General features: G+C 37.3%; 1 long non-coding RNA gene across 1 annotated transcript; it reads left to right on the plus strand.

Annotated features, from left to right (window-relative positions):
- The first annotated feature begins 19901 nt into the window (after positions 1 to 19901).
- On the plus strand, positions 19902 to 59650 carry LOC123802232 (uncharacterized). Its single transcript, XR_006782463.2, has 5 exons — positions 19902 to 20040; positions 35063 to 35164; positions 53601 to 53660; positions 54718 to 54878; positions 56288 to 59650. It is a non-coding gene; the product is annotated as an uncharacterized LOC123802232 (long non-coding RNA).
- Positions 59651 to 72089: the final 12439 nt, after the last annotated feature.

Raw genomic sequence — 72089 nt, forward strand, 5'->3', positions numbered from 1 at the left:
CAAGGCAGGAGGCAACGTGACGCGACACAGGATGACAGACGCTGCCAGACTCAATATGGCGCCCGGAAGTCGATGCAGACGATGGAGTGTGGCCCATGTGCTCTCACATCTTAGCGAAGAAATACTGGAGAAAAGTTCAGTTATTTTGTTTTCGTTGTTTCTACCAACCTAATTTTTGAAAGCAACAAAATGTGCTCAATTTATTTTTCTCAAAATTCTCAAAGCAGAATCGACATGGTTAAGTAAAACTAGCCATCTTCATTTCAGCTGTCATTCCTTCCCAGATAATATTTCATAGGTGGAAGATAAAATTATTCAAAGTATGGTGATTATGATTTAATCATAATCATAGTTTTCTTTTCTGAACATATTTTCAGTTGAACACATTTCCTCAACCCAAACCTATAAAATGGCAATAAACAACACACCCTCAATATTTAGGCATATGATATGTTGATAGTTTTGCTACTGCTGATGTACAAGACTTTGTAGTGTTCTGATTTGGGATTACATATGTAGTTTTCTTCAACAAATAGGATGTAATCTTACCGAGGACATTTATCATGTCTTATAGCCTTGAATGAGAGAGAGAGAGAGAGAAATAAATTCCCTATAACTAAGTTATAGAATTTAAGATAGTTATAAAGGTATTTTGAAACTCATGATAACAAACGTCAGGTCTTGTAATTCTTGATAAGATGAAAAAAAACAAATATTTTCTTTAAAGTAGAAGCTCAAATTTATTATGTGGTATGGTATATTTTCAAGAAAATATGAAATATAAATTGATCTTAGCAAAAAATATATGTTTTAAAAATTCAATAGGCATAATATAAAGCAAAACACATTTAAAAGGTTTTCAAAAAACAAAAGATTTTTGGTTCCGAAAGTCAAAGCTGTATCTTAAATTATTTTTATGTTTAAATAACACAATGTGGATATACTATTTTCAAGGAAGATTTATACAAATGGATTAGTAGTTTTGCCTCTTATAAAGCAGAAAGAAAGAGATATAATCTTAAAACCAGAAGATCTGGGTCTGATTTCCATGCTTTTCTGATTATGTGATTTCTGGCAGGTTTGTTAGACTCTTGGTTATCTACTTGCCTCCTGAATAACATGGTCGTTGTAACATGGCCTGATTTCTATTACATCCCAATAACACAAGGACAATTTATCAATTTACTTAGTTTCTAACAGAGTAAATGCTGTGAACATTTGAGTTGATACCATTGAGAATCTAAAATGAAAATCTGTCTCTCTGTACCTTTCTCTCTGAGTATGTATACATATTTATACATGTGCATGTATATGTGTATGTATATATATATATACTTATACATATGTATACACATATATACACATAAATAATTAGCTTTTACAAATAAAAATAAGAACTAAATCTAAGATTGTGGACATTTTATTGAACAAGTACCATTTATAAAATTTAAAAGTATTCAATAACAATATGCCACTTAAGGAACTTTTTATTTCTTTATGGTCTCTTATTGCTTGTTCAGAGTTTTTCGTAGTTGGGAAAAATGACTATGGTTCTATAATCTATTTTCTGACCAAACAATATTATTATAAGCATTTTCAAATTATTATATATCAGAACAGTTATCCTTTAGAACTCACAGGCAGAAATAATTATACAAGCTACATACTCTATACATTATCTCATCTTATCTCCTTACAAGTATATGATTTGGTAATATTATTTCCAATTTTACACACAAGGAATATTTTAACTTCAAGTTATTAAGGGATTTGCCAAATATATCACCCAGCTAGCAAATGGACAGCCCAGATGTTTCGGATTCTCCATTAACCAAGTTGCTCATGCTTTTTATCTATCAGTACATTCACTTACTCCAGGTGTTTCCTCAAAAGAATTTGATAACACTTAGGATGGCTTTACTTTTTGTTTTTGTATTAGGTTCTTGGCTACTGAGAAATAACCTTCATCTCCTGCTTACTTTTGGATGGAAATGCTATGGTTCCTAATATCCATCCATGTCTACGTGAAAAAGTAAGTTTGCGTTCTCAAGTAACCTCAGTTAGTTCAGTCGACTTCATTCTCTGCCATCCCATCCGTACAGTAAAAACAATTAGGCTTAATCCACGGGGTTGGTTTCACATCTGACTAAGACATTATCTACGAAGCGTAGCTAGTGAATGAAACATAGCAGACATTTCACGAATTTTAACAATTACAAACTAACAATAGCATCTCATTTATGAATGACATTAAGATGGATAATGATAGCAGAGCAAACCAGTAGATAAAAATGAAATAAAACCCTAAACACTGATTAATATTTCATCAAATACTATAATTGTTGGGAAAAGGGTTGCTCATCCTCCCTTCTTTCCTCCTCTTGTCAATCTCTTCCTCCTCCTTCCCCTTCTCTTTCTTTTCTACTCTCTTCTTCTCCACCTTCTTTTCCGTTTACAAATGGTCAGGACTCAGGTATTTGTATTCAAGATGTTCATTTGTACAAATGTTATGGCTATTCATATTTTCATAAATAATTGCAGAATGTTTTCCTTTTATGATATGTAACCACGACTGGGGAGAATTGTAATTCATTACATTTTATAGGCCACACCCCATAATCTCTACAATCAGCCCAGGCAAACTTCTCAATAATCATGTCCTATTTCCCCATTTTACAGAATAGAGAATGTATGTGGGCAGGTCAGTGGTGGGATTGGGACCTTTGTCTGCCAAAGCCCAAAGCCCATCTACTTTCCTCTTTAGCATGTCAAATAGAATCTCCAAAGAGACTGTTAGGTCAGATTAGCCACAGGCTTGACAAAGTTTGCATTTTAACTTTAAAGAAAAATTAAGTTTTCAAGATGTCCTATGTAATGATTTTAATCATGAAAATAATAAGCAAAATAATAAAAATGATCTGTCTCTAAATTTTGAGATGATAAAGTGTAAAAATCTAGGGCTATTGCCTGGTAGTGCCTAAAATATAAAAGACTACTTAGGTAATTGTTTCTGTATTATCTTGCCACATACAGCTGTTTTCCTAATTGTACTGTTTAATAACAAATCAATGCTATCCCTATAAGTTTTAATAGTTTTCAGTAAATAATTGAAGTTAAAAATATGCTATTCTCAGGTAGCCACTCCTGTACATTTAATGCTTCAGATCAGACTTAGAGCCATTTTTCACCTGTTAGGAGCATGCTCAAAACTTCAGCAAAAGATCAGGGGGAAGCTGCACACTGTCCTAACAATTGCATCACGAACTTAAACTTACAAAACGTCACCACACATCTCTTTGTAACATTCATCCGTCAGAATGTACAGGATTACGTAACGTTTCGTGTATTATTTTGCAATGACCCGAATTTCACATATCATTACTTTCTATCAACCAGTTAGTAATCTTTCTGAGAGCAAATATTTCTTTATAAATGTATATAATTTATAACTAATGGTTAAGGGAAAGCAAAGATGTTAATAGCTGATTATTGGGATTTTCAATACAGGAAATCAGTACGGGAAACAAAGGGCACATGGTAGGTTGTACACTTCTGCAGGGTCCGTCTCTTGATAAATATCTTACAAATGTCATTGAAACTTCAGGACTGATAACTGCAGGGGCGTGGAGGTGCTAGACAATTTGTTCTTTGGAGGAGACAAATTAAATGGCCTTGGGAATGGAATCCTTTCCCAAGTCCTCCATTTTATCTCTACATTTTCCTCCAGTTCATCAACTCTACAATCAAGATGCATCTAGGAATTGACATCTTTCATTCTCTGCTGGCAAATATTAGCCATTGGAGAAATGACTACAATTCCATTTATTTTCTTGCAAAGCAAAAACAAAGTGTTTTATTGTATCTAAGACTGGAAAAAAACCCACAAATAGATCACATTTTGTTATACTTTGCAACTGAGACACGTGCAAAATGGTTGTCTATCACCTGAAAGCAATGGAAGGAAGAAAAAAATGACATCTCCTTCAGAATATATTACTAGGTTTCAAAGTTTCCAAAGGCTGGTGTGATCAATGTATGTGCTATGCGGAATTATTCTTAAGCATGTATTATAATTTATACACCCTTTATTTTTCTTTCTGAGTGGTACATAAAATAATGGTATATTTAATCATCAGTGGCCTCTTTGACTTAAGTAAAAACAAAATCTCTTTTATATTGGCAGTGAAGCCTGCAATCTCATTATTTTACTTTTAAGTCTTTTGTTCAAATGCACCGTAGAGAGATGACGACGCAAATTTTATTAGAAAATTCCTCACTAGATTGATGGAAAGGTATTGAAGAGCAGGGCTCTGCAAGCAGGCAAACAAGTGATGATCCCAACAGAAGGAGGAAAAGCCAGAAGAACAAGAGGAAACCGAGAAATCACTATGCACAAGAGTCATGCAATGTTGACTGATGCCTGATGTATCAGCAAATTGGAGTAGGGCGTTTATTACACAAGCAAGGAAACTGATGCCCAAATATTGGCTTACTTAAAATTGATTAATTAATTAATCAGTCTCTGCCACTTACCCACAATATTCAAGATAAAAAAGATAAAGTGAAATAATAAGTTGCAAAGGCTTCTAAAAAACAGTCGGTACACAGAAAACCGTATTTCATGGTGAATTCAGAGATTGAAAATATTTTCTCTGTTCGGGTGCTTCTGAAACATTCTGAGTTAATGACTTCATTGGTGTATTTTTTTCTTCTCTGCTCTTGCCAGTATGAAAATTATTCTATAAGAGTTAAGTGGTTGAGGGGGCTTCGTAAATCTTCCAGAAAACTATGATACTGTTTAATAAATTATTTCAGCCGGAGAAGTTACATGACTAATACACTTTCCATATTGTTCTGCTTTCCTTAGAAAATATGGATACCTGCAGAAGCATCCTCTAACGGAAACACGTCGCTGGGGTGGCTTTCCCATTAGGATTTCATTAGGATCAAAAGGTCCTGTTTCATCCATCTCAAACCTTCACCTGGGGAAGTGATTTTATGAAGCATAATCTGCTCCCACAGTTTTGCTTACTAGCAGGGGTCACAATGTTACCAGAGCAGAGGAGAGGACGCAAGGAGTAACCCCCCTCATTCCCGGTGAGTAGACATATACATTGTTTCATTGTTCAGGCTTGTTTTTTGTAGACTGGTTTACCCGTTTCTGTTTGCAGAAAACTTACAACCAACAACTCACCTCTCTTCGTAGTAAACTCACCAAAAGTGCTGCTCACAATTATTCATGTAAGAGAAAATAGGACGTGGAGTTTTCCTAGCCTAGCCCTTTGAGTCCTTCTACGGAGGACGACACGCCAGATTAAAACATATTCAAAGACCAAGCACTACATTTCATTAAGTCTCCCTATGGGAAATGAAATGTTTAAGCTAGTGACAAATGTGACCATATACATTTGTATATGACTTGAGGGTATATTTTATCAAAAAACCTTTAATTTTTAAACCTAGAACCCTGGGATTCGTTGATAGCCCCTTCATATCTCCCTTTATGTTATTTTCCCAGCATTTATTTAATTAAGTGAATGGTTAGTGTTCCCAGGGCCTCCCTTACCACCCACACATACTTGCTGACATTATAACACTGACAAGGAAATAAATGCTTAAAAAATTGTGGGCTGGGAGTGAACTTTGCATGCCCTTAACCACTTAGCTAGACTCGAGTAATGAAGCCTCGAAAAGCAAACCCAACACTTAGGTTTTGTAAGCGAAACAGAAACAATGTTTAGTTCAACTTGTTATCTATAGAGGCATAAGTAGATGAGCCTTTTTTTTTTACCCTGAAGGACAACATCATAAACTTGAGGCTTTGCTTAGAAATTCTGGCTTCCAAAGCTCCGCTAAGCAATGCTGTTGGGGCACATGCTTTCCCTGTATTCCTGCACAATGAAGAGAGTCACTCCAGTTCCAGATACATATATGCTGTGTTCCAATAGTTGGTTTTATAACCCATTGCCCTAAACTTGACCTTTTCCTATGGAAAGAGTGTTGAAATGTGGTTGGCTTCTGAGGCAAATCCATAAAAGCCAATGTAAGGCATAGTGAACACAAGTATGGTTCCAAATCCGTAGAGGTCTTGGCCCCCTTACCCTTATGTCAATATTGTTTCTATGGGCAAATCCCCGAAGCATTCCAAGTGGGGAGGCAAGAAGCATCCAACTCCAACAAGAAAACAGAGGCAGCTTTCTCCTCACCTCCGGCTGGTCCTACGACTCTGAGAGGAATGTTTTTAACAGAGGGGTCGGCAGTATAGCCATTGTGGATTGGGTCAGTAACTCCAAGAAGACTAATGTTGAAGGTCAGGATTGGTCTTCCCAGAAGGTTGCTGAAAGGTCACATACTCTCATCAGACCCTCCATAGAGCTGCTCTGTTTCCCTATCATCATCACCACCGGCAGCGTCTGCCCTGAGTGTCTCTAGATTTCATTTCCTCCTCTCCCTTAAAGGGGTCCTCCATCTTTGAAAAAGCTAGGAGTCGTATTGATGATGGCAGCAATGGTGGAATCAGGCAAGGAGTAAACCATTGTCTTTGAACCATGGTTTTATTTTGACTAAATAAGAAACACAATATGAGTTTTTATATTTTAACAAAATACCAGATTGCTTCAGAGTGAATATTCCGTGTTCCTCCCAAGTTCATATGTTGAGATCCTACCCTCCAAAGTGATGGTGTTTAGAGGTGAGGCCTTTGAGGGGTCATGAAAGTGGAACCCTCATGAATGGGATCAGTGGTCTTATAAAAAGGGCCCCGGAGAGCTCCCTCACCCCTTTTACCACGTGAGGATACACAGTGAGGCCGCCATCTATGAATTAGGAGGTAGGTCTTCAGCAGACGCTGATCGTTCAGTACCTCCATCTTGCATTTAGCCTCTGGAACTGTGAGAAATAAGTTTCTCTTGTTTATAAACCATCCAGTCTATGTTTTTTTGTCTTGTTTGTTTTGTTTTGTTTTGTTTTGTTTTGTTTTGTTTTGTTTTGTTTTGTTGTTGTTATAACAGCCCAAATGGACTAAGACAGATTCAGAAACTTCTGGTCATTTTAGCTTTGGTGGGGTTAGTCATTCTCTAAGAAGCTTTCAGAAGAGGACCTCTGTTTGAGGAAATGTTGGATATTGAGAAGAAAAGGGACTCATGGGTAAGCACTGAAGTCAGAGTGAAGGGCATTATAGGAATGGACCTTTCTCTGTCTTCTCTATAAGGCCATCAGCAGAGGACACACCTGCACTGATCCAGTGGGAACAGCAGCTATGGAGAAGGTTAGACTCTCAGGGGCAGCTAACAGAGGAGCAAGAGAACATACACGAGAGAAAAATCTAAAGCCATAGTTGTTGAGTAGAAGCTAATCCATTTCAGTCACTACCTAGAAAGTGCCGTATGAGAAGCACGTGTTCATGTGTAAGGCAAATGGGGAGCCGAGACTACATGACATCATGCAGCAAGGGACTGTGGGAGTTTCTGAGAGAATTCTGTTAGAAAATCAATGATGAAAACGGCCTATTTACTAAGCCACTTGTGTTAATGACAACATCAAGCCTTATGAACTGAGTTAAACAACAAAAAACAAAAAAATCAAAGTAGAGATATGAATTCAGAGCTAGAGGGATGATTTCTTTCATATGGGTTTGTTCAGCCCCCAAAGTCAGGGAGTATGAAGTGAGTTGACCTTATTGGATAACTGCATTAATTTTTTCCCTTTTTTTGAAGTTTTTTAATTTTAATTTCAGTTAGATAATGCGGTGTAGTATTAGTTTCTTTTTTATTATTATTAAATAAAGTCCATATTTTATTCAGATTTCCTTAGTTTTCATTTAATGTCTTTTTGTTGTTGTTGTTGTTCAGGGTCCCATTCATAATGCCATGTTACACCTGGGTGTCATGTCTCCACATACCGCCTACGGCCATGATGGTTTCTCAGACATTTTTTGCTTTTCACAAGTTCGACAATTTTGAGTGTTGGATGGGTGTTTGATAGAATGTTCTTCAATTGGGATTTGTCCCATGATTAGATAGGGTTAATAGTTTTGGTTAGAAGTTCACCTAAATGTAAAGTGCCATTCTTATCAAATCTTATCAACATGACATCTTGCTTATCTATTTATTATTTATTTATTTAATAAATCTACTTATTAAAATTTAATTTTGCTTAAAATTCAATACCATCTTATTTATATTTTGTTCAAATCATTCTGATTTTAGCCATTGGGAGCTCTTTCACTTGGCTCCTCTGTCCCTTCAACATAACCCATCACCATGAATTAATTTTCTACTGTATTTTTTTCTGGAAGTTTTATAGTTTCACATTTTACATTTAGATGTGGATGGAGCTAGAGGATATTATGCTAAGTGAAGTAAGTTGGTCAGAGCAAGACAAATACCTCATAATCTCACTTATATGTGGAATTTAAGAAACAAAACAAAAGGCCATAGGGAAAAAAAGAGAGAGGAAAATCAAGATGTATTAATTCTTTGTTAATATTCTCAACATGAAATTCACTCAGAAATATTATTTCATCTTCTGAAGTCTCGAAATTAAAAATTTCGTCAAAAAACAGACCTGTGTGATTCAGGGTAGCAGCGATTCACAAGGCTCTTCCAGACTCCAAGTTTACCTCTGATCATAGCAACTGTATCCAGCTTTGCATTTCTTCTGGGTGTAAGCATGACTTTAAATTACTTTTCGATAGCTTGTGTATCCTTGCTTATGTATATTCATTTTTTATCCTCTGTGAATATGTGCTCTCTCTGCAGCTAGTTTAAAGAATCTTCAGAAAAAGAGCAGAAAAATCTGTGTGAATCTTTGTCTCATGCTCAGGACCACACCAGCCACATTTGTAAAAAACATACTGAGCAAAGGCGAGCTGCTCCAAACTCAACCTATTTACTTACAGGTTGCATGATCATTAATGCTTCTCAGTCGTTTTCACATCAATGTGTCCATAATAATAGTAGAAGGACTAGTGATAATAATAACTGTTATTTATTATAGTCATTCATTTTTGAAGAGTTTTAAATATATTGTTCTAATTGCAAAGAACGCACGCATGGAGCAATGGACACTAATACGGCTGATCTCTATTGAAGGTTTCATAAGGGGACATGACCAATTATGGCATATCTAGTATTCTTGTCCAAAACTCCAAACTCATGACCAAAGTCCTCTGTAGTTTCCTTCAATCTTTCTAAAAGCAGCAGCTAAACCTCAGTCACATTTAGTAAATGTAAAAAAAAAAAAAAAGTTTCTTTGTGTAAAATGTTTCTTTTAATTGTTAATATCAGAGCAACAGTGTGCAGACATTCTAAAATGTCCGTAATAATAGTGACGAAAAGTATACATTAAAAGGAAGTGAGTAATTTGTGACTTCAAATTTCCTATTTTGTTCGACAGATAATTTAATTATGTTTTAACTTTCTTCATATACAAGTTACATATTTTCCCACTTCAAAAGATTCATGGACTAAAATAAACTATAGATAGTTAGCAAATATTCCCTGAAGTGACAAGTTATCTCCAGATTCTTTGGTCTTAATAAATAATGAGGGAATATGGAAACTTGGAATATGAAAAACTTAATAAAGAAGACTTTCTGTGTCTGGATGACAAATATCTATTAGTATGACTTACAGAAGCTACTAGATCAAACCCATGCCTAAAAATGTAAGTTCTAGTCAAGAAAACTCACTAATAGCACATATTTATGCATTCTTACAAATCATGAACTTTTTTTTATAACCAAATACAAACATTTAAGTGAATTTCACACTTACTTGTATAGACTTTTGGCTTGTACGAGTCAGTTTATTTGTGACAATGAGATTTTAGCCTTTCAAGAATACATTCTAACTTCAAATGGAAAGAAAAAAAATCCCTCTTATTTTCATCAGATCCATTTGGTAGTAAGACCAAACTAATGGCCTTAAAACGTTTCTCTAAAGATTTCTCAATTCCCTTAAAATAATTTCAAAATTGCAGTAAAGCTTCTATTCACTAGAGGAAAGCATCGATTAAAAGTTTATCTACTAAATGAGGAAGGAAATACGTGGAGTTTAATATATCGTATGAACACATCGTAATAGCAAGACCAGCAAAACATCTCCCTCATATCAGATTTCAGCTTTACCTTCACTAGATGGGATTTTCTACTGGGCCTAATCTAACTTTCCACTTTCATTAAAGCACAGGCTCCGTGGAGGCAGCCGGGTGGGAGCAGGGAAGGGAGCATGGGGTGACAGGGGGAGAAGGGCCAGGGACAGAGCAGGGGCCAGTGCTGACCCTGCGTGTGAGGGACGGGGTACCTCCTGGCATCAGAAGCTTCCTCTGCCTTGTTCTGCAGGACAAGAGTCTCGATTCCAGCCTTAAATTCATCGACATATACTTAAATTATTCGAACATGTTTTCTGGAAATAGAACATGTACCCGCAATTGGGAATATCGGATGACTGGGGGTTTTGTTGGGTTGGTTTGTTTTTGTTTCTCCCTACAACTTGGAAGCACCCACACTCCCCTCCTTCAAAGTTGGAAGGATCCATTAGCACAAATTCGCAGCCCAGTTTGGAAGGAGATTCTTCTTTTGTCGCTGTTCAAGGTTATCCACCGGCGCCGATTTCTCACTTGGCTGCATCCAGAGGCTCACGTGCCTGCCCCTTAAAGTCAGGCTGTCCTTTACCAGCATTCGGGGACCAAAGAGAGCCAGGTCTCTAGCGTGACAGCCGCCTGCTCCCATGACAGGGAAGGAACCAGAGGAGAACGGCCTGGTGGCTCTTCCCTCAACTTCTTACTCTAATAATGTGACCCCCAGATGCCAGGCCAGCGGAGAACAAATGAGGGGGTGAAGGAGAAGGATTATTTGTCCTGTTCAAGGAATGACCTCAAAACACATTGAGGCTACTTTTCTTTTCTTTCTTTCTTTCTTTTTTTTTTTTTTTTGCCTTGCTTATCCTTTTGTGGAAGTATGAATTTATTATCTCTCAGAGATCTGATCTACCTGTCCTGTATCTGTATCTATATTCGTATCCGTAGCTATCAATCTCTCTATATAGATAGAGATGTCATCTATTTTTATTTATGTAAGATATTGATCTTGTAGACAGATTGGTTAGGGTATGAAAAAAATACAAACTCAAAGCATAAAATTGAACACCATCTGGAAGCCTCCCTAAAAAGACCTTTACCTAATTAAGGCAAAACCAATTGAACAGAATTAATATAAACTAGGCAACAACTCAATAAAGAAAAGTAAAAAGGTGAAAAACAGCCCCAACTTCAGAAGTGTTTGTTACTACAGAATAAAGCATATATTAAGGACATAGATAAGAGAAAAAAATAAGAATTACAAACATGCGATTCATCCTTTGAAAAATAATGTATAGTAGTGTATTAAAGAATAAAAGGATAAATCAGAACGATCAAAAATAGGGATAAGAATGGTAAAAAAAAATCAGACCATAAAGTCCATAGTGGTAGATGTGGTGATTTAGGCTGTCTTTCTGGCGCTTAGAAACGTGTACTTAAAACAAGGACAAGGGCACAGCAGGCACTGTTTTCGTTCTAGAGTTTTGGTAACTGATAGACTAGCCTACAGAAAAATTATCCTTGCAGATTTAATTTGTTACATAGATAAGCCCAGGGAATAAAATTAATCTATATTAAGATTCATAGAAATCAATTCAAAAATTTCCAAAATATGTAACCTTGTAAATCACTAGGATGCAGCCCTGAATCTAATGTAATGCTGCGGGTCAACTGTACACAGATGAAAACAACAGGAAACAAAACTTCCAAAATCCAGCAATAATAACTAAACATTGGCGTCAAAGATCTCATCACACCTACCATACATCATCTAAAAACGAACTTGCATATCTCTCTCTATCATCTATCTATAGAGAGGATTTTTATAAAACTGTATGAACAAGCATAAAAGTATTTTTTAAAGCTGCAACTTACCCCAAGTAAAATATAAGTGTAAATAGCATAATATTATGTTGGGCTATTAAGAGTATGCTACAATGGTTTTGGAAGTATTAATAGGGTGAATTTGTCAATATGTTTTTTAAATAATAACAATGAAAGGACTTGCTATGCCAGATATTAAAATACATTTTAAAGAATTATATGATTTAAATGTTGTATTCCTGAATTGGAAGGAGAGAAAGAATTTAATGGAACAGAACCAAAGTTCAGAAGTAGACCATGGTACAGAGATTTTAGTTTATGCTAAAGATGACGCTCTGAAAAAAATTATAAAAGAGATATATTATCTCATATATAGTTGTAGAGTAACTTTTATTAAAAATAATACATTAGTTCTTCTATTCTACCATATGTCCAAAGATATTATATACAGATAGTGTGAAGTAATAATCAAAACAAAATTTTAAAATAATAAAATAAATATTGGTGGATATTTCCATAATTTGAAGGTAAGATTTTGTAAGCACTTATACAGAATCATAAATTATAATTTTAAATGTTACACAGATTTTTTACATTTGAAATTATATATGAGCAAAAAATTAACCTTTTAAACTCACTAAAAATATAAGAAGAGAATATCGGTAGTATATAATCAGTGATTATATAAGAAATCTTAATATCAGTCAGAAAACACATATAAATAGGTATTTATATGAAATAAAAAGTCCAATAAATATGTATTTATAATAGTTAATCTTAGAAGAGGCCAAAATGCAATTTAAAACAAGGACAATCAATTTGTCTTATGATTTTAGAAATATTATTTAAGAAATTTTTATTAGGTGCCATAAATTGGACAGTTTAAAAAAATTACCATAGATCTACTTTGAAAAACAAAACAAAACAAAATTATAGTACAGTATGAACTTTAATATGGGGATAAAAGAAATAACGTAAATACACTAAAAATCTGATTGATCCGCTAAACTCCATGTATCTATAACATGGAGAATCACAAAGCTAACAGAATTCCTGTTCCCAAAGAATACTTGATGACAAGGTAAATATTTAGGATGTAACATTATGTAAAAACTTTATATAAAAGACTTGTATAAAAATAAACAGCAAAATCTCACTTTTTAATTTACTTATACGTATATAACTATATTTATGTGGATCACTGAATGAGAGCAAACCAGGAAAGATAAAAATATGCCATAATTAAAAAACAGAAATCATTTAAAAGTAGAAATCATTTTTTTAAATGATTAAAAATTTAGAAAATTAAGTGATTTAAAAATCATTTAAAAATGATTTTACTACATATATGTATATTTGAAGCATTATAAAATTGTTTTTATGATTACCAAACAATAATCATTCAGATCAATTAAAATCATCAGTTTTTATCAAGTAACGGGCTAATTAAGTTCTCTTAAATGTTTGCATTACGTCCGTGTTGTTTTTCTCAAGACCTATGGTTTATTTTAATAGCAGATTTCCCTCAGATATTAAGATAAAGTTTCCAAATTACCATGCTTTCTGAAGCCTTTCCCCACTCACAATTAGATCATCTTAGTTTGCTTTATTTCATTTCCTTTCCCGATGTCTGTTTTTAGAAATCAGGGAAAAAAGTGTTCTTTTCCAAATGAATTAGAACTGAAGCAGGAAGTGTTCCAGAATTAAAACTTTCAACAATGTATTTGGACAGGAGACACATTTAGAAGGACTGTTATTTTTATCTGCACAGGGCAAACAATAGAAATCACATGACGGGGAAGCTACATCCCCTTAAAATGAGACTCTTTCAGGCGATGTAGAAATCCGCATGTATGCAAATATACAATTTTGACAATTCCATACAAGGCAAATATGCTTCTTCAAATATCATATGCTTACATTCTACGAACTACAAAAGTCTTACTGTTTGCTGATCTTGTATCTTTCATAGTCCTAATCATTTCTTTTTGCAACGCTCTCTTGTAAGGAATAAAGAAGCTGGGCTCTGAGCTACAGTGTGCTTTTCTGCCTCTCTCACTTTATTGCGAGGCTTCCTGATTAATAAGATTTATGGACGGGCTTACTCCGCGGGGCTTTGGAGCTGTTTTATTTTACTGTAGTCTTCACTGTCTCTGTTCTTCCTCAGGAATTGAACTTTTTACCTCCGACAGTCCATATGCTCATTGGATTGCAGAAAACACCAAATACTGCCTAATGGTATTTCCACCTCAAAAAGCTGTAGCAATTATTTTCGTTTCAAACTTGATGGCCAATGAAAAAGCTCAGGAAAGGAAAGAAGTGCTCCGTGCTGTGCTGAACCCATACAGCTCATTAATAATTTACACTAAACATGAGCAGAAAAAGGTCGGTGTGTTCCCAAACTTGAAGTGTACTTTTTTTTTTATCCCTCTCTACTTTTCCAAATTTTATTTTGGAAAGTATTTTCTGGCCTTTTGTAAATCTAAGACCTAACAGACTGGGCATTTTACTAACATGCAACGTCCTCACAGAAAATGCTTAAAGAGATCAGTGCACGTGAACTTGATCAAGGTCCTACATTTATTGTGAAGATTTATAGCAAAGTATTTCAAAAGTAAATCCTCTGAGGATGATCTTAGGTCCCATTTGTTCACATTTTGTTCACTCTTAAGGGACCCACCTTTAAGAAAATTAAGAATGAAAATATTTACTGTTCCGTGTAAGACTCCTCAGTGGGAGTAAGATGATATATGTCAGCATCGACTTGCTAGTTTGATAATAAAAATCTGACCTGTCATCTTTGACCCAAATATTTGTAAATATTATGCTTCTGGGATTATTACCGTGGCATTCCCAGAGCAAATCCAGAGCAAAGAAAACTCAAAGCGAAGAGTCTTTGGTGGAAGTCATTCGACGGCCTTATCAGGAAAGCAGCAATTTTACCAGCATTGTCCTTGATTTGTCTGTTTCCAGTGCTTTTTATGCAAAAGATGATTTTGAATTTGCTGATTGGCAGCATCTTTTAGCATACGGTGTCTTCTTCAGAGCGATTTGAAAAACCTTTTTGTAGGAACAGTGGGGGAAATTTTCCCCATCTCTATAGATGTGTCCTTAGAAAAATAAAATTCCCTCGGAAAATGTACAGTACGCTTAATCCTAAATTAAAGTAGTTGCTGAAATGCTATTACTTAACCCCGAGGCATATGTGATTTCTAAAGAAACAAATTCAGCGTTTAATTAACTCCGAAATCCTCCTGTAAATGGAGCTTCTGTGTGCGTGTAAAGTTCAAGGCAGGATGCATTTAGAGAAGGCAACAGCTCGGAGGGCTTGCTGTCCTCCAGCAGCCAGCCTGCCCTATCTGAGCCAGACAGATTCCACACATGGCTTCATGCTCTAAATTAGGGAGTGCGGGGGTTCACCTAGAGTGCACAGATTAAAATTTTCAATAGACCTAAAAATGTCTCGAAGGCATGAATGAGCCTGTCACTTTCCCTCTGCCTTTCCAGCAAATGATGGATTCACTTTATCCCCATCATATAACCCGTGAGATCTGCCTGCTTTCGTCCGTTATTCTTCGTCCTCAGTCAGGCTGAAATGGAGGTTGTGGTTAAACAAATCTGCTTTCATGGAGCAAAGCGCTGTGAAACGGAGCTGATTAGGGCCTGACACATCGAATTAGAGGGGGCTGTAAAGTTGGCTGATGACTCTGTTGTTTCAGGGCCCGGGTTCTGGCTTGGCCATTCTTTCTGATGACACGAGTAACTTTGTTTCATTTTAATTGAGGGGAGAAAACTTTTGCTAGAGTGAAATAATTATTACTCCAATTTTAAATATTTTATTTCTAAACACGTTCCTCAGCTTTGCATTTCCCCCGCACCTTAAAACCCAAGTGTTTGCCAGCCGGAAATTGGATTCAAAAATCGGCTAACAGACACGAGAACTTACCATTGACAGAACGGTGTTTTACAATAGGGTGGTGTGAGAAAGAGCAAGGCAAGTGACCGATAAAGGAAATACCAAAATATGTGTGAAATGTCCTAGAAGTTTTCTTTTCTTCAATAAAACCACCTCTATAAGTATAACTAGGACTATTCTGGAGTATCTGGCACGGCAATATTACCTCCTTTGAAAACTATTTAAAAATTACTAATCCTCTTCAAAGAGAATGGTGATTATTGTATTAAAACAATTATACCTCTTATGCTCTTAATAATCTTTTGGGTACATCATATACGAATTTGCCCAGCAAAATAAATCCCCCTATCAGTAATTTACTCAAAGTTTTTGGGCAAATAGTCCCCAAAAGATGCCTACTGTTAAATACATCCTTACTTCTATTTACACAAATACATTATCCTTTCTTCTTGCAACTCTGGAGAATTTGGAAAGGTTACTCTCATGTTTTTATCTGGTAATCCTGCACCTAAGACCTTTCCTGCAGTCTTATTTGCTTGAAATACCAACTGTCCCTGGGGGGAAAATAATATAAAGAATAGGAGTTAAGGAGTAATGGATTTTTAAGTCACCGATTAGTAACATGTAGTATCCTTTCACGTCTCAATTCAACAGAGTGAAGTTTAGATTATAGAAGAGAGATAGATTTGATATGCAGGATCAAGTTCTAGAAATAAACAAGAAAGCAGAGTTCACTGGGCCTGACCCCTTTTCCTCAAAATGCACATGTTAATCTCACTGCTGCATGGGTGGCCCCCCGGAGGCCAGGCTGGGTGCACCCACCGGACGGATCCTCTGACCTGAGTTCTACAGGCCACCTTCTAGGGCACTTGATTGAAGTGTCTGATCTTAGGTATTTTTCTGATATTTGAGTGATGTGATAATGCCAACAGAATGTAACATATAAAAACAATGGTTCATGAAATTGTTATTTTTCCCTGACATCTTTTATAGCTTTTCAAGTTCAGACTATTCAGGGAGGGTTTGGGATTGTTCCAGATTTCTAAAATTTGATAAAAGATTGAATAAAGTCTGTGTTTTATTGTTCATATTTAGAGATTCTTACAACTGATTTCCTCAGCCTGGACTAGTCTAATGGTCACTGTGAAATGTACATGTGATAAAAGGACTTAACCTCAAAAACCAGATTGGCCTTTTTATTGCATATGTGTCACAAACGACGTGTGACTACAGGGTGGTTTGGGGGTTGCCCACATACATGATGTCTGATATTGCACGAAAGAAATGATGGGTTTTTTCTTAACACTTTCAGATGTGGTAGGAGCACTCAAGACCACCCACAATCTTTATATGGTGTAGGAGCATAGGAAGAAACAAGTTCTCATAACTTGTTATGACTCCTTTGCTTTTGTTGTTGCATTTGTAATAGAAACTATGGGTTGAGGACTTCCCAGAGGGGAGGGCTTGAATAATGTGCTTCCTGAGTTGGGATTCAGAGGATTCCTGGTATCGGGGGCCACAGCTGATCTCACGATCCTTGATGATGGTATTGGACAGCTGGTCCTGTCCAATTCCTCTGTCAGGAGAAGCAAGAGGACTTTTCTCAAACCTTGCATTTGTATCTGAACTTACTTCTTTTTTGATACATTTAAAAATTATTCCACACATGGTCATCCATAGGCAGGCCTACCCATAGGTATCTCAGAACTGCAAACAGTAGACAGTTGTACCAGTAGACGATTATGAAACACATTTACAATTGCAAAATCTGCTTTGGTTAAGTCTGAGATTATAGAGAACCGTTATACTAAATTAAATGCTGATATAATTTACCTAAGGCCATTTTCACTCAACATATTAATAAAGACAATGATCTTTTCCCAACATACTCCAATTAAACAAAATACATGGGATTAAAGTACTACATGGAGGAAATCCTCTGGAATTAGTCAATGAGCTCTTGTCAATGAAACACCTGAATATCGAAAGAGTGGCAGAGTACTCTTTCAATAATAATAACAATAACAAAATTATCAAATACGACATTTATCAGGTATAAAACCATTTTCTGCTTCCATCTATTTAAGTTTTATGATACAATTCTTTGTGCACTTAAATGATATTTGGGGATATTAGAAAAAAGAAGAATCCCCAACTTCAAGAATTTTACATATTGAGGGGCGCCTGGGTGGCACAGCGGTTAAGCGTCTGCCTTCGGCTCAGGGCGTGATCCCGGTGTTACGGGATCGAGCCCCACATCAGGCTCCTCCTCTGGGAGCCTGCTTCTTCCTCTCCCACTCCCCCTGCTGTGTTCCCTCTCTCGCTGGCTGTCTCTATCTCTGTTGAATAAATAAATAAAATCTTTAAAAAAAAAAAAAGAATTTTACCTATTGATACCATTCTATTAAAATACTTACTCTCCTGCTATGGCTACAACATCTCACACACTTGCTACATGTAAAGTAGATCTAACAATAACTATAAGCATTTTTGTCTTTATATTTTTTTAACATTTCCGTTATTGGAAATCACACTATAGCCTAACAATTTGACACATAATAACTACTCAGGTAAAATTAGTTTTATGTTTTTAAGAGAAAACTATATTAGCATAATTTGAAGAAAATTAATCATATATTAGCTAGAGTCATTAATGTGCCATATAGTCAAATATATAGTGCAGGAACACAAATGGTGAGTGATGAAATAAAGATAATAAAAGATAAAAATATCATTACAATCCACTAAAGTTGTAATAAGACAGTACGTCTTTCCAGATAAATACATAAATGATTCAATTATTCAAATGTTTTTTCTCAGAATTTAAAATTTTTGTATGTATATATTGCATTTAATGTACAAAATTTTAAAATTCACGTTTCTCTAAGTTGTCAAGTGTTTGCACTATTATTTTATGATACTTGTAACACTACCATATGATTTTCATTGTCAGAATGACAGATATTGAAGTCAATGTGGTTTGAAATAGACAACTGAAATGAGGTGGAATAAGTGTTGCTAATATATCTATTTTTTTAATACTAGCTTGTCAATATAAAAAAAATATAAATTTACCATCCTTTTAAGCTAGGATTTATTGATGCAAAAATACTGATTTAAAAAAAAATTCTTTCACATTCTCGAACGAATTCTATTTAGGTTTACATCAAGGTTTTATCTTATTTTACTTTGATTCTAGGAGCAGAAATAACACAATAAAATCTTGAAAAGTTCATATGGAAGAGTCACATTGAAAGAATTAGGTATGTGTGCATTTAGGAAAAAATCACGAGGGTATTCACCAACCCTATGAAGTCACTCTTAGAAAACAGTGCAATCATACCTTTAGAACTTAGAGAAATGAGTTCCATTATTAAATGAGAATTGAAACATAACAAACGTATTATTTTAAATCATTTTCACAGCTGATGGGTTAGTCAGTAAATGTTGTTGGTGCAATCAGCGGATCGGTCAACAAGTACTTTTGGGGGCATGTGACAAACGTCTCCTGACAACTGGGTACGGAGGGCCTGGAGAGACTGACAGTCTGTGCTCATTTTGCCTCCAGTCTGTGTAGGAAGCCATATAACACAAAAACAAATAGACAACTGAGATCATTCCCGCTGCTAACCAGTGCCAGGGAGAAGATGAAATAGGTCACTTGGTCGAGCGTTCTGAGAGGTGGTGTTGGCGGACGTTTAGGGATGAAGGTCGGGTCAGGGCTCTCTGAGGATCGGCGGGTGTTGGCTTGAAAATTAGGTAAAAGAAGAGGATTACAAGGGAAAGGAATAGTTTGTTGGTAGAATGCCCCTAGTAGGGAAGACCTGGGTGGTTTTGTGAAACCAAAGTAAAGCCAGTGGTGCTGAAATATGGAGAAAAGGGTAAGGTGTGCAGGGAATCTCCTAGAAGTTAACGGGCAACCAACCATGCAGAAGCCTTCAGCCCGAGAGAGGAAGCTGGGCATTTCTTTTAAGAAAGACAGGAAACAACCGGGGGATTCCCCACGGGAATGATGACGTCTTTTTCAGAAAAACAGCTCTGGTTGTTCTGTAGAGCATAGACAGGAGTAGGGCCAGGGTGCAGTAGCAAGCCTGGTAGTACGGTGGTGGTCCTTCGGGCAGGAGATGAGTGCGGAGACTCAGGCGGCCATGCAAGTGGGAAATGCAGTTTGGTTCCGGGCCTTCTGAAAGTGGAGGTTGCAGGACTGGCTGACGGAGTAGGTATGAGTCCAAGAGATGAATCGAAAATGACTGTGAGGTCTTCTCTTGTGTGGTTGGGTGGAATGGTCATGGCATTTAGTGAAGGGAGAGTGGCTGAGGGGGAAGACATGGAAAGAATTAGTAGAAGGGAAAACCGTTTTCTCTGCTTTGTCTACACTTAGTACCTATCCTAGTGAAGAGAGGATGTAGGAAGTCGGAGGTAGGCATCTGATGGTCGCAGAACAGGGCTGTGCTGCCGATTGCCAATGCCAGTTTGAAAGACAGTGTATGGATAATGCCTGTAGTCATGGGATACGTAAGGTAACCTTGGGAGGAAGTGCAGATATAGAGACTTGGGGTGTGGGGGTGCCCTAGGACACGGCTATATTCGGTACATTGATAAGGTAGAAAAAATACTAACAAAGGAAATGTGAGCACATTCTCAGTAACTGCGTAAAATGTCAAGAAAGCCCAGAAAAGAAAATTCTATGAAAAAGAGTGCCAAATGCCACCAAGATCTAATGCCCATGAAGATAGGAAACCGACCTTCAGGTTTGGCAAACTGACATGAGCAGCTCTGGAGGGGTGGTCTGGAAGTCTGACCAGAGTAGCTGGAGGAGAAACTGAGAGATGGGATGGTAAGTTCAGCAGGAAGGGAAACGTTTGGAGAAATCTAGCTGTGGAGGAAGGGAAGCCAACACAAAGGCGGGAGGGGGAGCATCAGAGACACAGGTGTTAGGTGAACTTTTGAACAGTGACCGTTCTTTCATGCCCCACAGGTGGGGCAGTTGAGCTTATGGGTACAGACTGGTCAGACGGGTGATTGAAGAGTGAGATGTAGTTTTTGACTGGTTCCCATTGTTTCATTCCTGTGCTGAGAGGTAGGTTGTAGAGGGGTTGTCGATTTGAGAAGAAAGGAGACTGCCCTCCCAGAGAGTGGAAAAGATAATTTACTAGATAAACGCCATTGCACTACCCCACGGTCGAGAGCCTGTTTGAGATCAGCGGTCATAAACTTGATGTGAGTCCATCCAACAAGTTTCTGGAATTTTTATCCAGCAACATTCAACTGTGTGGGAATGTGCAGCTGCTCCGAGGTGGGGGGACGGTTGGATGCCGTGGTAGTTCCACAGATGAGTGTGCCCCAAAATTCAGGAGAGCGAGGAACTTAATGATGCTTGCAAGAGACTGATTAAAAGGCCAAGCACAAAAACAAAGTTGGGACAATGAGGAGAGTGAAGATACGGTACAAGCGAAGCAGGAGCACTGCGTTCCCTGGAGATTGGGATGGACAGTTATGTAGGTCAGCTGGAAAAGCCAGAGACAGTTGAATCAAAAGCAAACATTTGAAATCAAGACGTAAAGGTGACACAGACCCTGATCATGGGGAGATGCGCAGTAGGGTGACGTAGTACATGAGAAAAAGAGAACAAAGGAGGTCCAGGCAGGGGTAAGCCAATGATGTATTGGGTAGATCATCCCTGTGGATGTTGAGGTTTCCAAGAATGACACAGAAGCAGTGGGGAAGCAGGAAGGGAGGCAGTGCCCCTCATGCTAAAGTTAACACCACGACAGAAGGGGTATGGGGAGGTCATTATGTAATCCCCACTAGAAGGGGAACTGGCAAGTCTGATCTCATGGCATATGCTCCCAGTCATGGGGGCTTGCAAAGGTGGGGTGTCTTCAGTAACAGTAGGTATTTAGGTAGCAGGCTCTGGGAAACAAAAGTTAAATTATGATGTATACCATAGTTTCCAGTGTAGACTTTCTATCGTGCATAGATTAGCAATGTATAACACCGGGTGAAATTCTCTGGAGGCCCCTAACCCTGGAGAGAGAGGAGCAAGGAGAGGTCATGCTTGGTAAGCATACTGAAATTGAGTTTTGCAGATATGGAAAGTATTATCTTGTTTCAGAAATTAAAATTAAAGTAATTATTGTCAATGAGAAACTCAATAATCATATTAATCTGAAGACCTAGACATATTAAAAAGCAACAGAAAGAAAAATTGGAAAAGACATAAATTCCAAATAAATCTCTACTGTAAAATAATTAGTAGGGAGCTATCAGATATATGCTGCTATGGACAGGTGCCTTAATTTTGCCTATAGATATGTGCCTCATCAGGGGCTGAGCACAAGCAGCAAGAGTAGCAGAGGCAGAGGGAGAGAAGCAGACTCCCTGCTGAGCAGGGACCCTGACCCGGGGCAGGCGGGGGGGGGGGGGGGAGGGGGGGGAATCAATCTGACAAACCCGAGATCACCACCTGAGCCGAAATCAAGAGTTGGATGCTTGACTGACTGAGCCACCCAGGTGCACTGAAATTTACATTTAAGATACTCAACAAACTTGCCTTATTCTATATACACTTATATAATTAAATATTTAATCTAGTTGATTTCTTCATGAATATTTTGATAAATATAAAATTAGTGGTATCCAAACATAAATTCAATAAAAATATGGCATGTATATAACCTAATAGAAATGCCATTTTGATATGGGTAGGCCACACTTGTTCATGATTGTCATGTAGTCATAAAATATTTAATTATAGCATGGTTTTATTTTTGTTACATTTCATTGGTGAACATTTGGATAAAGTAATTAAAATTAAAATGTGCTCGTCTCGGGTGGCTCCATGAGAAGCAAAGCTAGGAAACAAAAGTAGGCATATTCATTGAATCGATGTGATTAATATTTGAGCTAGGCCTCCAGATTAAGGAATGTTAGTTGCTAATACATTTTCATTTGGGTGCTCTTATTAGATCACTGAGTATAAATGTTAATATTGGAATATGTAGAACGTTAGGTCTTTGTGAATTTGGGTGATCTTTCTACCTTGAGAAGGAGATAATCCAGGATGAGCTTGGAAACCGTGATCATCTAATTCCAAGAATAGGGACTCAGATTGGATCTATTTCTCCAAACAATTTTCAATAAGTGTCAATTTTGGGTAATGAATTTGTTCATGTAGCATGATTAATATCACTGTTTGAAGACTGACATTTATCTACCACCTGTAGGTAAAGGTTTCCATTTGTCCTGTGGAATCAAGACAGAGAAAGAAAACACGTAACATATGTGGTGTTTCTTCTTTGATTAGTTATTTGACAGGGGCCAGTTCAGGTAAATATTAATGCCAGAAAGGAACACCATACTTCATTTAGCAAAAAAAGAACTTCGGGGTTAATGGATCCTAAAATGACTTGGGAAGTCTCTCAGAGGTTATTGTTTCAAATATAATGAAAAGAAACCAGATTAATGACAATAGTAGTTGAAATGTATTCAACAATTACTAGTGGAAGGAACCAATGGTGAGCATTTCACATGTATTATTTCATTTAATTTCTGTATCAACCTGAGAGAATAAAGTCCGCTCTCAGCTTCCCTTTCCTTGGAAAATTCTAGTGTGAAATGATATTAAGAAATGTGGTTGTAACTAAAGTTTGGAACCAGGATGCAAACCTGGGTTCATTTAATTCAAGTGCTAGTATGTTCTACAGGCCTATTGGATGATTCTTTAACAAAAAAATAAATAAATAAAAAAGCTTCATGGGCTTGAAAGTTTGGAAAACCATGTTTTGTATAATAGATACCCGTTTTGAAGTGCCAACCCACATTCATGTATGAATATATCCAAGAGGCAAAAATAAAATTTAAAAAGTCCACGTTTAAAGAAAGAAAAACATTTCATACTATTCTGTTCTTTTGTATTTAACCATAAATTTTTAGCACACTAGTCAAATCACTGAAAAATGTCTGGTTTAGAATCCTGGGATTTGAAATGTAAAACCTGACAGGAGGGATTTGTGAATAGCGGCAGGTGTCTGATAGACCCACAGATTACATGCAGATGTGTGCACGTTATGTGTGCATTTTAATGCATGGCAAACAGATCGTAATATTATCGTTCATTGAAAAGTAGTAGGCCATGCACAGTTTTTATTTTTATTTTTATTTTTTTTTTTAAGATTTTTTTTTTTAATTTATTTTTGTGACAGAGAGACAGCCAGAGAGAGAGGGAACACAAGCAGGGGGAGTGGGAGAGGAAGAAGCGGGCTCCCAGCGGAGGAGCCTGATGTGGGGCTCGATCCCATAACGCCGGAATCACGCCCTGAGCCGAAGGCAGACGCTTAACGACTGCGCCACCCAGGCGCCCCCATGCACAGTTTTTAAATCTACTCCTTTAGTCAGGTAACTGGAACACATTTTTTAATAGGAGTAAAACTGCTTCCAAGTAAAGCTTAATTCACAACATTTTACACCAAGATAAAGTTTAGCACAAAAACATTTTCTTATATTATGCCAGACTAACAGTGTCTGAAAGACTCTACTGCAATGCTTAACAGAACTTTTTGCCTTGAATCAGAGAAATTCAGGAAGTATGAGAAGTTATGATATTAATTAGTTGATATACTAAGGTATAGTTCACTGCATAGGCGGATGGCCTATATCTTTGAGTGGAAAGGAAGAGCATCAAAACGGAAGTTGGAATAAAATGTATAATAGGTTCCAATAACCACAAATAATATGGTTTCACTTAATATAGCATCAATGATAGACAATTTTAAAAATATGTCACCTCCCATAGCCTTCATGCATAAATCATATCTGTCATGTTATTTTGGTTTGCAGTATATTTGTTCTAATATTTCCCTGCTTGCTTAATTTCAGGATTAAATGCATCTAATTGTTTATACACTAAATGCCACAATGATGACGGTAATTTCTATTCTGTGTTCTATAGCTCCTTTTAATTGATACTCAAACAACTGTTTAAACATTTACAAAAATAATAATCCGCTGAAATGCATTATGCTGGATCATATAAATAATAAACTTGTTTTATTAAGACTTAACTTTTCTACCAAACTCAATTCAGGAAAACCACATATGTAATTAGCCACACTAGCAAAATGAGACTTTATTATATGCCCATTTATTAGAAGAGAAGTTGATAAGGAGGCAGGGGTGACCTTTATTGAGCACCTTCTGTGTTCAAATTAGACAGTCCAATAAAAATTCTGATTGAATTTCACCGTCTTCAACGAATGTCACAAAATTTACTGGAGGAATGCTAACTATAGATCTAGGGAAAAAAAAGTTTTCTTTTGGCAGTAGAGGGTTACAATACCAATATTTCACCATTGTGGGTCGTCACGATCTTAGGAAGGTCTGCCTAGGAATAAAGATGTGGGTGTGAAAGATCGTTAACAAATGATGAGTTCATCAATGGGTAGACCCCAGCACCAGAGATGAATCTGAAGGCCAGGAAAGGAGCAAGCAGTGGCAGGCGAAAGTGAGTGACAAACTCTCTCAATAAGTGAATCAGCCTGAAAGTTCAAGGGGAAGGGGAGAGGCGAGGAAGGGCATTTACATTAAGCAGCAACCTCCCATTTAACGGGCACTGGACATTTAAGTATGTTATCCCATGTCCTCCCATGAGCCCTCCGCAGTGTTAATAGCCCATTTTATAGCAAAAGTTCCTTGAAGCTGAGAACGTTTACACAGGTTATTCAAGGTTCCCCTGCTAGTAAATAGTGAAACCGGAGTCCGAAATCTAAACAAACCTACGATATAATCACTCCAATAATCCATGCTTTGTCAACAAAACTCTTGCTACGCAAAATGATCTGTGATACGGAACCAGCAGTGTCCTCATCTGGGAGCTTGCTGGAAATGAAAATTCTCCCACCAGAGCCACAGAATCAGAATCTGCCTTTGAACAAGATCTCCAGGTGATTCTTATCCACATTAGAGTTTGAGAAGCACTAAATAAAATAAACCCTCCCATAGAGCAACACTGGAGGTAGATGGAAGCAGGGACAGGAACCCCAGATGGGGAATGAGCCAGAGAGAATCGAAATACAGTGAGAGTTAACTGCCAATTCAGAGCACCTGCTGGGGGCCGCTTCTGGGAAGCCTGGCTGCCTGCTCTCAGGCAGAGGGAGAGGATTAAATCGCCCAGACATGGCCAGACTGCGGCCAGTCTAGAATTAAATATATATCAAGATGTGGACTGAAAATAACTTTGTGAATTATCTGCTCCCAACCCCAGCAGTTGGCACCAAAATCAAGTCTCCTACCTGCCAGCCCCCAAATCAGGGTTTCAGAGAAGGAAAGGGTACCTCGCGCAAAATACAATAGTGTACCCTGGATTTTTCAGGATGACTTGGATTTCAAATATTGGGCTATTATTCGAGCGGACATGACGTTAGAAATAATAGTCTAAAATTTTGGCACAGATGACTGGCCATATATTATAAGGTATATCAATGAGATAAAATATTGCATATAACAAGCTTAAGCTTTTCAAGTGTTGATTCGCAAGAAATTTCGGTCACTCTAGATGGAAGCGCTAATATATAGCGTTATGATGTGATGCAAATTCTGTATTAAGACAAAGCAAGAATCTCATGATTTTTTGTTAATAGTTTATGAGGTTGTTAAATGTTCAGTGTGGCGTGTCCCAGTTTTCTCACATTAATGAACAGTCCCGAATTAAAACATTTCACGTTATTGTTAAATTGTAAAGTCATTTGCTCATTGAATGTTTATTGTTTAAGAGACGTTAGATATTATTGCGGTTTTTACGGTTAAAAATAGCTCCAATTTGGTTCGGCAAACAGAGGCATGCCGATAAGAAGTAAAGATGCATGTTGTTGGCTGGATTTTAGAAGCCTAGACGATGGGCTGAACACAAAAAGAGAGAGGCTCATTCAACCTGGGATGAGGTCAAGTCCTTCAAAGGAGATACGAAGCTTAAGTGTGGTGGATTACTATGTGAAAACGTTGGCTGGGAAGAGTCCAGGGGAATGTGCCACAGACAGCAGAGGGCTCAGGAACCAGACATGGACAGAAATACAAGGAGAAATACAAGGAGTTCAAGGTGACTGACGTGTGAGATGTGAAATGCATTTACCCAGAAACCAACCTGTCTGTGTGGACAAATCCGACATGCAGGAGCTTGAGCTTTGTTAGTGAGATGATGGGGAACCTTGAGGGAGTGAATAAAGTGATCACTGTGGCGATTTAGGAAGACCATTCTGTTGTTGGTGTCCTCGGGACAGATGAGAGCAAAGGAGATGATTAACAGAAGGAGGGACTTGGTGAGAGTTAGAATTAAAAAAGCAATGAAGTGACGTAATGTACGCTCCCTTTACAATATGCTTGAGTAATGTAGCAAAACAAATTTACAACAGGTATCAATATTCCTCCTTAAGAAAAAAAATAGAGAAACTTTAATAAGATGCTTGAATGGGAAGTAAGATCCTGAGAGCATGGATTTCACAAAATGACCACCCTGCCTCAGAAAAGGTGAAAACAATCTGGTGAGTAGGAGCAGAGGAGAGAGGGAGCCAGGGAAAATGAGTGAAGGTGCAGGAACACAGGAGATCTTGGTCTGTGGGGTACAGAAACTGTGGGATTAAGTCATGGGCAGCAAAAGGTGGCAGCCGTCTTCAGAGGGTGAGTGGAGCTCCAACCAGTCATGGAAGTCAAGTCAATGACAGGTCAGAGCATCAGAAGAAGTAAGAAATTGGCTGTGCATGGGCACGGGCAGGGTGACGTTCAAAATGCTGAAATATCTCTCTGGGATCTACTGCAACCTATGAGAAAAGGAAAATGTGTATGTTCATAGATGGGCCATCATCTGAATACAAGTCCTGTTTAAATTATTGGCAAATGTTTACTTAATTTGGAGCTCATGGCAAGGGGATTACTGAACTACTCCCTGAAGAAGTCACTTGTATTCTTCATGAAATCTGGGGATTTTTGTAGCCAACATAGGGTAGGAGTCCCCCCAGGCCAGTTTGGTATTGAGTCTTCTTGATGTTTGGTCTTATGTTTCCAACCTAAGTAGTCATGTCTTTAGTATGAGAGCCTCGATGTTGGCTCAGGTCTACACTCCAGAACCCGGATCTTACATTTCCAGCTAAACCTTCCAGACTAGGGTTTTCAAGTTAAAATACGACCTCATTCATGGCCATTATAAAAAATGAAAACCAAAAATCAAAGGAAAGGTAAATATATACAGAAAATTCCCACCAGACTTCCCATCACTGTGATAGCCAGTGCTGGTTTGGTGACAGTCCTCGCATATGTCTCTCAGGAACATGGTATCTGTGTGATACCAGGCAGTTACTTAACTTCCCTGTTTCGGTTTCATCATCTATAAATAGGGGTAGAAGTAAAACTTACAGAGTGGTTTGGGAATTAAATTGGTTAATACATGTAACACAATTTGAATTATGCCTGGCGGACAACGGGCATTCAGCGCTAGAGAACTCATTTTTGTTTATTACTATTCCTGTAATTACCACTGTTATTACTATTTCATTCTTCGTTCTAGGACCATGTGTGACTTCCACCTGACCTTGCTCCAAGTTTGTATGTCCCTGAGGTGGCCATAGATCTCTTTTATGATGTACCATATACACTCAGGTGGTGGGGTGAGGAGGGCGTGTTACCTTTGTCCATCAAAGTTATGTTGGAATAATGGTGGCCCCATGAGATGATGATGTCTTAGGTCAGATTTTCCTTTCATAAGAAAGCACCTGTCTCAGTTATAAGCATTTTGCACAGTGTCTCCCTTGAGCCTGACTCCTCTCTCAAGTTTACCCAAAAGGGCAGTAGCGAGGAGCACCTGCAGAGCCTTTACGAGGGCTGCAGTCATGCCTCCTCACCCTCCTCCCGACAGCATCATTGACGAGGAGGGAAGAAAGTGGTTTCACTGCAGAGACCCACTAGAAAAATCACTGTAGCGTGAATGAAAACAACAAAGGTCAGAGAAGATTTAGCAGCAAGACAGACAGTCAAAGGGCGCAGACGCAGATAAACCCACTAAACGCGGTATCCAAGTTGTCTTCTCTTACAATTCATCTGTGGTTTTAATTAGAGCATCACAGCCATAATTTACCCTATTTCAAATACTGCCACTATCTCGTCAATGCCTTTTGCCTCGATGATTATCTGAATTCACAATAAACACGTCGCATTTCCATTCAACACTCTCGTAATCACACTTAGGTCATTATTCCATCTATTAAAAAAATTTATCTGAATTGAAGTAAAGATTAATCTATATGTTGTAAAGGGCATCAGGTTTCTTTTACGAGAAACTATATCTACAGTTCCTTGCAATCATACCGGCTGAATACTTTATTACTTTTCACGTGAAACTCATTACTTCCAAGGATGTTTGAGATGCTATTTGAAGTTGACAGGTTATGTTTTGATGGTAAATAATATTTTCACTGATTGGCAATCATAAGGAAAGTTATTAATATGTAATTGAATTTTAGTTATTTCTAATTTTATTTACTGTTTCAATTATTAAAGCCTAATAGAATCTAGGAAAGTGATTTTAAATTAGAAGTGTTTTATTGAGGAACTTTACTTATTTTCTTTGAAATGTGACTCATTTAGTGATTGTATTCATTGTGTCTTAGAAGCTTAGTCAGTAAATCAATGTGTCTTAACCATTTAAATTGGCCACCAAAGTTGTACCTTTTGAAGGAAAGAGGGAAGTCGAATGGCAAATTTACCCATTTAGAATAAAGCTTTAATCTATCGTAGGGAGTAACAATTACAAATCACAAATCTGCCCTCAATTTTAAAAAAGCAAGAGAATAACAGTGGTAGAAATAAAATAATATAAATATAGATATGTTATATTCCTTCAATTTAGCATTCTTTTAGTCATTAAATGTTAGCCAAAAACACAGGCTGGTTTTGTGGTCTTCTCAAATGGAGTCTAAGTCAACTTTAAAAAAAACCCAAAATATTTTAATTTAAATTGCTTACCAGTTTAATTACTAATTTCCTTTCACCCATAGAGAATAAACACATTTAAAATTATTACAAATAGTAATATCTGGAGAAAGGTATGAAAAACTAGCAGACACTTTATCACTTAGTCTGTAAAACCTCTCTCCGCTCGGCTCCCATTTGTCGCTGAATCCCTCCAGCAACATTAGACATTCTTTTCCTTACTGCTATTTATAGCAACAAGCTACTGTGAGGAAGGGACATATTCGTTCAAATCGCTTAATGGCCAACATGTTTAAAAAATGATATTTTTAAATGGATGAAAACCATTCAGTTAAGTTGCCCCTGTGATGTCCAGTATGCATGTGTGTCAGTTCAAGGGGAGGCAGCGATCACAGGATGTAGGGAAACAGTCCCCAGCCGATGTGAATGCAGGGTTTATACACGGGCAGGAAACACAAGGGCCTCTGGCCCTGGTAGCTAACCCAGAGACCTCTGGGTGCTGAGCTAGAAAAAATGAAGTCTGATTTTGACTTCATCGTATAAACAGAATGTCATCTGCACATCAAATTCCACCCACAGTGAACCCCTGGCATGGTTAATGATTATAATCTTCACATTTAATCATGGGAACTCAGTGACAGGCAAACGAAGGTGAGCTAAACTGACAGTTCAGAAGGTTTCAACAGAGAAGAACTCCACAAGCTTTATTTTTAAATGTGCGTGTACAATTCAAAACCACTTTTTCGGAAGCGCAGTTTAATTTGTATGAAGCCGACGCGCAGGCAAGAACGGACTGCTGGCTTTCCCCTGGTGTGGTAGGAATTCTGTGGCAGTGTCTCTGTTTTTCTGGGGCTGCTTTCCTGGGTGAATTAAATTGCGCATTCTTTAATCTGAAAGCAACAATCTAGATGAAAAGTGGATTATTTTAACCGAAACTGTTCTCATGTTCTCATCTTTCTTCCAATCCTTCAAATCTTTTGAATTAGTTTTCTAAATAATCTCATTTTGACATGTTTGATTCCTTCATGGGATATGCAAACAAATCACCTATAATCTAGTAAAATGAGGACAAGAACTTGGGGCACCTTCTTCCAGAGCATGTATTCCGAAATCCGAAATGACAATAATGTTTTGGGAATGTTACACAAACACACCATGAAGGTAAAAACTGCTTATTATATTTTAATTGGGTACACAGGATGATTCAATCAATACATACTTAATCAGCGATGGCTACTATTTACCTAATAAAAAATTCAAAGTGCACAAAGATTTAATTATTTACTTTTAATAAAAAATATTTTAGATATTTTAGATAATTTGCATTATATACTATGTATGCCATTGCATGAATGTGTTTTGTTTTTATCATTTTGGTACTTTTTCCAGTATTATGCTTTCCCTTAGATGATGAGATAGACAACAAAATGTATTAAAAATTATTTGATGATTTAAAATTTATTTGAGATTTATTAACTCTCATCATCAAAATATATAATTTGTTGCTTCTCTTCATAAAACATTAATAGAAGATAATTTTTAATAACTACTTTGTGGTATTTAATCAATTAGTACACCAAGATAGTTCCTTTTATTTACCTTGTATTATTATTTTTCCACAAAATGCATTTGCTGTCCTTATTCAGCATCAACGTAGCTTAAGAATCTTATGAGTCTTAAGAAATCGTACGAATCTTAGAATTGAAAAAAAGAACCTTATAATGTTATAATTTTATTTCTGAAAAAAACTAAAAGCTATCTTCAAAATTACTACCAAAAAAAGAGAGGAAGAAGGAAAGAGAAAGAAAGAAAGAAAGAAAGAAAGAAAGAAAGAAAGAAAGAAAGAAAGAAAGAGCAAGAGAGAGAGAGTTGGGGCTCCTGGCTGGCTCAGTCAATAAAACGTGCTGCTCTGGATCTCAGGGTTGCGGGTTTGAGCCCCACATTGGGTATAGAGATTACTTAAAAAAAATAAAATCTGAAAAAAAAAAGAGAGAGAGAAAGAGAAAATCAAAGAATACATCTAGGTGTGAACAGAGTTCTGTGGGGTCTGATGTACATATAATTTAAAGTTCCATTTTAAGAAAGATGATATAAAGTCATAAATAAAAAAGTATGCAGAGAAGGACCTCTACTGTCCAGCATGGTGACAATAGTCAACAATACTATACAGTACACTGAACTTTCCCAAGAGGATAGATCTTAAATTCCGTCTCGACACATGTACACACACACACACCACACACAAACACACACACGGTAACTATGTGACGTGGTGGATAAGCTGTTTAGCTTCATTGTGATGATCTTTTCACAATGTAGACATATAGCAAACATCAAATTGTGTATCTTAAATAAATGCAACTTTTATATGTCAAAAGAGTCTCAAAGTTGTTAAAAAAGAACACAATCAAAATTTTTAAAGAGCTCAACAAATAACAAATAATGGGAAATGCCTCAAATTCCAAAAAGCACATGTTCTTATTAACTGCTTGACAAACTCTACCTACTTCCTTAATATTTAGTTACATGCACTTTGATCACCCTTTCATGACAAAATATCATTTGCAGTATTTTCTGTAAAGATAAAAAGATAGTTTTGTCTTTCTTTTAGCTCGACTAATCAAAATTTGCTTTACATGACTGATTGTTTAGAAAAATTCCCCTCAACTGCACAATTGTAGGATTTTTATCAAATTTGGGGAAATCTTCATCCAATTCTTTCCCATCTGAGCTGTTCAAAACATACCCACTTTGGGTAACGCTCCTGGACGTTATGCTGTACAAATATAAGAATTCTGATACATTCCATTTTTTTGCATGGCACTCATCAGAGCAAAAAAATAAAATGTAAGGTAAATTTATAATTTTATAGAGTGCCTTACTAAGAACATCCCTGACAAGAAAGAACTTTTAACTGATAAGGATTCCATGACCATAATAACAATAGTCTGCATATGATGATTTGAGACTCCTTACAGCTATGATTCTGACTCCATACACTGTCGACCTTGTTTTTCCTCCATGAGCCACATACTTTGAAGGTGTGTGTTTGCAGAACACTTCATATCACCATGTGAGTACAGGTCCCGGACTTTCCAGTTGGGGAACAGAGTGCGATGGGATGGAGGAAGCAAGAACATTCTTGGAAACAATGTCCACCCCAGGACAGCTGGCAAGAGTGAGCTATCCAGGGAAGTGATGTGAACTACAGCACTATACCCACGAAAAGTATCGTCACTCAACCTCCCCTCAGCAGCCACTCATAACTATCCCAGTCCCTCAAGAGAAAAGGTGATGGAGGGGAAATTTGAGTGGAAAGAAAGAATGATCCTAAGTGTGTCACCTTTGCAGAGTTTATAGACATACATGAACAGGCAATCCATGTGAACACATTGCTTGTTCAGGGTCTTAGGAAGGCCTGTGAAAGGGAGGAGGGTTCCTGAAGCTTACGTTCCTTTAGATTCATGGAAAATTCCCCTGTGGATACAGTGTAGACAATATGATCTGGTTTCAGTAAAGATATTAGAGAATCTTTGGAAATCAGAGTTTGGTTTTTTTTCTATGAGTCACACTAAATATGTAAATTTCTTAAATTACATAACCATACAATATGTAGATTGGTTTTTATAAAATTTCTTTCATGCCTCTTGCCCCTCCAGCACGTATGCTCACAAGGACTCAGATCCAGACGTGCACCAGTCTCACATTTTAAACCTCAGAGGCAATAAGTAGTTGTAACAGAGATTCTATGTGACTCCAACAAATATCTCCTTTAGCCATGTCAAGAAATTATTGAGAATTAAAGTCTAAAATCAGGGTCAGTCTAACTTCTCCACATGTTATCATCTATGATTAAGACAAGTAAGAAGTAATTAAATCCAACTAATAAAACTAAGATACTGACAAACAGCCTTCTGTTATCTCCTAAAATCAAGGATAAATTGGAAAGCACCAAATGGGATAAGAAACAACTGAGAAGGGGCACCTGGGTGGCTCGGTCGTTGAGCATCTGCCTTTGGCTCAGGGTGTGATCCCGGAGTTCTGGGATCGAGCCCCGCATCGGGCTCCTCCGCTTGGAGCCTGCTTCTTCCTCTCCCACTCCCCCTACTTCTATTCCCTCTCTCGCTGGCTGTCTCTGTCAAATAAATAAATAAAATCTTAAAAAAAGAAAGAAAGAAAGAAAGAAAGAAAGAAAGAAAGAAAGAAAGAAAGAAAGAGAAAGAAAGGGAGAAAGAAACAACTGAGAAGATTCACATTTTATTTATGAAAATTCAAATAATTTCGGCATGGAGAAAACCCCAGAAATCCCCTTTTAATTGTCAAATAAAAGTATTTATCAGTTCTTTACAGTTGCAAGAGTGAATTTATAGTATGGGTGTTATTAATGATAAAGACGTGCTCTAAAATCATAAAGAATGCTAATTGTTACTTGATAATCTATCTCATGCATTGTTCTTACTCTTGTGTTATAATTATGTAATGAGAAAAACCACACAAAAACTTACATTTCATAAACACATGTACTCCCAACAAGTAGAAATACACTTTTTAATTCACCATTTATAATTTGATAAAAGTCAGATTTCATGAAATGTACACATTTTTTAAACCCACAAGTCAATGTTCCTCTCTATATTACCTTTTCCACCCAATCAAAATTGAAGTGCACTATCTGTAGTTTTGTCCTGAGGAAGGCTACTGTTACCTGAGTTGTTTACAGGTAAAGCAGCTTTCCGTCATCTGATAAATGTTTGAACAATTTGCAATAGCAAAGATTCCCCATCCTAAGCATTTTAATGATCGAATATGCCATTTGTGATCAGGTATCTGTTTATTTATTTTATCTCAATTGTTTTGGCAAATGCCATGGGAACTCATCAGAATTTAACTAGAAGTGTGTATTCAAAGAAATGTTCAAAATTTTTTTAATGTAAAAATGAAGAAGAGTAAAAATTGTAAGAAGGCTATGTGACAATTTTGCATGTCTATGGAGATTAGGAACGACGAAGTGGTGAAAGATCTTTTTTCATCTATTTCCGAAGTTATATAACACATTGCTTGAGCTGTCAAGATTTTATTAAAGAGGAAAAGAGAGGAGAAAAAAAAATGATGTGTTTTAAACCTGAAATGATAGAACGATAGCAACAAAAGAGATTAGAAGTGTTGTTTATTCTCACATCATCGATTCTGGCCTGTAGACATTTAAACCGATGCAACAAACAAGCCGAGAATGAATGGGTAACTCATGTAACTTTTTCAATTTTACAGCCATGGAAGTGGGGCACGGTGACTTATAATCCCGAACACCTGCTATCAATCTAGTGGGAAGGGGAGACGTTGAGGAATAGACTGATCACCTTTCTAGAAGAGGTAAGAATTAAAGATCTGCGAAGGATCCTGAACAGAACGGAGGCCGCAGGATCTGAGCCGGATGTCGAAACTCCATGATCCGTGTGAGCTCAAGGGGTTGTGTCTAGCCAGGGAACCACAGTAACAACAGCAAAACGCTGCTGTGTCTTGGGGAAAAGATGCTAGAAGCCAAATCCAGCTGATAGGATGAAGTGAGGTTCTTCAGGCAAGCCAGTTAGACTGAGCCCTTTTTTGAAAAAAATTAAAAATAGGGATGCGGCCACATGTAGGTCACATACAAATGCAGTCGATGATCTATGTGGCCATGCTTGGAAATCATCACGTGCGGTGTGGCTAGCAGCCGTGTGAGCCCCGCGGAGAAACGTGGCCCAGAGAGGGGAGCCGTTTGCTCTGCTCTGCTCTCAGGCGGTCTTCATCTCTGTCTGCCTCTCGCAGAGCCAGCGCCTCAGGTCACTGGTTATGCTATCTTGATGATATACATTTTCACTTCCCATGCTGATTTTAGAACCCGACCCCATGGAAGAGATTCAGTGTCATGTGGCTTTCATCTGAGAGTGGAAGTGAAGTGTGAGATAGAAAAGCTGTCCCAAGGGCTGTCGGGGGGAAGGTTGTCCCCACGGACTGTGATTCTCTGATGAATAGTCTTTTCTCAGGATACTGTCCAAGTGAATTCGGTGCCCAGAGAATAATGGTAAATGGCTCTATGAGAGCCCAGTGGATAAGCATCAGTTATCCCCAGCTCTACTGAGATCAAATATAAAATAGTTGCATTGTTTCTAAAAACCGTGGTGCGTACACCTACCATTTTCCCTGCTCGTCTGTGCCATTATCAGAAATTCCATCCTGCTGCCCTCAGGAGATCAGAGAAGTCAAAAGTTTGTTTCGCTGATTCTCCCTGAGTGCACAGAAGGGCACTGGAGGGACGAAAAGGCTACGAATAGTCACATAAAGCTGGAGTATCATTACTCTTGCCAAGCTACTCGCTATCCTACGAAGAGTGGCTTTTCCTGTCAATCTTAATTTAACTTTAAAATGCACTTAAAAGCAAAGTCTCAGAGGTAGCATTATTTGTCAGAGCTGATCACGTGTGAGCTGCACTTCCCAACACCTTGGAGAGTGACAGCATGCAACGATAGCCAGAGAAGCTAAGCAAAATCTAAAGCAAATATTAAACTAGAAATTAAAGCTTCGGGAGGAGTTTAACCGAATGAAGCAGATTAGCAAAGAGAGATTTCCCCAAAGGAAAAAACAAAACAAAACAAAACTCAGAAAAAAGTCCTTGCTTCCTTCCATCGTCGCTTCACCAGTACTTATAGCTAGCAAACCATAAAAGGATGTTTGTGTGTATAATACGCGGATTTTATACAAATTCAGCCCTTCACGGGGTCCCAGGTGGCAAAGCCATGATTTACTCTCTTTGATCGCCGCCACTAAATTGCTGGAAATCATCAATTATTTCATTGTGCTGCCCGGCCCTCTCTGCAAACAGAATCCAAACGGCATCTTCAGAAAGAACCAAAATAGCAATGACGAAATGACCATTAATTACGATTTATACTTAAAAATGTGTCTTTTTAAAAGAAAACTTCCATGAGTCACTGGTTCGTGTGTGGTAAGCATTGAAAGAATACTTAACTATCAACGTTATTACTGACTTTTTTTTTTTAAGATTTTATTTATTTATTCGACAGAGATAGAGACAGCCAGCGAGAGAGGGAACACAAGCAGGGGGAGTGGGAGAGGAAGAAGCAGGCTCCTAGCGGAAGAGCCTGACGTGGGGCTCGATCCTGTAACCCCAGGATCACGCCCTGAGCCGAAGGCAGACGCTTAACCGCTGTGCCACCCAGGAGCCCCTATTACTGACTTTTTGAAAAATACTTAAAACTGAAATTTCCTGGTACTGAGGTTTGGGACCAGAGCAGTGACATAGCGTCTGAGAATCATTGGTCCATTTGTATCTCAGTCCTTGAACAAAAGGCTACAAAGCAGCTACTTTTATTAGCCTCATTCTAGAGATGGCAACAGAGTGGGAAGGAGAAAATACTCTGCAAATTTCTCAACGTCAAGTGGTCTGTGGGCGCTGGGTCGTCTCACTCCAGAGCCCACGCACTAAAACACAGTGGCGTCCACCTGGCACCAAGGCAGCAAGGGAGACAGAGCGGATCCCACAACATCCCTGCTCTTTGAAAATCTCCCTTTTCTTCCAGCATACCCATTTCAAACTTAGAAACCTACAAAACAAAACGACTTACTAGCAGGCTCTTTGGCTGTTCAGATATAAATAAGGAAAGGGACCTAATGCATATATTCATTGATTAACAAAGCCCGCAATTGTGTTACAGTTTCAAGTCTCTTATGCAAATAGTTGTTTTATATCACAGTTATTTCTATAGGTCAATACGCGTATCCCACAAATTACCCTCTGTGAACCAAGGGATCCTGCATCAGGCCCTCACGCTGCTCACATTGCAGTAGCAAATACGTGAGACTCTGGTTTCCAACACACATTACAAACGATGTTTCTTTGGAGTGGATTTTACTTTCGTTTTGGTCAAAAATGTAACAGCTAAGCAAAAAGAAAACAAAGCCTTATTCCCATTTTTTTGTCTATTTAAGATAGTATTGTTTGTCTTGTAGTTTCGTAAGAATGTGTTTTTGTTAACAGTAAACGCTGCCATGATTTTTATTGTGATTCACTAGCTCAAATGTCAAGGCTTCTATTATTTCAATGGTCAAAATTATCTTCACTGATTGGAAATATATAATCTATTTTTTTGTCTTTGAATGTTTTTTCACACAGATTGCCTTTCTATGAAAAAGTTCATTCTACCAATGTTTAAAATCAAAGCAAGAAAAATTAGGATAATATATAAATCACTAAAACAATGCTTATTTTAAATGGCTTATGTTATTGTAAAAATGTGTTATTTTGAAACAATCACACATATACAAAAACTTGGCAAGCAGAAGACGGCTAACTTATTTTTTCTGAATCCCTTGAGATGAAGTTGTCTTCCCGATGCCCCTTCACCCTGAAATAATTGAATGTTAATTTCCATGGTCAAAAACAATCTCCCATGACCGATGCCACTAACAAAATCAACAAATAACATTAATACGTCACAGCCATTTAATCCTTAGACCTCATTCGTATCTCACCAAATATCTCAATAATATCTTTGTGACAAAGGGGTTCAGTTTAGAATCATTGCATTTAGTTTTCATCTTGCTCTGGTGTCTTTGATTTTGGAAAAGTCACAGGCTTCCTATTTATCAGTCATGACCTTGACATTTTTATTTTTTTTTAATTTTTTAAGATTTTATTTATTTATGTGACAGAGAGACAGCCAGCGAGAGAGGGAACACAAGCAGGGAGAGTGGGAGAGGAAGAAGCAGGCTCCCAGCGGAGGAGCCCGATGTGGGACTCAATCCCGGAACGCCAGGATCACGCCCTGAGCCGAAGGCAGATGCTTAAGGACTGCGCTACCCAAGCGCCCCGACCTTGACATTTTTAAAGATTGCAGGCTAATTATTTTGTAGTGTTTATCAGTTTGAGTTTAGGTTTCTTTTTTTTTTTTTTTTTTTATATTGCCTCGTGTTTAGATTCAAGTTAAACATCTTTGCTGGAAAACGATGCTGTTTTTCTGATTGCACCCTATTGGGTTGGGCAGGATTTCCATTTTTTCACTACTGATGATGTTCATTGTGATCACTTGGTAAAGTACTTGGCAGGCTTCTCCACTGCAAAATTACAATTTTCCTCTTTATAATTAACATTAATTTGGGGGGAGGTACTTTAAAACTTTGTAAATATCCTATTCCTCATGAAACTTTTATTTTTTAAAAATATTTTATTTATTTCTTTGAGAGAGGGAGAGAGAGTGCGAGCACCAGCAGGGGGATGGGCAGAGGGAGAGGGAGAAGCAGATTCCCCACTGAGAAGGGAGCCAGACTTGGGGCTCAAACCCAGGACCCTGAGCTCGTGACCTGAAGAGGAGGCAGATGTTTAACTGACCGAGCCACCCAGGCACCCCAACCTCGTGAAACTTAATTTTTTGATTTATTTGTTTACCTTTTAGTGGACTCAGATTTTATATTTCACTTAATTGGCTAAAATATATTATCAGAATAATTAATTCTGATGCTCAGATTCTCCAGAATCTGGCCAGTGGAGAATCCTTTAAGGCAGATGACCTATTTGACTTGTCGTTATGATTCTCAGAGCACGTCCTTGATTTGTGCCACAATAATAGATTCTAGACTCATCTGGTTCTTTCCTGGCCTCTGGTCTGGAAAAAAGTGCCCTGGTTCCTTCTATCTATAAGTTGTGCAGTTTTCTTGGAAGGGCATATACAGAGTCCGGCTGATCACAGTAATTCCATCGGAAACAATACTGCCTATGGTTTTAACCATTCAGAGTTTCTCTCTGATAGTCTTGTGTATTCTGCGGGCCTCTTTCCAGTCATGTCTCGCCAGACTCCAGAAACTTGGTAGCTTCCAAGGGGAGACTTGTGATGCGTTTAAAGTGCACTGGTCTCTGCCAAAGCTCCGTGTCCCCCGCCCTCTTCACCCCCCCCTCTTTCTCAGAGATGTGACATCTTCCCCTCTTGAAAAGAGTGAGCCTGAGTGAACTTTCAAAAGAAGATTTACCATTTTTCCCTGTCTTTTCTAGTTGTTTCCACAGTAGCTATCATCAGGTATTCTCTTCTAATTGTATTAGAAGACACTTAACTTCAAATTAATAGATTATTTCCTCATTTCTTTTCTCTTCTTGGCTTTGTACAGGCATGTTTTTCCTGCATGAGCTATAAATAAAATAGACGCACAGGTCTTTGGTGTGCATGTGGTTTTTCCTGGCGGGGGGAGGGTTGCAGGTAGGTAAGGGCAAGAAAGTGTTTCTGATTACCTGGAATTATCTTTAATGGTCCAAAATGTGTGGATAAATTAGATTTTGTTTGTTTCTGCCTAAGCAAAAGGGAATTAAATCTGTATGTTGTAATATTATTTTAAATGCAAAGACTCTTTTTCCCCCTCTGCAGAGGTAGGCTGTATCCTACAAAAATGGATTTTCCTTGTGCTTCCTCATTCTGCAGAGTCACTTTCTGAAACTAAACAGCATTTCCATGGCTGTCTGCTACCAATCTGTCCAGTCCTTTCCCTGTATGTAAACAGGTGCTTTGGGTTTTGCACCCAACCCGTGAGAACTGTATTTGGCTGTTTGATCATCACTATCTGGGTCCTTTTTCATTGACACCTTCTTTATGATCTTAAGATCTCTCTACACATCCTGGAAGGTCTTCCAAGCAGTCCTTATAGGGAGGATCTGATTGTCTCCTGGTTTTCTAAAAAAACGCATGCACGAAGAAAAAGAAAAAAAATGCTCTCCTTGTTGCTTTTAGATTATTTCTAGGAACAGACGGGAATAATACCAGCTTTACACATCTTCAAACAGAGAATCAGCAAATCTATTATCCATTATCACTCTATTAATTCCCATGTTTCAAGGGTGAAGTATTCAGTATAAAGGGGTTGGGTATGCAAAATATTTTCCTAAATCCTGAAGCTTTTTTATAAAGAAGAGACCACCTGGCTGTCCATATGTTACCTCTTAATTCGAACACTTAAGGTAGTAGCTTATTTACATAATGGCCAAAGATGAAAGCATGTGAGACTGAATCAGAGGTATAGCAGAAAAAGATAGAACGATGATTCCCATGAATGGAAATGAAAATGCACACACATAGGGAGAACCCCGGGGGAGATGCAGTAACAATGTGACACTACCCAGCATGTTTCTAAAAATCAATGATCTAACGTGAAGCTTAGAGGATCCTTAGAATTGATTGCAACAAACCACTTAGTTGAAATCTCCGATAGAATTGTAGTGATTTAGAAGAGAGAAGATGCTTAATAAAATTCAATTGCTTCTCTGAATTAAAGGCCAGTCACACTGAAGTGTTTGAGAGTGTCAAATGTCTGCTTCCAAGTATTATAAGATCTTGGGGTAGAGATGGACCTACCGAAGTTGATGTATTAGAAGGTAAATTAAGTTCCATGCCACTCATTTCCTTTGTGTGGAGGGGCTCGCTCCACATCCACGCAATACTTGGACACCGGCAGGGTGTCCCACCATGCAGCTCAGCTCCCGTGCTATCTCCAGTAGGGAGATCACAGCAGATTCTAGGGTTGAGGGCTCAGTCCTTCCAGACTGTTTTTCCCCAACCCCAATACCACATCAGAGGCCAGTTGCAAGCCCAGGTTATTATTACCCATGCTTCTGACCCACCAGCTGAGATTGGGGTTCCCCACGACCCTCTTTGGACTTCAGAAGGGATCCCAAACCCAGGTCCTCACCTGTGCTTCTAACCAACTGGCCATAAGTCAGACATTCCCACCACCCCTTCCTTGGGTTTGATTAATTTAATAGAACATCTCACAGAACTCAGAGACACATTTTACTTACTAGATGACTGGCTTATTATAAAAAAGAATGATAGAACTCAGGAACAACCAGACGGAAGAGATGCGTAGGGCAAAGTCTATGGAAGAGATGGAGCTTCTATGCCCCCTCCAGGGGCACCTCACCCACCACCTCCTGAAGTTCACCATCCCAGATGCTCCCCAAACCCTGTCCTTTGAAGATTTATGGAGGCTTCATCTCGTAGGCATGATTGATCAAATCATTGACCACTGGGGATCGAGTGATTGATTCAACCTCTGGGCACTTCCCCTTCTGGAAGTCAGGGCATGGGACTGAAAGTTCTAACCCTCTAGCCACTTGGGCACCACTGGCCACCAGCCCCACCCAACGGTTTCCAGAAGTTCTCATCACTTCGCAAATCTGAGGGTTTTAGGAGCTCTGTGCCAGACGTGGAGAGGAAGACCAAGCAGATATTTCTTAGTATAAATCACAATGTCACAGAAAGTCATGAGGACCACTAAACCCTGGGCTCCAAATCTTTAATATCCTCAAGCACTAACAACTAAAAAGATGGAGAAATCCCAAAATACTTTCTTTTTGCTCACTTTTCAGGCAGTCCAATCCATTTTAAATCTTGCAGCGCATTAGTCTACCTTTGACATAAAAATGAAAATTACCATCTTGCCTTCAGGAATGCTTAAAATCTCAAATAAATAAATCGAATTTTTAAAAACGATGTGCCAAAAGTGCATCTCACCTCAAAATGCTCACTATCTATTTAATGACCTTGTTTGTGATATCATTGCAATTTCTAGCAAGCTCTTGCTAAAGGAACTTTCAAAAATTAACAATAGTTAAAAAACAGGAGGAGATAATTACCCTCATTAATGAGGTTGCTTACCGGATTCTACAGCAGTCGCTGGCACAGCGGGAAGGCCGGGCTATTTTTATGTCAGATATACTTACCCTTGACATTCCTTAATTACTTTTCTTAATTTTCCTTGACTCACCTTAACTGCCAGGGTGTTTTGTCTCCCAAAGTGACCACCAATTGTAGATAGATCGGATGACAACCACCCATTGTTGGACTTGGTAGAACATTGATTCTGAAAAGGTTAAGCTCTTTTAAAAGAAACCAGAATCACAAACTCTATATTGGATCTCAACACTGAGGCTGATTTTTAACACTGTGAGTGGGAAATTGAAAACAGGATGAGAAGATTGTTGTTCAAGCACACAATTTTAAAAAGTCAATATAATAAAGTCTACCATAAACAATAATACTCACAGGGGGTAAGGGAGAGAGGGAATCATAATAAGTTACAAAAATAGTGGGTACTGAAGATCTCTATGTGTGCAGCCGTTTTAATTTTATTGTTTTGTTAAATTTACACAGCACTCTGATGCAGTGAAAAATCAATCTGTCGATTATCACCATCCTTGGTGGTTTAAGATAGGGTAAGTAGCTTGACTAAGTGCTAGATCCTGGATTAAATCTCATAAAATTGACAAATTATTTTAATGCAACGGCATGTTTTTGGAAAGCAAAATAAATCCCCTGACAGTCTCATCTGCTGTTTTGTAAATTAGAAAGTGGTAAAAATATTTGAAAGTAAAACAGTGGTAAGAAAAGCAATCGGGTGGTTTGATGTCAATTTTGCATTATAAAGAGGTTTCCTTTTGTTTATTTGTTTCCCCATGGGAAATCCTTAGTGTTTGCCCATATAAACTAATAATAGTGTAACCGAGTGGGTGCTTATCAAAAATAAAATTAAGCAACATTTAAATGATGATGCAGGAATCATTATTGACGTGTACAGTTGTAAATCAAATTAATAAAAACTTTTGAGCTGCTCAAAATGGTGGCAAAGGTCAAGAGAGCAGAGAAGTAACAGCCAAACGTAGAAATCTCTAATCTCAATATAATCAGTATCATTTTCATGGTCCTTGCTTGATGCAATTGAACTCAGACGTGCCATTTTACGTACATTATCTGCAATCTCTAGGGAATTGTTTACAATCTCTTAAGGCATATGCTTTAAATTTCTTTCTCACCACTAGGAAAGGTTTGACACACTTGCTATCACGATTAGCATAGTTCCTTGTAAGAGAAAACTTAATAAGTGATATTTAAATTATCAACAATGTATATCCCTTGAGGACCAATTGAGTACAATTGTGACCATAGGTGACAGAACTATTCACGCTGACCTTGTGGCCACTGGTGCATTTTTGAGACACATGCATGTAGAATACTGCCGGCACCAGTTACAACGGAATAGTAACTCTGTTCATGTAAAATGTATCTGCTGATATGGGATAGTGACGTCATCGTCTGTCTTAACACCATGGCTCTAACTAATGGGTTTTATCAGAATGTATCAGCCTTGAACATTGCCCATGGGACACCAAGTCCTTCGGGTAAAAATCTCAAGTGCAAAGAGGAAATTAACAATTTAGCAGTTAAGTTTCTTCCCACCATAGATTTTCCAGGGTTAAGTGTTTAATTCTTGTAGCTTATAGTATAATGTTTTTCTTGTCTTTCAATTCATTGATATGTTTTCTCCTGTACCTAAATGTCCCTCAGTATACAGTACAATCTATTCTTTAAAAGGTTTATTTATTTATTTGAGAGAGGGAGAGAGCAGAGGGGGAAGGGGCAGAGGGAGAAGGAGAGAGAGAATCTCAACCCGACTCCCCACTGAGCATGGCAGGGCTTGATCTCACAACTCTGAGATCATGACCTGAGCCGAAATGGAGTCAGATGCTTAACCGACTGAGCCACCCAAGTGCCCCCAGTAAATTCTATTATAGGAAAAGAACAGGAAATCTGTGCTCATGAAAAACTGGATTTGTATCCTGATTTTGGCAAGTTAATTATTTCACATTATAATCATACTTATGAGCTGCAGTTTCCTCATATTAAGTATAATATTTGTGCTCTGGAATTATATTTAGAATATCTGAGCCTTATACCATACCAGTAGCATTTGTGTCTCTCAGTAAATAGAGTATTTAATTATCCAGCTTATGAGTAGCTTATGCTTTCATACCCCATGTAACCCCTTGGCAAGGCATGTGGTTTCTGTTCTTCCTGATCCCTATGGATGCCTTAAAAAATTTCTCTACCACCTGATTTTAGACCCACCCTCTCCTGCAAAACAAAGCTCATCTTTTTAGGATTACATATGCAATTTTTCTAAATTATAACTTCCTTGTTGCTGGAATATGACTCTCCCATTATACCCCGCCATATTGTATTATCATAATTATTTATTTACATTTTAAATTATGTCCTCTTTAATGAAATTGAGAAAATAAATGGTATTTTTATTATTTTACCTGTTTCTCATAGTACTTTGTGGTTTTAATTTAATTTTATTAATTTAATTTTCTTATATTGTTTATTTTCCTATTGTTCTTTGCATTGACCCTCTTTCGGACTACGTCATTTTCTCAGATGACCTCCCCCCCCCCACCTTTTCAGCCCTTGGATAAAACCCCTGCTATACTTTCCAAAGTCTTTTGTGTAAGATTTCTGGGCAAGACACCTGTCTGCTAAAAGCAATCACTCTAACACTAGGTTTGTCTTTAAGCCACCAGACCAAATTTGTACTCACTTCTCTAATTAGTTTTTTTCAAGATTTTATTTATTTATTTATTTGAGAGAGAGAGAGCACAAGCAGGGGGAGCAGCAGGCAGAGGGAGTTGGCGATGCAGGCTCCCGCTGAGCAGAGAGCCTGACTGGGGGCTAGATGCCAGCACCCTGGGATCATGAACTGAGCCGAAGGCAGATGCTTAACTGACTGAGCCACCCAGGCGCCTCTCATTCTCTACTTTATTGGCTTTCCCTCAGTCTGCATACTCCTCCTGGAATCATACTTTCTATGTTTGGGAATTGTCCTTATACTCTGTATCATTTTATTTCCACTTACTTTTTTCCTTATAACTTCTGGTGTTGTACATCGATGTGACCTCTCTCCCTTCATCTCTCCCTCCTCCAAGTTCTTCGCCCTCCTCCTCGCTCTGTCCCCTCTTGCCTTACTTCTTTCTTTCTTTTAAGCTTTGTCATTTTCTTTAGATTCTGGGTACAGAGTGCTCGGGCATTTGATCAGACCTCAAAGTACCAGTCAGATTCGCCGCAACTGAACAGTTTTATGGATCCCCTGACACTGTCTAAGTCTATCTTTGCATGAAGCACTAAGTGTGGTGTGAACTATATCTGAATATGAGAGAGTTAATAAATGTTTTTAGATGTCCACAACTGATTTATTCTCAGTTAGCCCACATCAAAATACTATCCTAGAACATTACTTTTCAATAGAAAGCTGTCTTCAAACTTTTAGGAACGATTTTAAGAAATATGACATCTTCTGACCAATTTGAATAATTATTAACTTATTTAAATTAACATCTTATTCATTCTGAAACAGGTGATAAAACAATATTCATCTCTTAGGGAGGTTTTCCCCCTCTGCTTTATAACCGTAAAAACTTGTCTAAAACACAGTTACAGAAGTTATAAGAAAGAGCTAGATTACATGATTGGTATTCTTGAAGGCACTCACTAATATTTGGCTTGGCTCTAAGTCTCAATGCAGAAAACTTAGAAGAAAAGAGTCAAGTGATTTTTACTTGAATAATATTACAAAGGTTTATTTTTAGAGGACTGGTATATAGCATTCATATGAATAAACCTTTTCCCTCCTCCTTCTGCTCACCCCTCCACTGTTGTTTGCCATTCAGTAATTATAAAAAGGATTTTCGTCCTTAAAGAACGCAAATAACTATGATTATCAATATAAATCTCACACTGAGTTATAAGAAATAAGAAGTGTTTTAAATACAAACAGCCCTGTGCTGCAGGGATCTCAATGCCGGTCAATGAGACGGACCCACATTAAAAATACAGACGCAAATAAACAGTTCCAAGAGTAATACGGTGCATTTAAAATTTGAGAGTTATGTGAAAGGAAAGAACACTTCCTGGAAGGTAGAGGAATAAGAGAGATGTTAAAAAGTAAAATCCTAAAAGCAACTTAGCTCCCGGCCATGCCCTCACTGCAAACTCCTCTGAGTGCTGTTGTAGTGAATGAGATTGGGGCCCCTGCCCCTCATGGCATCAGGTGCTGTCCAGGATTCATTCAAGGACCCCCTGGAGTTAAAGCTCTCTGGCATTTCTCAGAACAAATGGAAAGGTATACCCCTTTTAGGGCCCAAATAGGTTGCATATTCCTGGCAGCAAAACCCACAAATGGAAGTTATCCAGTACTTGATATTACTTTATAGCTAAAATAGAAAATTTAAAAGTAGAAAATGTGAAGTTCTGTTGTACAAGCTCTGTGGTCAGACACCTTCGGCTTGCAACTTGGCACGAGCCTACTTAACTTTCTAAAGATCTATTAATCTCAATCTTTGTTTATCTAAATTTCAGTCAAGTTCAGGGTCCTGGCTGGACCTTGTCATTATTACCGATGGCCAACACCCAATTGGAGTGTCATGCACTCCTCTCTGCTCACTCCCAGCTTCCTTTCCACCTTTCTCGGTCTTATGTCATAATTTATCAACTTTTCAACTCCAGCAGGACTTCTACTCATTGACTCGACCAAACTGATGTCTATTATTTTTGTTGATGTCTTTTCTCTTCTACTTGCCCAACTTCAATCCATAATAAATTTTTAAATGAATAAAATAAATCTGTTAAATATTGCTATTATGAGTCCCATGCAAGAAGCTTGTTGTAAGAACTAAAAGAAAGATTCAATACAATTTGGTTAGCCATATGGCTGGTAAAATGAAGCCCTCAATAAATGTTAGTATATTATCATTAGTTTTTATCCACTTAGATTGTCTTATTGTTTATTCAGTGCTGAAAAGGTGCTAATCAAACAGCTTTTTCAACTTGATGACAATTAAAAGTATTTGGGGCAAGTATATGTGAAAAACGCTTTTTTTTTTATTTTAATGTTTTTTTATTATATTATGTTAGTCACCATACAGTACATCCCCGGTTTCCTATGTAAAGTTCGATGATTCATTAGTTGCGTAACACCCAGTGCACCATGCAATACATGCCCTCCTTACTACCCATCACCAGCCTATCCCATTCCCCCACCCTCCTCCCCTCTGAGGCCCTCAGTTTGTTTCTCATAGTCCATAGTGAAAAACGCTATTTGCATACTGATTTTCAATGGCACCAATACGAAATTGATATTTATGTTTTATTTAGGATAGCAGTAATTTTAAAGTGTACCAGAAACACATTTTTAAAAACTTGACATATCTATTTTTATACATATTTGTGTGCACATATATAAGATGTTTACATCTATATTTGTGCATATAAGTATATATATATATATATATATATATATATATTAACTATACATATAATATTAACAAAACTTAGGAATTTTTTCTAGCTTGTTCTAGTTTTATTCCTAAATAAAGCAAACATGAAATGATATTTGAGAAATTGACATTTGCTTCTGTGTTGGATTTCTCAACAAATCATGAAGAAAATTCAAGACAAGAATGGCACAAAAAATTACTACAGTGTCAAGAATTGTGCTTCCTATGTGCCTCTGTTCTGTTTTCCCATGGCCATTTCCTTCTAAAAATTGCCTTTACATTGTCAATATTCCTAAAAGAAATATTTTTGAGGTTACACGCTGCTTGTGTTTGTTTCTTTTTATTCTTATAAACATAGCAAGTATGATGGCATACTGACAACCCTTTCCAAATGAGTTAGAACTCTGACAGTATTTCTCAAATCCATCCACTTTTCTCTATCTGCGCATCTCAGCCAGAGCGGGCAACCTGTTTTAAAACAAATGACACCTAACTGTGCCCAACACACCTATCCAATGAGTCCCTCACAATATTCAGAGAACTCTTTATAAAATCAAACCCTATTATGTGTTTCTCTTGCTTAAGAACTCTCTTCTGCAGAACAAAGTTCAAATTCCTTCTTCTGGTGAGCAAGGCCCTCGATGAGCTGCTTTTGTTGCCCTATCTTACTGCAATTCTTGTCTTTGTCTACTCATTTCCATAAGGACATTAGCCATATTGACTAGTTAAAAGTCCCCTAATATGCCACAGTCATCTCTGAAGCATTTCACAAGTGTCTCCCAATCTGTAAAATTAATTTATGATATATAAACATAGATAATATACATATGCTTTATCCACCCAAGAGACCTTGCTCACTGACCTTGCTAGCTCCTACTTACCCTTCAAAACTTATGCAGGCTTCAGTTCCAAGCAGAGTCTTTGTTGACTGCACGTGATTGGGTTTACAGACCCTCCTCTGTGTCCCCACAGCACATTTCACTTCGCAATGACAGCATATCCCGTGCCCACAATCCCTTGCCTGTTTACTTGTTTATCTTTCATGGGAGCCTACAAAATTCTTGAATCAGGGGCAAAGTCATGCCATATTCTCAACCTAGATAGCAGTTGATATGGAGGAAATATTCAATTATCATTTGCTGATTGCACAATAGCCCAAAAATGACCAGCAAAATCTGGCCTCAGGGCTGACAAACAAATTGGAAGACACGGTTGTGTAATCACCTCAGTTTATCCAGTTTGGGTCTAGAAGCCATCCGGCATCACAATCCCATCTAGAATCTCAACGTCAGGTAGTTCCAGCCATGTTAAACCTTTCTTTTTTCTTTTGTTGTTCTGCTCCAATCTTTCATTCTTTGACATTGACTAAAACATTACAGCTAATGTTCTTATCAGACATTGTCACTGCTTTTAGCTTTCACTGTTTCTTAGTTTCATCAGAGAATTTCCTCTCCCTTATTGACTTAATTATCTCCCCTTAGACTGCAGCTTCTCTCATTACCTCTTTGAGTTAAATCTGCTCATTTTCCAATATTACCTATATTTCCAGAGAGGGTGGATGGCAAGATTGGTTTTGAAGCTTTTGAATGCAGACTTTTAAATTCATCACTTATCCTGCAAAATCTCTTCTTGGACATCCATTTTACTTAACAAGTAATTTTCTACTCTTAAAATTTATTTGCCACTGATCTGAAAAATCTCAAACCCCTCTCAACCTTCTTTAATTGCCTTATATCTGAATTATGCCAATATCTGAGTTATAATTAGTAGACCACAAGCCTTATACCTGGCCTTATAGATTTTTAATCTACTTCAGTAACTGTCTGTTGCTTCTCTTTCTAACTTTGTAAACTGTCGTGATGTTTCATTAGTACATGATAGGCACCCAACTGGTTTTGAATGGACCAGCTAATTGTTTTAAAAGCTTTCACTTCTATTGAGCGAAAAACAAAGTGGAGACTTCCCAGACTGAAAACTGGGGTCATGATATCATGATTTCTATTTTAACATGTTTGAGGTTTTCCATATCAAAATGTTTTCAAATATACTTATTGTCTAGTGATCAAGTGTGTTTTCTTTATATTCAGGCGTGGAGGATCTAGGAATCTATCAAAAACGAATACGTCTTCTCGATGCACGTATGACCAGGACTTTCACACACCAGTGACATTTTCATAACCATGTTGAAATTCAAACACATTATTTCAGCATTATCATCACAAAAAGAAAAAAAAAACAAATTGAATAGATTTCATGGATTCCTTTCTCTTGCTCTTCATCCCTTTAAAATAAAGCAAAGGTACGGTTGTTATTTCTGTAGAAGCCAGTTTTCTGGCAGCTGTTTCTTAGGAAATGTTAGGGCTACATTTTGACATCCAATGATGCATAGGTACGATTCCATTTCAAAAGAGAGTCACATATCTGTGCTCGATGGGCATTCACGTATGAGTATCAAATCAACGGTGAAAGTCATGCAAAAAAAATCATTTGCAAACAGTTTGTACAGAGTGTTTATTCCCATGCTTCTAAAAGAAACAACAGATATTTCTTGAGATCATTGCCACATTCTACAATGGATTTAGCTCTAAAATTAATTCTATCCCATCTGTCAACAAATGAAGGCGTTAGCTTGTCTCTATTTATCAGATTGATATCGGATTACCAAGTTATAGCGATTGCTGGTATTTGTTTGGAAGTAATTCAACTCCATTTCCCTTTAGAGAGGACTGACGGAAGTAAAACTGAAAAAAAAAAAATATTAAAGCACTCTGCTCCTTAACATTTATGAATCAACGTCTTAGATGCTGCTCCCATGCCTTTAAAAACGGTGGCTAAATTAAACACAAACAGCATGGCATTAGATCACAGGATCCACATTCCTTTGGGATTCTACTTAATGCAAATTCCACTTTTGGAGTTGAAAGGAAATTAGAGAAGTTTAGTGTGGATAAAGTGTTTCAATTCAGGCATTTAAAAGAAACTGGATAAACTATTGAACATCTGCTCAGTGTAATCACATTGGGGAATACAACATCTTGAAATGAAGCTATAAATAAATTAAATAAATAAATAAATAAATAAATAAATAAATAAATAAATAAAATAGCTACTTTCCCCAAAGCCTAGCACCCAGTTTAAGTTATATTATTTTTGAAAGACTTCCACTGCTAAGTAATTTTTCAAAAACTTTTGAAACAGAGCCAAGTCTTTACCCTACTAAAACTTTAGAAAACGGGTGGATGCACAGGTTAACAGACTCTTAATCCATGGCTGAACTGGTCTGAGTGCCTGGCCCTTTCTTCCTGCATGAAAGTGACTCTATCCTCAAGTATTCTATCTTGATCTATCTCAGTTCTCCTCGACGGCTGATGAATAATCGTGTGGTGACTTAGTGGGCTGAACCACATACGGTGCACCATTTTTTCTGCTAATCTGGGTCATATGAGGGAAAATCCACTTATAGGTGTGTTCTTTCTATAGCCAGACTTGGTCACCTGATCCAGGGATCACTGGCAATGGAAGGACTAATGACAGGGAGATAGCATCAGCCGGCTATTGATAGCTGCCGGTCTTTGAGGCTCCTCTTGGCTTAGATGTAAATCAAACACAATGAAGGCATAGAACATTAAAGGCGGAGATTCCGTAAAACCAGTTGAACTGATTAGTACTAAATTACTGATGTTCCATCTGCTGGGGTGGTAATAATTTTTTTTTAACTGCCTGACTGAAAAGCTTCATTTCACCAAGAATCCATGTTCAGGAGTCCCATAGGATGCGCTTTATGGACGTGCAAAGGAAGGAGATGGCAACAAACATGCGATCATTTGATGAGGGTTTAATGCCACGATTAAGAAAACTGGCATTTCACATATGAGGGCATTAGGAAAATATGTTTCCAATAGCGTGCGAATATGTATTTTGCCAACAGAGTGCCGAATGGAATGTGAGGATTTGAGACTCCAGATTTTCATACATGTACAAAAAGGTATGAATAAATGGACGAGGATTCATGTCACATCATAATGACCTGTATCAGCGCAAGTCTTAAGGTCAATATCCAACCATGAACTGTCCAGGGGAGAGAGAACCAATCAACTTTGAGTGTTCCGTTCCTGCCGAGGTCATTCCATATTAAAGATTGCTGCATCTTAATTTAGTGCAAATCAACATTTGATTTACCTAAATTATTGTATAATGATTCCATGTTTTCCAAACAGTTTTTCATCATGGTTTATCTTCTCTTGTGGATTTGCCTATAATAACAGTATGTGTAGATCATGAGGACTTGGAGTCTTTCGGCCTCTCAGCAGAGCCATTTCTCTGAAAATGATACATTTGTGAAAGACTATTTCAATAATGTGATATTTATCATTGTAAATTAAAATGCTGGAAATCCAGTTTTATATATTATTTACAGATAATGTGCATGAGAGATGAATCTGTAATCAGTACACTGACAAGTCAGTGGCTAGCCTGTAATTATTCTGAAGGTAACAGAAAATGTAAATTAGGCAATTTTTCATAGAATGGTCATTAGTAGACAAGAAGTTGCTCTGATTACTTCATATGTCATACCTAAGTTTAGGCTTAGTAAAACATGAACTAAACATCCCTTGAGCCACAGTAGCTTACAGCACTAAGGTGAGTTGCAAGCTTGTATTATATGTCCTTCAGTGTGGACCACAATTCTCCTCTGTGTTGTCTTCATGCCAGGACCCAGCCTGGAGGAGCAATCTGTAAAATCATGAGTCTCAGAGCAGAGGGAGAGAGAGATAGGGTGGAAAACATGGAGTCTTAGAGCTTTCCCTCACAACTGGTACATAAGACCTCCTATCATGGTCCACTGATCGAAGCAAGACTCACGGCCAAGTTGATATCAGTGTGGCAGAGATGCATTGTCACTTCTGAGAAAATCAAAAACAGCATTCTTGTAGTCAGAACAAGGTGTTCCCAAATGAATATGAATAACATTCAAATAAGGCCATTTTGCAAACATGTTTGCAAAAAACATGGACAAACCATCCTACAACCCAACAATGATTGAGCAAACCTAACTTTTGACTAATGAGTATTATTGTGGCTTTTTTTTCCTTTTTCTTTTTTTTTTTTTTTTTTTACCAGTGGCAATCCTAGCCCTGATTTTATGTTCCTTCCCTCTCAAGTGTTTAAAATACACAATTTCTGAGTTGCCTTCTCTTCCAGAAAGTATTCGATTCCAAATCAGCCAACAGTCCTTTTTGAGATGTTGCCACAATTCCTCTGGGATGCACTTGCCCTACTGCAGCAAGCCAAATTAGCCAAACTTTTGGAATGCACATATATCCTCAGTGGTCTTTGGTCAGTGACCTTTAATCCTGGGTCGGGAGAGTGCTCATTGTCAAAAATAATGCCAGTGACCACACTTATGATTATCCATTCGTAAATGATATGTCTGGTTTCAGCAGCCCAGCAGCAACAGTGACACAGGCTCTTCAGACTCTGTGCAATGGCCCATCATAATGCATCACTAATTGAACACTGGTTTGCAAAAGCAGCTGCCCAGATTAATTTTAAATCTATCTCCATGTTTACAAACATTTTTATAAATCATTCCTTCCTATTGTTTCTTTTTTTAAAGTCTAATTATTTGAGTAAATTTCTTTTCTTTCTCAAAACTGAGCACAGAAGATGAAGAAGAAGTGGCCATCTCCTGTAGTCTCTAATGGTGGAATAAGCTATTTACAGGTAATATATACAAAGTCACTTACTAATAACTAAAATGAAGAAATTACCTTATGGGGGTTTAAGGTGATATCAAGCAATTCTTTAGAAATAAGAATTTCTCTAGTGGACTGGATGAACAGTTAGTTGGTCATCAAAGCCTTCTATAAAAAAGATATAAAGAAAGTTTTATTGTCAGGTTATATTTGGTGAATACGTGAAACATACATTTTTATATCTCAGATAGTGGTATTTTTTCCTTCTTTTATCCCTTTCCTCAAAAAAAAAAAAAGCCAACTCTTCCTCTTTCTTTGCCTAGTGAGGATTGATACAGCAGTGCAATATATGCTATTATCAAGGCGAAGGAGTGGGGGGAAGAGAAAGGGAGTGGATATTTTGCAATGATATTTTGCAATTGCAGACTTTAAAACCTGGTCCATGTTCAGTCTAGCCTCAGGACAGAGTGGTGGAGTGGTGAGATAAGGAAGACAAGCAGGAGCCAGGCCACGATGGCTCCAATAAGCAGCCAGAGGAACCTAAATTTTATCCTAAGAGCAGAAGGAAGCATTCAGGTATTTGCATCAGTGGAAGACACTGTGATATTATTAGTATGATAGAAACACAATTCTGGGTGCAGTATGGAGTGTCGTTTAGCAGATATCAAACTGAAGATAGAGAGATGGTGAAGACACTATGGAAGCCATCCATAGGCATAACTGAGAATAAGCAGACATAGAAAGATGGCGGTGGGTTTGGAGGAAAGAGAAAGGATGTGTTATATTGACAAGGCTGTATCTGTAAGGTTGGTGAGCAATTAGATTGGGTAAGGAAAGTCAAAGAAGAGTGTAAAACACACCTAAGTCTGTGAATGACAGAGATAATTACTACATGAAGGAGGGCAGGCAGGAAGTAGTGGTAGGACTGGGGGATGGGATGAGTCTAACTGTGGGTATGTTAGGATCGAAAAGCCTGTGGAACATCTGTAGATGTATATCCAGACTTGAGTTACATACATGCATCTGATATTTAGAAATAAAACTCGCCATGATAAAATTGATTCTATGTTCATCTTCACTTACAGGGTACCAGAAATCTGAGACTGCATGTAATTGTCTATAGTGTCTAAAATAAAGTTTTAAGTCTGGCTAAAGCGGAATCCTAAAGGACATCAACATTGATTGTACCAGTTTAAACAGAGAGGCCCACAAAGGAAACAGAAGAGAAGCAACTTGAGAAGCAAAAGTGAGTGTGCCGTTGGAAGCTGAGGCAGAAGAGTTTTAAAGGAAGACAGTATCATTCATATTGTCATTTTTCCCCAAGAGTGAAAAAAAAAAAAATCTAAGTGCTAATGGGAACGACCCTACCAACATCAGAGTTCAATTTCAATGTAATGTGGTACAAACCCCCCCCCCCAGAATTTTGTAAATGAGTGATGTGACTGTATTGATGTGAGCTGGTGTTAGCGAAACTTGGTTCAAATACCTTTATGAAGCCCAAAAATGCATTAGTAACATTAATAACCTGCAAGCATGACTGGGCCTTGGGAATAACTGAAATCAGGGTCTTGGATGTCAGCAGCACACTTTGCATTTCTGCATTTAATCTCTGACTTTTGTGTACACATAGGTGCTGTTCTCCCTAACGTGATTGCTCCAATCGTAGGAAAAAATGGTATTCAGGGCAAGTAGACCCAAACTTGTCCAGATTTACCACCAAGAGACTGAGTCTTTTACTTAATTAAAATTTGTTTGAAAAATCACAGGAAAGCCCTGTGACCCAACTTTGGTCTGAGTGTATATCAGGCCGCACCCTGCAGCTTGACTCAGGTGTCTGCCCCTAAATTGACAAACTCTGTCTAGTAGGGCTAGAATGTTAAATTGCATTAATGTTCCAAAGACGAACCCCTCCCCCTACATCCCTGAGAGAGTCTTGACCATGTGACCGTGGTGGGGGGGTATGGTGCTTTCCTTTGCCTTTGGCATCAGCCATAACGCTTGTCTTGGCCAATGGATTTCAGTGGCCCTGGAACTAGCAGCATCTTCAAATATGCTTGCTTTGTCGGTCTCACTCCCTCCTACCTCCCCCATCAGGACTGGAGGTGTTCCCTCTGAGTAGCTGTTGGCTCTTCAGTCTTAGCCACAGAATGAACATGTATAGAGCAAGCATGAGCCTACGTGCAGGAAAAGCCAAGCCCAGCCAGCGATGTGGCTTAAAGCAGATCTTCTTACTTTCAGCTCAACCTAAAGCAGCAAGATGCAGCCAGACTGTGGTCACAGTGGACAAATGGTTGTTGAAAATTCCTGAGTTTGGGGGTCCATTCGTCATGTTACATTATACGAGATAATAGCTAAATGATAGAGGTGGGGCACCATATTTTTCATTGTCCTCGAGAACCTCACAGTTTTAATTAAGGAAAGGAAAAGTAATTTCACTAAAATGAGGAGGGAATGCTATCCAGAATAAAGAAGAGGTGCTAGAAAACCAAATGGCCAAGGCCCGCCACTGTTGAGGATTGAGGGGTATTGTCAAGATGAGAGATTTAAGGGTAAACAGAAGGGTGGGTGTGAAGGCCAGAGTGATTTATGGTGGGAACCAGAGGGTTTGTGAAGCTGAGGTTTGTTTTAGTTTGTATTTTATGTCTTGTTTTTAAGCTGGAAAAACTCATTAAGGTGTAAACTCTGATCGAATGGAGTGAACAAAGCAGGCGTCTTTGCAAATACCAGAGATGGACAGCGTGGTTGGAGTGCTGCCTGGGACGGAGAACATCCCTTCCTAGATGCGAGGGCAGGGGGAAAAGACGTGCTTGGAGAAGATCATTCTGGAGGGTTCATGATGGAAAATTGAGGTATTCAGGGGTTATTTGGACTATGTCTAGTTATTTCTGTGTATAACCCCTAAGTGCATCGGCTAAAAGAACTCAGGGAGGACACGTTAGCCTAGAGATAAGAAGAGAGGGGAGAGCGCTGAAGTCACTGTGGTGTAGACAGGAGGGCTATAGAAAAACAGAGATGGTGACGGCTCAGACCACCACGCACACCAGAGCTTAGAATAAAAGCACAGGACAAATCCTCCCCTACCAGGGTGATGCAACCACTGAGACACGTAATGAGAGCCTCGGGCCGCTTGGAGTTGCTAGAACCACCGTAATTCCACTGTCAAGATACAAGGCAAAGAACACATTCTGCTATCTGTCCCCACGCTGGGAATGATAATATCTGCCTTCCTACCCCAAACAAAAAACAAGGCAAAACCAGGAAGACAAAACAAAACAGAAAACACCAGCCTACACTGCTCTGCTGCTCTTTCAAGTGGTGCTAACCCACCTTCACCAGCGTCTCCCCCTCTACGGTCAGTAAGGGACTGCGCGGTCTCACACTGAAGTAGAGGGAAGCACACGTCTTCAGAAGTGGGAAATAATCGGTATGATCAGCACAGCAGAAAGCCGAATGCGTCACTTCCGAGAACAATTGAAAGCCCATTGAACTCCCCTTTGATACAGAGATAGACTAAAGATATTAAACCCAAATAAACACTGCTTTGAAGAGACACATCTAAACCAAAATTTAACATGAAACTTTTAAACAAAGGTGGACTGTGATGGGGTCAAAGAACACAACAGCAGTGCCCATGCGATAAATTAATTGCAGACAAAGAGGGATATAAAGGAAAGTCTTAGACCAAGACAAATAGGGTTAGTTCAAATTGATAAAATGCCCAATCCACAATAAGTAATCACTCATGCATGTTTATGTAATAAATAGGATGGCAACTATAAATACACACACACACACACACACACACACACACACCCCAGAGCCCTGTTAGAATAACAATGATAAACTAAGAAACATAATTGTTCTGTGACTTTGACAAGTCTCTTCCTGGTTCTGTTGGTCACCCAGCCCCCAAGATAAATAAACAGTTGATTTGAATAAAATCAATTTAAAATAAATATATAGAGAAAACTTTACTTAAACAGTGAAAGACTTTCTAATGACTAAGTGAGAGGAAGGAATCACAAAGGAAAATATTATTATGATCAAAGAAAAAACATTTCCTATTACAAAGAAAAAATGTCAATAGATAAAAAGAAAATCTTTGCAGCAAATATGACACATAAATAACTGTTGACCATGGAAAAAACACTTATGTTTCAAATGAACAAGCAAAAATCTAGTTCCCCAGTTAAAATTTTTAAAAATGAATCATGAATTGAATCCTCAATTTTCATCAATAAAAATAATAGCAAGAAAAAATGTTCAGTGAAACTAGTAATCACATAGTTGTATATTTAATCCAACACCATTGAAAAATATAATCTGATATGATAACTTTCATTGACAGTGAGCATGTGGTAAGAAAAAATATTTTTGTAAATAGTGTTATTACTAGTCAAAACATGGCAATAAGCATTAGACCCAACTATGGTATAATGTGTAAGTGGCGGTCTTAAGCTTGGTAGGGTATCAGAAAATTTTAAAACTAATTTTTTAATGAGTCTTTAGGAATATTTATACCACAAGTGAATTAAAAGTCTACAAATCACACATGTAAAATGAATGGATGCATGACACACATTGGTCAAAACAGAGATCAGTATTAGAAGAAAAACAATGACTTCTAACAATAGTTGCAAGGATGAGCCTCCTATGTATTTTTTTTAATGTTTTCCAAAGATATTACAAAATGTTATTTCTTTTACATAGTTGAATATATGCTGCGATAAACCTAAACGAGACAATATACGGAAAAGACATTTAAACCCAACCTGTTTGCATCTCAATTATCCAATCTTTGGTCCTATAATGGGGATCCCATTATCTTTTTCACTAAGTACATGTGGCCTGAAAACTAACCAGCTCCTCTTGTCCTGCACGTGTGATATTTATTGATTTCTTCACTACAGCTCCTTCCTCTGCTTGACTTTCTCTGAATATTCTGGCTCTTGAATAAGCATAGGAAGTTGGCAGTGTCTCTAAGCAGCCTGGGTTGGGACGTGTTATGTTTTATTACTTGTTTCCAGTGCTGCCATTGTTGTTTTTTACTTCAATTACGTGTCTATCAGTGTAAATAAAGACTAAGTCCAAAGTGATGGTTTGTTTCGTGAGTACCCAGTTTGGATCAAACAAGTAGTCGAGTGGATAAATGGTACAATCAATAAAAATGTCTCTAATCAATGTGAATGGTTTGGTGGTGCCCATTCAAAAACAAATTATGAAGAAAATTATTAGAGAAGTGTCCAAAGCTAAATGTCATGGATGCAGCAAGCAATATAAACCAGAAAGTTTTGCAAATATGGTGATTTGAATAGTGGTGTTGATAAGAGCAACATACAGCATAGCGTATCACGCTAGTCTGGATTAGACCACATTCTGTGATAGGTCCTGCTTATCTGCTTTAATTTTCTCTACCGCCAAATCAAGGCGGGAATAATTTGGTGTGCCAATCTACCCATAACACTATTTGAAGTGTGCTTCTAAAAATAACATGGGTATTATTTGAGCAGGGCTAAATACCCATTGTGTAATCGATCATTCTAAAGCATACTCATAATGGGTTTCTGATATTAAATTTAAATAACATATCTTAGTCACTGCAGTATTTACCCATGAATCTCTAACAAATATTTTCTTCATGTGCAGTCCAATTTACTAATGTGGTTCTTTTTTAGTCTTGTTCAATTTGACTGACTTTCTTCCGTTTACGTTTCCAACTTTTTTCACATTGTGAGGGCGCTATTTTTTTGTTTCCTTTGGGTGTGTTTGTTTGTTTTGTTTTTTTATTCTGGAGCACTTCTTTCCCCCAGCCACTTGCTCTCCATCTCCATTTAGATTCTTGCTCAAAATTCATTCTAAGTGTATCATCTCGAAGAATTACACAAGTGCTAGCACTTTATTTGTAACCAATATGTTCTGCAAACCAGATGCCTAGTTATTCATTTGTAAGCTACTATTCATTCCTTTGAATTTCCTGGTAAGTGAATTGTATGCATTTGTTGTCATATTAAAATCTGATCCCCTGAATCTTGCTGTCCGAGACACTCTGTCCAGGTGACATATGTGTTCATTCATTCCTTTTTATTCATTACATCAACCAATATTTCGAAACATCCAATCTGAGCTACGTCATCTGTGAAGTGTTGAAAAGCTGAAATAATTTACACAATAGCACAACTTTGTAGGAAAAGCCATAGAACAGTGTCGTATCTTTCAGTAGGAGTTTAATGTGTGATAGGGTCTGTCTTGAAGTATTCCTTATGAGGTTTCAACGTCTCTATCTTTGAGTTTATGTTGCTGCATTGTTTGTGAGAGAATGACTTGTGCTTCCAAATGCCACCACATTGCAGACCACATTTCATTGACTGTCAGGCCTCTTTCCCCTCAGGCATTGACATCTTAGCACAATCGCTGCTTTTCAACATTTTCAATTATCACGTTACTGATTGACACTTTTGAACATTTGTCAACATGTTCGCTTTCTTTCGGATGGCATAAGGCCACTCTGAAGCAAACATGCAGGCAATTCAATAACTGGGGACCGTCAGGAAAGATCATTATTGACAGCCCGCAAGAGGGCAAGCTGGCCAGCAAATGAAAAGCCATGTGTCAGTACTTTGCATTTAGCAAATGCCTGGCTTGGACCGGGAGGTGGAATACCCACGATCGTTTCGGCGAAGGAACTGACAAGTGAAAACAGAACAACAGTGTAAAGTGTATGACTGGCCATGTGCACAAATCCGCGCTGTATGTGTGCGTCCGTGTGTGTGTATGTGTGTGCTGTGTGTGTGTGTGTGCGCAACATACATGCAGATCCTTGTAGCTGTATGGTATCTGGATCAGGGTTTCTCATACTGGTGGTTGCACTGAGATCCAGAAGAGAGGATTTAAGTCCTTAAGTAAGGCCACAAAGATGGTGCAGATCAGAACTGGAGCTCGGTGTCCTCATTTCCAGTGTCTCACCAACGTCTCTCATGCACTCGTAAGATTGGCCAATCGACGCGCGTGTTCAGGGTGGAAGTACCTCTGTTGCCGCTCTCCCGTTGCACATAACGAGCACTGCTGTCCACAGCTCCGGCTTCCTATACGGCATCTCCACACATTTATTTTCCGAATTTTGAGGGTGAACTTGGTATCCCATGACATTTACTAATGAAACACCTGTAATAAGGGATGCCTGGATGGCTCAGTCTGACTCTTGGTTTTGACTCAAGTCATGAGCTCAGGGTCATGGGATCGAGCCCAACCTCAGGCTCCCCCCTCAGCAAGAGTTGGCTTGGGAGGCTCTCTCCCTCTCCCTCTGCCCCTCCCGCTCATGCCGACTCTCTCCCTCTCAAATAAATAAATAAATCTTAAAAAGAAGAAGAAGAAGAACCTGTAATAGAAGTGCTTAAGGCCTAAATAGGCAAAGTATAAACTACAAAGCTAGACATCATTGAAATAACTTTGCTCGTGAGTTGCCAAGTAAAATCCCATTGATTTTGAGATTAGGCGGCTGATAGACAGGTGGTATATAGATGAATGGATATGTAAATTGGTAGACAGAGATATAGATCACTTTTACTTGCCTTTCTAAATGTTACATCATTTTCCAGAAAAAAGACATCATAAGTGAAATATTTAAAATTAAAAGGTGTAATTTTTGCAGTAATGGACTCTTCGGCATTTTCCCTAGTGAAATTAAATATTTTCCTTAAACTCTAATGGTAAACATTTGAGAAGGCATTTATTTGCTATAATCATTGCTGGAAATGATTTAAACCTTTTTTATCAGAGTCAAGATTCCACGTTTTGTCAGTTCTTTCTCAAGGTTGAAACTCAAATATATTTGAATAGTAGTTAACGTAAATGTAGACATCTGGATCTTATGGTGAATAAAGAATTCCCAGTACAGAAGGAGAGAAGTCTGCTCAAGATATATTAAAATGTTTGAGCCATTGAATTTCCAGTTTGCCCAAATACAGCACTAAAATCTACATGAAAGAAAAAAATTAATTACCTAAGTAGAATCACTAAACTGGAACTACGTTTTGTTATGATGAGAAGTTGCTTTTAAATTGAATTAGTTTTGAATTAACCCAATTACACGTCACTATTCAACTGTGATATTAAATTTAGGAAGTTTAATGATGTGAAAATACTTTTACAGGAATATCTCAGTGACAACAGAACATTTGGAATGTTCATATTTACAAAATATTAATTACATATATTAAATTATTTAAGGAATCTTTCTCATAAAGTATCATTGAGACAAGAAAATTGTTTTTAATTGCATAATATATGATTAATAGAGTTAAGTAAGGCAGAACTCAGAATATCATGGCAAAAAGAGGATTAGAGAACACTGGAAATTCTTTAGCAAAACTTCCTCATGATTAGAAAAAGGAAGACATGTTTTCAGAATGGAGAGTAAATAACTTCTACTCTACTACTTTTCAATATATTCTGGAAGAAAATGAAAATTTCTTGGAACGCATTACCAAAACACTTTTCTCCCTAAATTTTAACGACAAACAAAATTGAATTTATATGATTTAGTTTTTCTAATTCCTTTTTTAAATATAATGACAAAAGACAGGGAAAAGTGTATGTAAAACATGCCCTTACTAAGCAAATATAGTAAACTTACAAAGAAACAGTGAAAGGACAAAATTACTTATATAACCAGATATTGGCCCAGTTTTAAACCTATACTTTTTGCAGAAATAAAAAAGGAAAATGTAAGTGAATTTTATTTTAAAATAAGAAAAAACATGAAGGAAAATAAAGTTTTCTATGTTAGGCCATTAGAAAAAAAATAGTCTCTTATAACATTTTATAAACTCTATTTTCATTGTGTTTGAACTGAATATCATACATCTTAATGTAATGAAGCTAGTGAAGAAAATTGTATCACCATGTTATAACTCATTTATTTGGGGCTACAAATACGTATCATGTATAGAAAATCCTTTTAGCTTTAAATCAGTTTGCTTATCGATAGGTTAGTAGAAAAACATTTAACTATGTTTTTCATCCTTAAAATAAAAATTTTTATGATTAAATCTTAGTAAGCTATAAGGGCTCCCTCCAATATGGTTTTATCAGGTTATAACATCTTATTGTAAGGTTGAAATTAATATTTAGAGAAAATGAACAAGAAATATGACTTAGAATGTACATTGAACTTAGTCTAGCACACTCTGGCTAATGAATAAATATCAATTTAAGAAAAACTATTTTGGAATGTATGAATTGACAGGCTAGTGTCCTGGAAATATTTTTTCATTTATTATCACTCTCTTACTTACAAAAGTAGAACTAAAAAAATTATCAAATATGCATCATTCTGATAGATGCAAAGGGCACACTGTACACCGAATCCTTTTTTTTTTTTTTTCCCTAGGTTATAACTGTGTAGTCTAAGTACTATCTTCTGCACGGGAGTAATAGACCTTTATAGAAGAACATCTTCTCTTCTGATTAAAGTAGAGAAACTTCTTCCTTGGAATAGTTCATTAAACCTCTGCTATAAAATAATAAATTTTGCTAAAGGATGTGATATCATATGAGTCTGATGACAATAGGGTCTTATTCTGGGGATTTTACACACACTCTGCTATACCACACATACATCAGCTTAAAGAGTGAGCTCTCGACAATGAATCCAAACAAAACAAAAAGATTAAGATAAAAATTCTTTTACTGCACTTGGTCAAGATCCTATATTAAAGCCACCATTATAAAAATGGAAGGAAGCACTTAACACAGTAAGCAGTCATTAATAAAAGCTCAAGATAACTATGTGACTTAGTGATTTCCTCTTCCTTAATCTTTCAGAATTTGTCTTTCCATCCCCTATGATGAAACTACATTTTTTTTCTATTTTAAATAGATACTATTGTCATATTAAGGTTTCAATCTGTAAAATGATAAACAAACTTTATAATTTGAATATTTTCTGTCTGAATTATTTTAGAGAAAATGCCACATGAGAGTTGTCTCAAGGTTACCATCGACTGTTTACTGGACCCAGGGCTTTGCATGTTTTATCTCACTATCTTCAACAGCCCTTTGAAATAGTTAGTTTTTCCCATTTTACAAGCAGGAAATCCAAATTCAGAGGTAATATGACCAAGTTCACTCAACTACTAAATGATGAGATATTACAATCCATTTGGCTCAGAAAATATACTCTAAGTCACTACCCTCTACTTTCTAAAACATTGACTTCATTAAGTAGTTCTTAAATTTTGGGAAGCAAGGGTTGCACATGACATGACATTCCTTGGCCTTTATCAACAGTCTCGTCAATTTCCAGCCTTCTTTTCAGGGAGTTATTTACTATTCTCCCATGTAAGCATGTAGCATGTGAGCATTCAATTTGTAATTTTTGATATTGACTACCAGCTGAAAAAGCAAAATTACTATTTTTGTGTGTATTTGGTTAGATTTGTGTAGTAGCTCCCTCCTCTCTCTTTTTTCTTGTTTTTGAGAAAAAGACATACTTTACAATATGTAAAAGATCTGAGTTTAAAAGAAAAACAAAGTGTTTTGCAGTAGAATTCTCAATCATCCAGCATATTATTGTTCCAAAAACTAAATAAAAGAAAAACCTCCAGAATTAGTCTTATCTTGGACTTAAACAGATTCAGCTCCTATTCAGACTATAGTAAAATGAATGTATAACATTCTCTCTCTACTCCCAGGGCTCCCAAACTCTTATCGCTAGTTTGAAAATTACTTATGGAGAAGTTTCTGAAATCTCCCTTGAGGAGTATTTGACATGTTTTATTCATGCTAAAGATAGAAGACAGTAGATGCTCATCTTCCTCCATACAGTAGAAGAATGTTATTAAGCAATTATGGAATTGCTCTTTATACTGGCTTAATTATACTCTTTAAATATATGTATTTTGATTAAAATATATGAATACATTAATGAATGTCACCCCCAAACATTGAGTGTGAAACAGCATGACATTGAAGTTGTATATAGAGATTATGAAATTTTAATTAGACCTTTATATGATCTTTCTTGAGCCAGCAAAAGCTGCCTCCAACATTCTAGTACTTCAGCCCAACCACCATCTGACTGAATGCTTCTAGAAAACCTCAAGTGAAAACTACCCGCAGAGCTCAATCAACTCACAGACATATAAAGGAAAATGATACATTTTTGTTGTTGGTTTTCATCACCAAAATTGAGGTTTGCTTATATAGCAAAAAAAAAAAAAAAAAAAAAAAAAAAACCCAAACAAACAAACAAACAAAAAACTGTAACAGACAAGAAAACAATTCATCAATTGTGATATATAGAATGCACAAGAATCCCCGTTATAAGATAATTTGGAAATGAACATTGGGTATTTATGCGTATTAAATAATTATCGGTAACTTTCAAGGCGTGATAATGGTAACTTGGGGAGTAACGCAGGGAGATTGATTACATTTTTCTTCAGCTCATTTTCTACATCTACTAACATGAGTATCAATGTGGGGAATTAAATTGAAAACAATGTATATAATATAAGTAGCACAATAACTGGGTCATATTAGTTTTTTGATGAATTTCAGTCCCTTTTCACACAGTACTATCTTAATCAAATATTTATATAAAATAATATCCAATAAACTCAAGAATTAGAAAAAATGAACGAAACATAATTAGGAAGGGCGATATGAAAACATGGCCAACTTTGATGAAAGCCCAGGAAGCAACAGCCTAGCCTTCATTGAGCACCTAACAAAAGCCAGTCCCTAAGGGGGACAATTAAAGTTTGATATTTAACCTTATTTGATACTAACGAGCAGCCCTGATGAAGCAGGGCTGGAACAATGGGAACATTTAGGATACACTGATTGTGAATAAGTTGCAATTAAAAATTATATGACTGAGGATAGCAAGTGGCAACCATGTTGCACTGGAGAAAAGAGAAATATTAATGAATTTGAACATTGAGTGGGTACACTGAATGGTAAGGCGATGTCTGTCCTCTGGGTCAAAGGGAATCCCTGAAGGCTGTGTTTCTAAGAGATCAATTGCTTCCATATCATCATCAGACTTCTTTTGAAAGAGGTTCTGAAAAAAGCAATAGAAATGGACTGTTGCTGAAAACATTTTGTTTTCTCTTATATTTAAATGTAAATAGCAGACATTTCTAATATCTTCCTTCTAATCATTAAATACATTTATTGCTGTTTAGTCCCCAAAAAACAGTTGAGGTGGCTTACAAAGCAAAAGATACATAATAAGATGAACGTTTTGAAATTGAAAACCAGGTCCAAGGGGAAAACACTGGAAAGCGATGTAAAAAGGCCAATTTCACATGGCTGTCATAGAGAGTAATATTTGATCAACGTTAAATGTAGGATATTCTCTGGCTGATATCGAGTGGATGATGGTAGACTAGTTCTCCTTCCTTGGCAACTAAAACAGCAGACTAAAAGATGAAAAAAGAAAGCTCTAAGGATGCGATGGGAGTTGCTAAGGCAAATGCAACTGGGGAAACCAAGACTGACGAGAGAGAAGAAAGGCCCTCTTAGAAGTGAGTAACCTCCTGCCAATGGTTGTATTTTGGAACAATTTTCCAATTCTGGTGATTTCAGAAAGTTGACTATCCTGGCTCTTTGCCCTTGGAGGGCATCTGCTCATAAAAAATAGAACTGCCAAATGTTCTTGCAGAGCTTCGAGGGGCCACAGACACAGGCGGTTTCTCCCTAAGTACATTTGCTCAATTCTAGGATTCTATGGCACGGAGTCGAAAACCCTTAGAAGGCAAAGTAGAGCATTTTGTTAGTTTTCTGAGATGAGGATAAGATTTCATTAGGAAGAAAGTCCCCCGAGAAGCAAAAATGACCTTGGGACCTAACAGACAAGGGAGGTCACAGATAGGGTGGACCTTTCCAGGACTGCAGCACACCTGTGATATAACAGGTCCTTGATTCCAGTAAGATGATCAGAAACTACTTGATTTTCTAAGAGCAGGGAGCTTACTTTGTCTGTGAAAATCCAGATAGTAAATATGTTTGACTAATCAGGCATATAGTCTCTCCCTGCTTCTTCTCAGCTGTGCCATCGTATAGTGAACACAGTCATAGACAATATGTAAGTAAATAAGCAGGTATGTGTTCCAATAAAATTTTGTTTTCAAGATCAGGAAACTAGCCAGGTTTGACCCAAGCACTATGGTTTGCTAACCGTTGGCCTAGAGAATGATAATATTATCTGTTTTTTCATGCAGTGTCACTGTTAGGCGTTCAATCAAAAACCAAGGGCATTAAGGAGGGCACGTGATGTAACGAGCACTGCATGTTATAGGCAACTGACGAATTACTGAACTCTACATCTGAAACTAAGGATGTACTATATGTTGGCTAATTGAATTTAAATTTTAAAAATTGCTTATTACATCAAATAATAGGACTAAAAACCAAGAGCGAGAGAATGGAAGATGAAAACAGACCTACAGATGAGCCAGAAATTGAAGTTAGCTGACTAAGGTTTCGAAATGCCTATTGTATTTGTTTTGCAGGAAATAAAAGGATAGACAAAGTAGATAAAAATAAAAAGATTTTCACAAGTTGTTTGGACTCCATGAAGGGAAATAAAAGGAGACTCTGAAGCTAGATAATAGAACACTGCAATTAAGAACAGTTTAAGTCACATAACAGATCAGACATAGAAGATAGAGAGAAAAGGAAGTTAAGAGAAAGTATGCAAATGGAAGGGAAAAGGTTAAAAATAATGATGAAAAGGACCTAATTTCTTTAGATGGGCAAGCATAAGATTGACAACTAACTTCTCAATAGAAATCACAAAAATTAGAAGACAATGAATTGAGTTCTTTATGGTGTTGAAAGAAAAAACCAAGAATCTGGAACCCAGGAAAAATACCCTTTAAAAAGGAAGGATTACTTTAAAGCAATTCTGATAATATTCTTATTCATCTTGGTGTTGGTAACCTGAAAATTCATCCAATTGTACATGCATGTCATGTGCTTTTTTGTATGCATGTATACAGAATAAAAGATATGGAAACATCAGAATGAAGTAAAATAATTACGAAAGTAAAGGATATTCTGTTAAGGGTTAATATAGTTTAAGTGGTACGGTTTGTGACAACCAGATGGATTCATAGTCAGACCTTAGAATATGTGGAGTAAATGTCTGCTCTATCCCATAGATTATATTGTCTCTACAAGCCTCTCAACCTGATTCCCAGATGATGTCAATGGAGGATTTTCTTTCTAACGGGGCTCTGAAATACTGATAACTTATTTTTGCTGGATAGGGATCTACTTGGTCTAGGATTCAGACAGGGATGTAGTAGGGGAAGATTTCTTATGGAAATTGAGGCATACCAGTGATCTCATGTTGGGAATGTCCCAGAATTAAATTCAGTTGTTAGCTAAATCCACTCAGTACATACTAGAAAACGCAAAGTTGTGACTTCAAGGTAAATAGTATTTTGAAGGGTAAAATATTTTTTACAATACAAGCTGCTTTCTTAGATTTTAGCACATGAAATAAATTTTTAAAATATTCATTTGTTTGTTTATTTATTTATTTATTTATGCAAACACAGAGCTGTAAGATCTGACTTCCAGTTCCCACTGGGCATTATGGACCGATGTCCAATCTTCCTTAAGGAAAGGGCCTTGGGCTTCCTTCCAAGGGTGCTGGAGGACTGGGGATTGAAGGAAGTAGATGGTATTTGGTAAAATGGGGAGGAGTGACACATAATATTTGACTGCAGGGGAACTAGAAAGATTCTCTAACTATAGTAATTTAAAGGGGAAATTAGAAAACACACAAACGTTGTCCTCTGTCAGACTCATTAATTATTAGATTTATGTAAATAAGAAAACCAGGCAGTTTATAGCCCTTTTTATAGCCCCAGAGGAAAATCGTAGTGCTCAAATTTGTCTTATGGAAGTTTTCGATTTTTTAAAACTTTACATTTCTTCCAAAATAATGTAAACTAATTGAGCACAAGCATTTTTTTCTGTCTTGTTCACATTGTTTCTATGATCGATATGGAGTACAGTAAATACTTGTTGAGAAATAAAGAAAGGAAGGAGGGAGTAAGGGATGTGGGAGGGAAGTGGGGGAAAAGGCGGACTAGCACAAAAAAGAGAAGGAGGGAAGGAGATAAAAAGAAATTTTGACACAGAGATTACTTTAAAAAGTAATTATTTCATATGTTTCTATTTCTTTGCATTTTTATTGATGTAATGGATAATCAAATATTTAATATTTATGCTAAATCAATTTAATAAAAATAATACAGAAACTACTGAGAGAATATAATAATGACCTGATTAAATATAATCTAGGGCATGAGATAAGAAATCAGGTTTATATCCGACCTAGAGGGACTCGCTCATTTTGCAAATACAGTATCTACATCCAGCACATGACTGAAAAACCAAAACATGCTAAGTGCTCAGAATATAGATGAAATACAGTTTCTGCCTTGTGGATTATAAACGGATACTGATAGCTAGATAAGATGAACACGAGAGAATGGCGATACTTGCAGGGAGAAAGTAGGGGTGAGTGTCAGCTTGATAAATACAGCAAACCAAAGGCTATTTTTACAAGAAAATAATGGTCTTGCAGAGTGGACTCCCTCTCCCTATCCACACAATTGTTACCATCAATCTAATTCATTGTTAGGACAACAATCTCTTCTTAGCCAGATAACTTCCACCAACTTTTGTAAACGTTATCCCCTCCTTGTATTATATTTTAGGTTGCCTGAGGGGGAGAGGTCTCCAAAATCTGCACATTGTTAATGTACTCCTTGGGTCTTCGGATCATATTATAGTCCATATCTGTGCCACAATTTCCAATGTTCTAATCATTTTTCAGTGTTAAGTTTGCTTTGTCTTAAATTAGAATGTTTAGCTAAAGAATCTCGTTTTACATTTCTGTTTCTAGATGAACCTTTCCATTCCAATCAGTATACATTTTCCCTTAAAACGCTAGCAAATGGAATTCCACTGGTGCTTCTTGGCTTATTCAATCAAAAGCCATGAGCGTTTTGGTGTTTCTCCTATGTTTACTCTTTATCTCTACCTCTATGGTTGCCAGCAATATGTGTTTTACTCAATTGATCATTCCAGAATAATTATCTGCTTCTGGCAATGGCCCTCAAAACAGTTTTAAAGTTTTTTTTGTTTTGTTTTGTGTTTTGTTTTTTGTTTTTGAGACAGAGAGAGGGAGAGAGAGAAAGAGAAAGAGAGAAAGAGAATGAGCGGAGGGAGGGCCAGAGGGGGAGAGAGAGAGAGAAAATCTCAAGCAGACTCCCTGATTAGCATGAACCCAACACAGGGCTCAATCTCAGGACCCTGAGATCATGACCTGAGCTGAAACAAAGAGTCAGATGCTTAACTGAATGAGCAGGGCGCCCCCCTCGAAAATTTTTTTTTTTAAATATCTATATGTTGCTTCATTCCAGACAATGGCAAACTCTGACATTAATTTTTAGAAATACAGATATAATTTCCATAAATTAATCTCAAACAAATATTATGGTATGTATGTTTTAGTTTTACCCAATCCAGAGTTTCCATTCCAAGTTTGCCTCAGTTTTTTTCATTAATTTTTATATAAGGTATTTTTTTGAAGCCAAAGAAATACTGTTTTAATAGGGAACAAAGTTAATATATATTTTGAAAATTGAGCTCAATTTTATTATTTTATTATTCTAGTTGATTTACAGTCTAAATATCTGTATATATATATATATATATTTAGATGCCATGTTAATAGTAAAGGAATTGTAATTTCCTTGTTTTAGATTTCTAGAAATAAGAAAATGTTACACACCATAAAACATTTCAATTTAGATTTTATGAATTTTTGGTTGAATACATTCAGTTGTTTTTAAAATAGAATTTATCGCTCTACCAAAATGATGCAGAACTTTCAACAATTCGTTAGGAAACTCTGTTATTTAAACTGCTTTCATTTGGTGTATTCACTGCAGGGTATTTGTCTAATTTTTTACTTCAGTCAATTTAGACATCAAAGAAAAAAGCTGAATATTAAATTATCTCATTAAGTATTTTCTTAGCCAGTACAAAGGCTCCACTGTGAAGTTGGAAGACTGTACAGAAGAACATCTTTTTTGAGTGGTTGAATAAATGTCACAGAGCTGGCAATAACCATGGTACCAAGACCAAAAATGCTGCAAGTGGCTTTTGCTTAGATGTAAAATAACAAAAGGGAATAGTGTTCTTACTTCGATGTGATCATTTCCCAGCTTTTGTTTCCTGTCGCTAAGAAACAAGGAGAATCATAAACCAAGAAACTTCACTCTGTGGTTAAAAAAAAAAATTAGCACCGCGAAGACAGGAAGAGACACAGAATCAACAGGAATCCTGTTTTGAATTCCCCTGGACATTCACTGCTGCACTGGGGAAGGTCTGGTTCTGGCCTCGTGAAGGCGCTAAATGCATCGGAGTCTGTAATGGCAAACGGTTGGAAGTCGATGGAGCAGGCAGACAATTAGAGATAGTTTTCCATTCTGCTTAAATGAGTAATCACCTCATTTCCGTTACACTGTTTCTCGACATCTAGCACCATTTCATACCCTGCTCCCAAAAGAAAACAAATATCCTCAACCCAGCGTTGTGATTATATGCTTGTGTTGACTTGGGGGTGACTTTTGGCAGTGGGCACCATTATTTCTTTAACAGAAAAGCCAGTAAACAGTGTTAATATATCTGTTATCTTCTGAAACTTTCTTCTTTGCTCATTAGTGCCTTAATTTGTTTACAATGAAAATGGAGTTCCTCCTTGGGGAGCCAGAGCTCTATATTCTCTATCTGCTAGACAGAAGAGTGACAACTCAAGACACATTCATTGAAATTGGGAAAATGCCCCAGTCGCCTTCCCCAATTTTTCTGTCAGCTTACATTTTCTTGCCTGAAACAATTGGGGAATCCAATTTCTGAATTCCCACAGCAACTTCTAATCACTATTCTTAGGTAATTTGCATAGATAAAAACTCACGTAAACTAATCTGTTCATACATTGATGAATGGATAATATGGTTTTGAACATAAACTTATTTAATACAGCTTTCATTTAAAAATATATTTAAATATTTTGTTGGTTAATTAATTCATTGTTAACCATAAGCCATGAAATATATTTAGGTTAATTTACCAGTCGATCAGTTTTCCCAAAGTCATAAATAATCAGTATTAGGCATTTGGAAATATAACCCATGACACCTGATTCTATCTCTAGAATTTAACATACATTACCATGTTTTTAGAGAACCAGATGGGTCCACAGGTAGAATTCATACCATTTAAATTATGTGTGGTAAAATTAGAAGGCTTTTGATACTTATTAGCTGATCAAATCCAAAGAAATGAAACACTTTGCTAAAGGATAAAATGCATTATATTCCAAAAAAGTTTTTTTTTTTAATTAATCATCTTGTGAGTCTTTGAA

The sequence above is a fragment of the Ursus americanus genome, chromosome 10, assembly GCF_024610735.1.
Source record: "Ursus americanus isolate L20-20 chromosome 10, mUrsAme1.1.p, whole genome shotgun sequence".
Taxonomy (NCBI): Eukaryota; Metazoa; Chordata; class Mammalia; order Carnivora; family Ursidae; genus Ursus; species Ursus americanus.